Here is a 62,513-nt window from a genome sequence, read left to right as displayed (position 1 = left end):
AGATCGGAAGACCAGAGCAGAGGGGATAACAACGACTTGGAACATCGTTCAAGACTCCAGGAATGTCAAAATATGATTAGGAATATGAATGAATGAGTATCGACAGAATGTGAGGGTGCAAGATGGAGGCGAGATACTGGAAGCCATCAAGAGGACACTTCACTAGCATCTGACCTGGGGAGGAGCCAATGGGAAAGCCATGATGACATCATTTGAATAGTGTCTGAATTGTTATAAATAAATGATAGAGCACACTTGTATAGGTGGAGCCAATGAAGACGACCCAACGCGAGGACGAAGAAGAAATAAAACTGCCACAAGAATCCTGCACTCCCTAATTGAATTCAGAAACATATGCCAAATAATTGCTAGTGAACTATAAACCTTGAAAGCTGTTAAGTGTAATAATATGTACTGTAAGTGTGAATTGAATGTATGTTGTGTCTAGTACTAGAGTATGTAACTAATTAATTCTAGAAGTATTGTATAAAAGGCCTATTATAATATAGTATAAACATTATCATTATATAATAAGCATCATCATAGACTTTTGGTATCGCTGGTAGGCTGGGTTATGCACAGGCTTTTTAAGTGAGTGGTTCTATAACAGTAGAAGCTCGCAGAGGCCTTTCCCTACTTCGAAGGAAAGCAAATGGAAAAAGTAGGTTTACCTCTGCATGTGAATAAGCTGTTAAAAGTCACCGCACTCAGTGCAGAGCTGTGTGCAGGGTGGTTCATAACATGGTTCCCGGGTCATTTGATTCATAGAAGTGGTTTGGACTTTGTGGATTATGTGATCTGGGAAAGGCTGCGTTGTGGACCTGCTTGTGCGCATCTCTGGATGGGGTGAGATGTCAAAATGCTGATGATGTATGCTGATAGACAAAAGTTGCAAAACCAAAAAGCAACTTTATAATAAATCCCTCAGTTAAGTTTTTCCTTAGAAGGAAAAAAAGGAGGGAACTGTAGATAAATAATCCTGTTCATTACTACTCCAGGAAGATAGAGGGCGCTGTGAACTGCAGACACAGTGTCTGGGCGGAGCCTAGACCAAAGGTTATAAAGAAGTAAGACCTCCTTTGTTCGGGGTCATTTGCCATCTTAAGGAAGTAGTGAGAGCAGGCAGTGATCCGGATCCGTGTGTGGACTTTTGTTTTGTAAATAAACTATGTTACAATTTACTCTCTAGTAAATGGACTTATTTAAAGGTTAAAACGAAATATCTCACCACAGCAGCAATACGCCAAAGCTCCGTCCAGTATATAGTTTTTACTGTTTGATACATGTTCAGTTTTAAGTGCCTTTTTTTAAACATATTTTGTCAAGTTTTTCACTTTTGTCTAATAAATCTTTTTCATAAAATCTATTACTGTTTTTTTCCCCTATATCATGCATATGTTTCAACTACCTACATGGGGAAATATGATTACATTATAAATTACATACTCACAATCTGAACTCTTTACTATTTATTTAATAGTTTCTAAAAAGTTATTACAATTGTTACAAAAAGAAATGTCATGAACAATACATAAACGGAGAGGTAGTGCAGATCAGTGCAAAACAATGGAGAACAATAAAAAAAATTAGAGGTAGTGTAGATCAGCGCAAAATAACCGAGAACAATAAAAAAAAATGTAGAGGTACCGTAGTTCAGGGCCGAGGAAGCGCTCCGTCTTCGCCTCGCTCTCCTTGTGGCGCCTCTGCTCACTCTCACTCTCCTTCTTCAAAAAATCCACTACGGGATTTTTCTTCATTTTTTTCTTTGGTGAAGGGGTTGGGGGACTGGCGGAGGTAGTGGTTGAGGGACCGTTGGTTGAGGTGGAGGGACCATCATCGCTGGTGGAGGGACCATCATCGCAGGTGGACGGACCATCTGCAGCGGTAGTTGATGAGGTGGAGGGACCACAAACACACATCGCCTGAAAAAAATAACCAGGTGACATGGTCAGGAGTCACATACAGTATATATTACAAAAAAACATGAAATGTCTGAAATGTGATTGTTGCTAGTCTGGAAACTGACCTTTAGAATAGCCGTAGGGTCCCCTTCTGGGATGAAGGACGCCACCAGCAGAGGAGGGTCGATTGATGACCTCCCACCCAGAACCTCATGCATGTCTTGGAAATACTTCCAGGTGGATTCAGTCTCCTCCCCTCCGTCCGCTTCAGTTCCTGACACACACACACACACACACACACACACAGTATTACTAATACTGTCAGGAACTAAAAATACATTATAAGGAATAAGGATGGGTGTTTCACATTACCTTGTATCTAGTTTTGAGGTTTTCCCACTTTTTCCCTGCTTGTTGGGGTGTCACAATTCCCTCCAAGCCAGCCTCTTTGATGAATTGGCTGTGTAATAAAAAAATAAATGAAGGTTATGACTAATGGTGAAAAATATGTATTAGGTCATACATTGCCATCTAATAGACCCGTTTATGAAATGTTCATATTCAAAACAGAATGCTTGGTCACTAGGGCAACAGTTGCCGTTGTGATCGAGAATTATGTTATGAATATGAACAGTTCACAGCCCAAATTACTCACTCCTATAGTTTCTTTGGAGCCTGCTTGCTTTTGAGGAACTTATCTTCATTGCTGGCCCTGAAATGAATCATGGCCCGTGTTTTATCTGGTGGCCCTGAAATGGAACAGGGATAACAGTAATTAGTTTCTTTTATTTTTGTGGGTTACCTGTCAGATATTGGTTTTATTTTCATGCAAAGTATTATCACAATGAATACTGTCACCACAACATCCAGCAGAGCCAGTGTGACCGTGTTATCTGGTGACTTTCAACTTTCAAACCCCGCCATCGCACTAAAATAGCCCCTGCTCCGACATTTGCTCTGCTTGTGCTCAAACTCTGTGCTTGCAACAACAACAAAAATCAGAGAGCAGAGAAGAAATCCAAGAGTCGAAGTTTCACAAGCGCACAGAAGCAGTTTGACTGCGAGGGCAGGAAATCTGTCGGAGCAACAATATATTTGAGTAAGCATAAAGTTTGAGCACCAGCAGAGCAAATCCAAGTGCAAGCGGGGGCTGTTTGAGTGCGATGGCGGGGCTTTGAGAGAAACCCTTAGAAAATCTGCACATGAAATCAAGAAATCATGCTGTCAAATTGATGGACGGCGCTCTTGAATAAAGATAGGGAAAAATCTCCATACTAAACAAATTTTAATTTTTTTTTCAGCGCAGCTGCCAAAAGCGGACTATTTGTGATTGATCATAATGAAAGTTCTGAAAATCTAAATTGCTGGGATTAGAAAAAGGACAACAGGGGGAGGGAAAAAAAAGGTCCAAGTGTTTAGTAAAGCAGATATGATGAACGTAGCTAACTGGGTTACTTTGAGAGTACAGGACATGCAGCACTGAGAAACCATGTCATCATATGGTGAAAAAAGGGACAGGTGCTTGCTGACAGAATGACTAGTCAGTCATACAAACACATGGATGCATGGGGGAAATAGAGAGGCAAAGTGAACGTCACTTCCTGCTTCAGCACTGTACCAGAGATTTTCTTCCGCAATTTATTTTCCTATAGACATTTTGTAAAATGCTTATAAAAATAGTTTTACTTGGTCCAACCAAACGGTTAAGCTATATTTAGAATCAGGAGAGACCATAGAAATTTTCACTCAGACCAAAACAAAAAACAACAACATTGAAAAAATATTTTCTTGAAACCCGCATTTTTTTACGTTTTGGTCCGAGTTAACACATTCACTGCCAGCCATTTTTTTTTTACTGTAGGTAGGTTCTGCCAGAGGTTTTTTTTGAAGATTCTGGCTCATCTTTCAAGACCCGAGGATTCTTTTCTGCTAAGATTTTGTGAACACACAATATCTCAAAAGAACTAATAGAATGTGTGCTTTCTCTGTCTAAAAGAGTTAGTTTGTAGAGTTAGTAGTTATGTAAGCATTAGCAGTTGAATACAGCATGGTTTCAGCGTCAGAAAAATTATTCAGAGATAAACGGCTTTTTGTGAAATTCGATAGAACAGTCACTTTAACCATTCATTTTTGGCATCAGTAAGACGTCAGACATCTAAACAATAGTTTTGAACAGTAATTTCCTCCATAACAGCAGGAAACCCCCCTCTGCTTCCAACTCCTCCCTCCGTGGGCGTTCTTCTTGGCTGCAGCGGCCGTGTCACAAGCTCGTTGCTGCTGCTGCTGCTGCTGCTGCTGTGCCTGTCTGCGCGGCCGCTCTTTGAGGAAGTCTGGATGGACTCGCTCGCTTCTTGGAGTTTTGGTTGAGAGCTTTGATGAAGCTTTTGCGATTCTGGTCATATTTATGCTGCGTGTTTCAAAGTGTGTTCCACCCGTAATCTATTATGCAAATTTGCAATCCCGAACCGCCAGCAATCAGCGCGAAAACGAAAGCGTTTTCGCCAATCCATTTTCATGAGAATGGCTTCGAGGAAGCCATTCTCATGAAAATGCTTGCCTTCCTCTAGTCAGGAGAGCACTGTCGCCACTTAGTGGGTCGGTGGAATGGGTTGTAAACGTTCGGTGGTTCCAATAATTATATAAGAGATGTAAAAGGGTTAGATGCACATCCCACGGTCAAAAAAAAAAAATCATTCTTTTGACGGAGTAATACGTCATTGGCAGTGAACCGTTTGATTTTTTTTGACGGAGTAATACGTCGTTGGCAGTGAACGTGTTAAATGTTATGCGGTCTCTCCTGTTTCTAAATATATCTGAACCGTTTGGTTTGAACAAGTAAAGCTATTTTTATAAGTATTTTACAAAAATGTCTAAAGGGAAAATAAATGGTGGATGAAAATCTCTGGTAAAGTGCTGAAGCAGGAAGTGACGTTCCACTTTGGCTCTCTATAACACACACACACACACACACACACACACACACACACACACACACACACACACACACACACACACACACACACACACACACACACACACACACACACACACACACACACACACACACACACACACACCTCTTCTTTGCATCTAGAAACAGAGGTTCCAGCCGAGCTGACACTGAGTACAGAGTGGTGATCTCAGGCGGATGGTACGGCTTCTCAGCTTCCACTCGGAGTCAGCGGAGTCGTTTCTCCATCAGCCTCCTCAGGCGCACGGAAGGAACGCAGTCTATAAACCGTGCATGTCATAAAAGGCAAAAGTGCAGAGTGAGTCAGCCTGGAACCGGGCAGGTTGTGAGTTTGAATCTTGACCAGGAATTTGTTAGTTCAGGGTACCCCCAGGGTTCTCCAAGTTACATTTAAGGCTTTTTAACACTTTTTTAATACAACTTGGAATGGAATTTTATGCCAACTTCATTTCATTGCCATACTGGCAAAAGTATGAAGGATATAACGGAAAATATTTTAAGCCCTAGAAGATTATTGTTTACCATGTACGTAAATGTAATAAAACATTTTATTATCATATTCACATTCGTATGTAATACACAATAACTTTGTGAGGGGCGTGTCTACTGGAATAACAAGATGCATATTAAGAAGAGCCAGGCCCCAACCTCTCTGCTTGGCATCATAAAGCCTTTTTTATTTAAATTCTATTGTTCTGATTCTGACATAACAGAATCAAATGAAACTTCTACAACGGCATGTGTGAATACTGGATTCTGATTGGCTAGCAACAGTGGTAAATACGCCAACAATCTACAGTTCGGCTCCAACCGCAGTATCACTCCGCTCCCTCTGACTCCGTTCCCTGTGCTGACTCCGCCCACTGTTAGCCTGCAGTCTGCAAATCTTCAACAAGGAAATGGCCATCTCTAACACAAGGAAATGTCCGATTTCGTAGTAACGTTTGATTTACTGGGTGGATTGAGTTTTGAGCAGTGGTTAGATGAAGATGAAGGTGAAGTGAACAAAGAACGACATGGTGGAATTGGGGAGAGAGAACTGGCTGAGCTTGAGTTGTCACGAGTTCGGACTAGCGGGAGGTCGGACTAGCGGGAGGTCCGACTAGCGCCCGGACCCCGAACCTGGGACTGTCAAACAAACAAACGCCCTCTGCCGTCACCAGATATCAACACACCCCCACCAAAACGGGCTGCTTTAGAAAACTGTTTAAATAACTGTACTTTTACAGGCAATGTATCAATAACTGTGAATCCCGTTAAGGAATAGGTTAGTTGTTTTTTGGCTCAAAGGCAACTAAGGCCATGTCCACACGGAGACGGAAGCTATCTTTTTTTTTTTCGTTTCAGAAAAGTTTTCCATAAACATGGAAACGTTTCAAGAAATGTGTGTATCCACATGAAACCACTGAAACCGCTGTAGAATAACAGAGAAAGAAAATCTCGTCGATAATGGCATACAACCTCTAGGGGCGCACAGTCTATAACGTGTATCTCACTGTAGCAGCAGCTTAAACCCTTGGCTTTGCGGGGAGGTTTGCCATGTCGATGAATAAAATGATGAAACCTACAGTATACAGGCAAATGCAGAGCTGTTCAGCAGGGCTGATGGTCTCCCTGTAGCCTACAATATAGAACGTTAACTATCGGTGACATTCCTGATATCATCCACTTCCATGATCTTTAGACATGTTGCAAACACATCCCAGCGTATTGGCCGCTCCTGCACATCACAGCACAGGCTAAATGATGCAACATAAATATACATTATATAAACTCATGGCATAAATGTGTTTTTATTGGAAAAAGTCGCGTCAAGTAAGCTAAAGTCTTTTTGGAGTGGACACGTGCAACCGCGTGTTCCTCAAACCTCTCACTTCCCTATTCACGTTGTATTTACGAGGGCTATATATAGGGGAAGAGAGTATGTTGGTTACACTCAGGGTTTAGATTTCATTTCATTTCATTTTGTCCAATATTAAAATATTCCAGAATTGCATGTTGTATTAAAAATAAATATAATTTCTATCTAACACGTTAAGCCTGATTTTGTTTGTGTTATTGTAAAAATGTAGCCGCCGCTAAGCCTTCTGGGAAATATCCGATGAAGGGAGGGGAGGGATGGATGGGTAGAGTCAGCTGTGTGGAGCCCTGAGGATGTTGTAGGCTACACGCTGTTCTCCGTGTCCACTTGTTGCTGACGGTGGTAATAGAGGAGCATTATATTTTGCTGCAAGATCCCCACTGCTGTGCAAATTTTTATATTATTTGGTAACGAACGTTACTGCCATGATTGTTATTGTTGCTGGTGGAGAGAGGTGGGGCTATGGCGTCATCGTTTCAGGAAAGATGCGTATGGGTTGTAAACACGGAAATGCAAGGGTGGCGTCTTCAGATTTAATCACTCTGGGACCCGTTTTGAAAAATTAGCGTATATGGCCAGAACGTATAGTCCCAGAACGCGGTTCCATCTGGACGAAACGGCTATATGACAAAAAACTTTAGCGGATACACCTAAAGTCGTCTCCGTGTGGACATGGCCTAAATGTTTAGTGCAATCATTGATCTTGTGTATGGAACTATATTCTGTGGCGGAAGGATAAATGTATTCTGAAACCAGTAATGATTATAAATAAATGAATTGGATGTTACAATTGTGTATTTTTTATATTATTTGGTAGCCGGCCTCGTGCCACAACCCTGTACCAGTGGTAAATGTGCCCACAACCCCCTCTCTCTCGTGTTAAATTTGTTACTTTTGGAATTGCCAACTAAAGTTTTGGATTTGCAAACAAAAGTTTTAGATTCGCAAGAATACATTTTGAATCACAAATGTATTTTACTTGCAATGAAAAAAGATTTGGTTGCAGTGGAGAAAGTTTGCTCTCAAATCTATTTTTTGAATGCAGTGTGGAAACATTTGCTCTCTATTCTGTGTGATTACATGATAAAGACACAAAATGAAGTCGATACACCTGTCTTGCCTGGGAAATAAAAGTAGCCGAGTGCAGTCAGGCGAGGAGTCAACTATCCAAACACTCTCCAGTGCACATTCGCTGCTTCAGAAGATGCGCACAAACACTGATGACATCAGTGATGATGTCATCAGTGATGTCATCAGTCTGAGCCTCACGAGAGAGACTGAGTGGCTCACCAGAGAAACTGAGGGAGAGAAAGGAGAGGGGAGAGAGACTGAGGGAGAGAGAGAGGGAGACATTGTGCACGCGCCAATAGGGCAGGCAAAGCCACACAGCAGCCAAGCTGCGAGCAAGGCCGCGCAGCGGCCGAGCTGCGAATGCAAACTGAAGGGCCAGCTCGGCGAGCCCGCACAGCGGGCGAGCATAGGAATCGAGCGCACGTAGCGAGATGCCTAGTTTATTTAAACCTACGAAGGGACAAGAAAAGAAAAAAGTAAAGCCTTTGTAAGCGAAATTCAATACTTTTAAGGCCTTATTTTGAGAATATTAAATTAAAAAATTTTTTTTTTTTTTTTTTATAATTTTAGGACCCCGCGGGTACCCTGTAGTTGATGTAGGCCACTAGGGCTTGACTCACTCTCGATTTTTCCAGTCCACCTCCACAATGCTCTCCACACCCTTGCTCAGCTCTTTCACTCTTACAAGGTTATACTGCTGCTGCATGGTCTGTAGAAACTTGGAGAGCTGTTGAGAAACACATGAGATTCATACTTAATAAAAGTAAAAAAAAATATATATATATATCTATTTGTATTTGTAAGATGTCTCTATTTCCAATGTACCTTTTTATAGCTGGATTTCTTGATATCGAGTTGCTTTCCGCTTGGGCTGAAAAATACAAAAATGCCTTGAGTGTTTGTCTCAGTTGAACTTGTGTTCAGCGCTTCTGAAAAGAAGATGAACTATACTGTACCAGCAGGAGAACATGTGGATGTGGAGAAACGTGCTGGTCAGCAGAGGGAGCTCTGACTTCTTCACCTTGCTCTTGAGCGCATGGAGGAAACACTGCAGCAGCAAGGAGTCATCAGGATCATCATGTTCCCTCCCACTTCACCTTTATATCAAAATAATACTCCATTATATGGACGGAAAAACACCTTAGCCAGCCTTAATGCATGCTTTGCAGATATGAAGCGCTGGATGTCTCAAAGTTTTATTAAAAGTCCCCATGAAATGAACTCTTTACATCTTGGAAAGCAGACTCTTTCATGGTGACATCATGCTGCACTAGTAGGTGTTTCTAACCAATAAAACAATCAGATTTTTGAACAATCCCGCTCCTTCGCAGCATCAGATAAAATTGACTTTGTCTGCCTGACTCATATTGCAGTGGTTAGACTTTTGAATGGTCCCTCACTGCAAACACTGCAGCAACATGTCCACACAGATAGAAGGTAGGCAGTGCTGTGTGTACAGCTGATTTAATGAGACACAAAAAAGGCAGAAGTGCTAATAAACAGTATTTACTACGATTTTAACTACTGTTGATGCACGGAGCAGCCATTTTTTAGGGCGGGGCTGCTGAGGCCCCTCCGAGTTTGGCAGAGAAAATACGAACACTGGTGACGTCACCGTCGGAGCTCATGACCTTTGAACCGTCACATTCCCGTTTCCCAGTTTGAATGGAACGGCCCATGAACCCATTACGGTATGAGATGTGACTAAAAGCTAGAACCAGTTTTTTTTTAACCTTGTGGCGATTTCTGATCTTCCTGGCTTTCCTCCCTCTTCCTCGTCGCCTTGCTCCTCTTTTCCCTCGTCCTGCTGCTCAGCCAGGCTCAGCTGCTCAACATCTGGACACGCCTGGTCTGTCAGCGGGTCGCTCCTCCTCCTCGCCACCCTCAGCTGCTCAACACGCCTGGTCTGTCAGCGGGTCGCCGGCCGCAACGGGACTCTGCTCCTCCTCGCCACCCTTCTCACCCTCCTCCTCCTCCTCCTCTTCCTCCTCATCAACACATTCCTCTCCATTCAGCTCGAGCTCCTCACCGTCTGCATCCGCTAAAGAAGGAGGACCAGACTTATCTCCAAATGCCCTAAAAGATAGAAATGATAATAATAGGAGAGTTTAGTTGGAAAAATATAATGCGTTTTTTCATAACTCCTCTACAGAAGAGACATCAGGTTCAAGGTTCAAGATGTTGGCGACGGTATGGAAGTGAGAATGCAAATCATTTTCATATATTTTGGGATTGCCCTTCCCTCACCCAATATTGGCAAGAGATACACAGGACCATGGAAGCTGTTTTTAGGGTTGAAATTCCATTTCGATGTGAAGTGATGTATCTGGGTCACGAAACATTTGAGCTGAGTAGAACGGATGCTTTACTGTTTAGAATGTTAATGGCTGCCGGTAAGAAGGCGCTAACCAAAAAGTGGCTGCGTCCTCAAGTACCAACAATAAATGACTGGGTGGATATAGTTTATGATATATTTGTAATGGAAAGACTTACGTTTTCGCTGAGACTCAAGAAGGACAGATTTGTCCCAGGAGACCACACCCACAAGCATGGAGTAGGACGTGTGTCTTGAGGCTCCTGCAGATTTTCAATTGAAATCGTCATTCATCTGCGCTTTAGCATTATTTTTTCTCTGAGAAAATAGCCCAGCAAGTTTCATGTTGGCTTTTTGATTTTGTGGTCAAGTTATTATGCCCAGGGGCAAGCGAAACACTAGAACTACTAAGAACAGTGTTCCACCGAGGCCTACTTCCCAGGCAAGCCTACTGCACCTCATGGATACACCAGGTGCCTTGTCTCCACCCCATGCACCATCCTCTCCACCCCAGGCACAATCCTCTCCTCTGGGAGGATTGCAAGCCTTTGATGCTGATGCTTTGAAGTTGGAGTTATTATCCTCCCTGAGACAGGACATTACCACCCACATTGCGGAGATATTCAAAAGTGAACTCCGTGCGGCTTTGGGAGACGATTTGACCGATAAGAGCTGATCTACAATCAGTGAAAACGCAACTTGCGAATGATAGAGCTGCAGCAAATGCAGAGTTGTCTACACTCAAAGTTACTGTGGGGGAAATGGAGGGGTCGCTTGCGGCTTGTACGGATGATGTGATCGAGCTTAAGATCAAAATGGAGCAACTAGCCACAGATTTCTCCAAGATGGAAAATAAATGTGAGGATCTCGAAGCCAGATCGCGCCGCAACAATATAAGACTCGTGGGGGTTCCTGAGGAGATTGTCGCCAGCACTACAGCTGTCGCCACCCTGCTAAAGGAGGTGTTTAAGCTGGACAAGGAGCCAGTGCTTGACCGAGCACACAGATCCACCCAGCCGAAACCGGGACCAGGTGACCGTCCACGTCCCATCATCGCCAGGTTCCACTACTACAACGACTGTGCTGATGTGCTGCGGCGTGCGAGAGAGGATCGACAGATCAATATCGGGGGCAGGAAGATCTTCGTTTTCCCTGACCACACCGCGAAGGTGGCCCGGGCTCGGGCTGCCTTCAATGAAGTGAGGAAGCAGCTGCGTGGTATCGACGGGGTTCGCTATGGTCTATACTACCCCGCCCGACTACGGATCAGCTATAAAGGTGTGGACATGGACTTTGTCTCAGCGGAAGATGCCATGGCCCACGTGAAGAGGATGAACAGTGAGTGAGGTTTTGACACAATACGGTGCAGTGCAGTGCGCCTAAGTTGTCTCTTTAGTTAACGTTACTTTGAAATGCACACACTGTTTACAGTACACTTGAAGGGAATGGCCAATGTAGGCCTACTGGCTCAAATGTTTTCTGGTCCTCCTGTGCTGAGGAGATATTTCATTTCACTAGAAAGCGAGGTGAAAAAGCAAGGGTTTATACCTGTTTGAATTGTTTAATTAATCCACTTTAACTAACATAACTTGCTTAAATCAATGTGGGTATTTTTGTATTACCTGTGCATATTATTTTGAATATACACACTGTTTACACTTGAAGGGCATGGCCATTTGGCCATCTAGTCTATGCCATTGGATTGAATGATTTCTGACCCTCCTGCGCAGGGGTGATAACCCAGCAAACACCGAACGTCAATCCGACGTTCAGATCATGTCTATATAGCGTCCGTCAGTCCAGAACCCATATTGCATGTCCAGTGGACGTCCAATACGGGTTCAATATTTGGCCGTCTGGGCAGGACCCTTTTTGGACATCTGCTGGACGTGCAAAACGGGTGCAACTTCTGAACGTCAGGTTGAGACCCTGGTTTGACGTTGGTAGACGTACGAAACGGGTTCAGTATCTGAACGTTAAGTCGGTACCCCGTTTGTACGTCTGTGGACATCCAAAACAGGTTCAATATCTGAACGTCTAGCTACAACCCTTACCGGATGTCTCTGGACGTCCAAATTAGGTAAATATCTGGACGTCCGGCTCGGACCCTTATTGGACCTCAGGTGGACGTGCCAGACAGGTTCAGTATCTGAACGTTAGGTCGGGACCACGATTGTACGTCTGTGGACGTCCAAAACAGGTTAAATATCTGAACGTCTAGCTACAACCCTTACTGGATGTCTGTGGACATCTCAAATAGGTCAATATCTGGACGTCCGGCTAGGACCCTTATTGGACCTCAGGTGGACGTGCAGGACAGGTTCAGTATCTGAACGTTAGGTCGGGACCACGGTTGTACGTCTGTGGACGTCCAAAACAGGTTTAATATCTGAACGTCTAGCTGCAACCCTTACTAGATGTCTGTGGACATCCAAAATAGGTCAATATCTGGACGTCTAGCTACGACCCTTATTGGACCTCAGGTGGACATGCAGGACAGGTTCAGTATCTGAACGTTAGGTCGGGACCACGGTTGTACGTCTGTGGACGTCCAAAACAGGTGTAATATATGAACGTCTAGCTACAACCCTTACTGGATGTCTGTGGACATCCAAAATAGGTCAATATCTGGACGTCCGGCTCGGACCCTTATTGGACCTCAGGTGGACATGCAGGACAGGTTCAGTATCTGAACGTTAGGTCGGGACCACGGTTGTACGTCTGTGGACGTCCAAAACAGGTTTAATTTATGAACGTCTAGCTACAACCCTTACTGGATGTCTGTGGACATCCCAAATAGGTCAATATCTGGACGTCCGGCTAGGACCCTTATTGGACCTCAGGTGGACGTCCAAAACAGGTTCAATATCTCAACGTCTGGCCAAGACCCCTGTCGAACGTCTGTGGATGTCTGAAACAGGTTCTATATTTGAACGTCTGGGTAAGACCCTTTTGGATGTCTGTGGACGCTCAAGACGGGTTCAACATCTGAACGTTAGGTCGGGACCCCATTTGTACGCCTGTGGACGTCCAAAGAAGATTAAATATCCGAATGTCTGGGCAGGACCCCTATTGGACATCTGCAGACGTCCGAAATAAGTTATATATCTGAATGTGTGGCTAGGACCCCTATTGAACGTCTGTGGACATTCAAGACGGGTTCAATATTTAAACGTCTGTACTAGACCCCTTTTGGACGTCTGTGGACATTAAAGACGGGTTCTATATCGTTCAATATCTAAACATCTTATTAGGCCAATTTTGTACATTGATGGACATCCAAAATGATTTCAATATCTGAATGTCTGTCTAAGACCCCTATTAGACGTCTGTAGACATCCATAATGGGTTCAATATATGAGCTTCAAGCTAGGACCCCTGTCGGATGGCTGTGGACGTTCAAAACAGATTTGATATATGAACGTCAAGCTACGACCCCTGTCGGACATCTGTTGATGTTCAAGCAAGGTTCAATATCTAAACATCTATATTAGGTCCACTTTGTACGTCGATGGATGTCCGAAATGATTTCAATATCTAAATGTCTGGCTAGGACCCCTACTGGATGCCTGAGGATGTTCAAGATATGTTCAAGATAGACCTGTGCATCTGGCTAGGACCCCTATTGGACTCTGTAGACGTAATCCCATTATAGCGTGTTTCGCCATGTGGAAACTGCTCTCCTGCCCCTATACTGCCCTGCAAAGCTAAAAGGGGGTAACTCGCCAGAGTGTAGAACTGAGAAAAATGACTTTAAAGTTTTGTTGTTGTCCAGCCAAATGTATTGTAGGAAGAAAACTGGACATGTGTTAATTATATGTTGTTTTAATGTAGTTATTTATCTACATACTTGTTTTTAGCTCAAACTTGACCTTTGACCCTTATTTGGAAGTTACCTTACTCTGGCTTTGCATTGTCTGCAAAATAATAAGGGGTGATGCCAAGCAAAAAGACAGTAACTTCAATTTGATCCTTCATTTGGTTGCTTATCACTATATAAAACCAGTATATATGATAATAATGATAACATAGACATGAAGTCTCATGTTCATGGCACAATTACGCTTAATATAATATACGTATAAATATAATATAACTAGATTATCAGGCTGCTACACATCCTTAAAGCCTAGTTTGGTGGGACTCTTGTTGGCCCGTTGTGTGTCTGTGTGTTGGCGCCTCGTGGGTTAATGTCGTATGAGCTGGCGCCTCTGGGGTTAATGTTGTATGAGCTGGCGCCTCAGGGGTTAATGTCATATGAGCTGGCGCCTCAGCAGTTAATGTTGTATGAGCTGGCGCCTCGGGGGTTAATGTCATATGAGCTGGCGCCTCAGGGGTTAATGTCATATGAGTTGGCGTCTCTGGGGTTAATGTTGTACGAGCTGGAGCCTCGGGGGTAAATGTGGTATGAGCTGGTGCCTCGGGGGTTAATGTCATATGAGGTGCCTCGCGGGTTAATGTATAAGGGTTAGGGGGTTAATGCCGTATGAGCTGGCAACCTTGGGAGTTAATGTGGGTGGTGTGGGTGTCTGTGTGGGGGGGGGGGGGGGTGGTAATTGGTCCGATGTCACAATCATGACATTAGGCCTGCCCAGTAATGTAACTCATCAACTCAACCTGAGCATTCTGGTGAGTTACCCCCTTTTTGCGTTGCAGGGGAGAGCATTCAGAGTGCAGTCAAACCAAACCAAACAACCGTAACTGATGTTACCTCAGTCTTGCTTGGCTTTTCTAGGGCTTTTGGAAGTTACTGTAAATATGACCCCCTATTTTCTCCAAAAAACAACACAATTGACTCAAGATATTTTTCCACATGATAAAGCAGATCTTCAATGTTCCAAAAATGACAAAAACTCATTTTTGACAAAAAATGAGTTACCCCCTTTTAGCTTTGCAGGGCAGTATACTGGCTCCACTGGGCAGAATGAGCTAAGATTTTGGTTTAGAGGCACACACTGCTCACATGTGCAAACTCTGGGGTCTTTTCCGCCTTCGGGGGGCCGCGTGATCCCAATATAGCAATCCAAAAGGCCGCATTTAGGCCTAAACTGCTTTATTGAAATTAAACGGCCCTCGATGGACGGAATGAGCCAATATCTGAGACACTGGTTTAGAGGCATCTATGCATCGCATCTGCAAAATCTGGAGTCTTTCTGCCTTCGGGGGGCCACGTGATCCCAATATAGCGTGTTTCGTCACTAAGCGAGGACATGCCCAAACTGCTCTCTCGCCCCTATACTGGTTCCGCTGGACGGAACGAGCCAAGATTTTGCACACTAGTTTAGAGGCATGTACGCATCACATGTGCAAACTCTGGAGTCTTTCCGCCTTCGGGGGGCCGCGTGATCCCAATATAGCAATCCAAAAGGCCGCATTTAGGCCTAAACTGCTTTATTGCGATTAAATGGCCCTCGCTAGACGGAATGAGCCAAGATCTGAGACACTGGTTTAGAGGCATCTATGCATTGCATCTGCAAAATCTGGAGTCTTTCCGCCTTCGGGGGGCCGCGTGATCCCAATATAGCAATCCAAAAGGCCGCATTTCGGCCTAAACTGCTTTATTGCGATTAAACGGCCCTTGCTTGACGGAATGAGCCAAATTTTGGCACACTGGCTTAGAGGCACCTACGCATCACGTGTGCATGTGTCCCAATGTAGCCCTTCTACCCGGGCCTGGGCCACTATTTTCGGCCTGCTGGTTTGACCTTTGACCCCCACATGCCTGGAGCTCACTCTACCCCTTAAATTGGAGTGGGCGAGGCCAAGGGGCATCATCCCATCCCCTGCCCACAGGGAGCTGTTTGGGAAAAAGTAGGCTAAATGGCACATTGGTAAAAACTCTGGGCCACTTTTGACCAAAGTGATGCCATTTGGTCTACCCTGCCATTTGAGCCAGTTTTTACCAAAGTGATGCCATAGTGTAGAAACCTGTACTGTAAGCCGCACCATCGCAAAGCGGCAGGGCCACGAGCCCTGTCAATCAGACGGCTGCCCAATTGGCACTTGTCGTTGAACCGGGTGGCCTGCCTTCTCAAACATGCGTATGGTTGTGGCGGTCTGCTCTGACCGCCACCGGCGGTTTGCTGACATGGTCTTGAACAAGGGCCTCAATTCAGTATGGCAAGCTATGGCAGCCGCCGTACCTTGGCTTCGAGCTAAATTTGAGAGAGAGGGAAGGAGAGAGCGAGGGGGAGAGAGACAAAGCGGAGAGAGAGATATGCACACGGGGAAAAACTTGTTAAGCTTAGGACAGGAATTAAGCCAGCGCGAGGCGGAGCTCCGCAAACTGGGGGCGCACTCCCTGCACCACTGTTCACAGTACAGTGAATGGCCCATGAGAAAGTCAATGAAATGCAATTTAAAGTCAATGGAATACCATTACGTTCAGTAGACTGAGCCCCATGCGTTGCGCTCCCCTCTCTCTTTCTCCTCCCCTCTGCTCTTTCTCTCCTGCTCTCTCGTAGATGCTGAAGGAGGTGCACAATAAGCAGATCTCCTTACTTGCATCATTCTACCAATAATGTTGTTTCAAGTCAAGTCAAGTTGTACTTTATTGTCCACAAGGGAAATTCACTTTGTTAAGGTCAGTACAGCGAAACAAGACTATATATAAAAAAGTGGATAGGATCACAGCATACAAAATATCACCAAAAAAAAATACATATATGACTCTAAAAGTTCTAAAAGTTCTGTGCACCTGTATGCCTACCTAAAAAAAAGGAGGGGGGGGGGGGGGGTAGCACACAACAGGGCCAGGTTTTCCTGGCAGAGGGGGGCCGGGGGGTTAGCGGGGGTCTGTTAAGGAGCCTAATAGCAGAGGGGATGAAGCTGGCCCTCCCCCTGTTCGTTTTAAATATAGGGGCAGCATCTCCTACCAGAGGGCAGGATCTGAAAGCAGGTGCTGAGGTTATGAGTTGAGTCCCTCGCGATCTGACTTGCTTTCTTCACGCCCTCTGGTCATAAAGCCGTTGGAGGGGTGAGCATTGTGCCCCGCAGAGCTTGGACCCCAGGCTAATCATCCTCAGTTTGGCCTTATTGGCCTCTGAGAGACCCTCGTACCAGGCCAGAAAGGAGAAGGTGAGGAGGCTCTCTATGTGGCAAATATAAAAGCTGCGGAGGATGGGAGGGGCTACGTTCAAGTGCCTCAGCCTTCGTAGAAGGTAGGTCCGTTGCTCGCACTTTTTGAAGATGATTTGTGTGTTGTCATTGAAGGTCAGCCCGCTGTCAATGGTGGTCCCGAGGTACTTGTAGCTGCTAACCCTCTCCACAACCTCTCCATTGAGTTTCAGCTGTGGGACATGATCGGCCTTTCTCCGGAAGTCTATGAGGAGCTCCTTTGTTTTTCTCACGTTTATCTGGAGAAAGTGCTCCTCACACCACTGGTGCAGATTGTTTGCTTCCTGCTGTTTGTTAAGCATACAGTAGCTACCTTGCCAAGTCTTTCTTGACTGGCGGTTATAGTTTGTAGACAGAGTTACCGTATCCAGGGGCAGCTGGTGCATTCTTGTCCAGGGGGCTGTAGGCTATACCAAAAATTGGGCTGGGTGATCTGGTTGAAATCAATATCATGATAATAATCATGAGGATTTTCTTGATATCATTACTGTTGTTCATGCTAGGTTATTTGGAAATAAACACTCCAACAACAATAAAGTACTCTCTGGCAGGCAGGGATAATTACCATAGTGCAGACTGTTTACAGAGGTTACACTTCCTCACACCATAGGCTATAGCCTATTATTATTTTTACTGCTGTAGTGTGTTGGTCATGTTTAACACTAAGTAGGCTCATTAATGTAACTGCTTTTGCAGGCTAAACATTAATATTTTTAGAGGTTAGGGTTCCTTGTACAATTTACAGCATTAATTTTTATGCACAGTCTGTGAGTCAGTGAAGCAAATCACAAAAAAATAAAATAAAAAATGTAACACTACATGTAGGCTGTATCATTCACTGGAATTTAAAAAAGTTTACTATACATGTCACATAACTGAATTGCATATAGAAATAACTAAACAAAATTCACTATTACACAACCGATTTCACAAAAAATGTCCACGAAGGGGGCACCCACTCCACAGGCACCCACCCGCTGCGCTGAGTTGGCCACCATCCTGAATGAATGGAGGACAGGCACTCCATCCGGGCACCGGCATCACTTCTTACGTCTCTTCATCGGGTTGGAACAGTCTGCCAGCCTGATCCGGTCTGCACAGGCTCGCACTCTCCTTCATTTCCTCCGGATCCAGCTTCGCTGTTTCGATCAGCGGGGTCACCAACGCTGTTCCAACAGTCACGCGGCCCACTGGCAGCATCACCATCTGGTGCCACATGTTGGTCTCTGCTGCCAACTCACTGGCAGGGTCATCATCCAGCGCATGTTGTGATGTGCAAAGATTTGTATATCCTGTCCTGATATATTTCAGATTTTCTCATTTCTACACTATTATACTGTATTTATTTATTAATTTCTTTCTTTCTGTCTGTCTGTCTGTCTTTCTTTCTGTATTCATTTATCTTTACATATTTTACACATTTATATAGCTATATTTTCTGGGTTATATATATGTATATGTGTGTGTGTGTGTGTGTGTGTGTGTGTGTGTGTGTGTGTGTGTGTGTGTGTGTGTGCGCGCGCGCGCGTGTGTGTGTGTGTGTGTGTGTGTGTGTGTGTGTGTGTGTGTGTGTGTGTGTGTGTGTGTATATAGATAGATAGAGCTATCTATCTATGTATGTATGTACTGTATGTATGTATGTAGGCTATAAATGTATGTATGTATCTATCTATCTATCTATCTATCTATCTATCTATCTATCTATCTATCTTATTATTATTTTATGTGTTCTATAATATAATATGATTTAATATAATTTTTCAACTTGTGACATACATTTCCCTATCTCGTGGCTACTTCCCGTTTCTCACCATAAACAGTAGTATTTCCGACCAGTGAGAGGCAGCAATGTGCCGTAAGGCATCTAGTCTGCCGGAAAGCTGTCAGAAGAAGAAGAAACTTCCCTTTGGCAATAGACGGACCAGTAGGTGGCAGTAATGCACAAAAAGCTGTTTGCCAAGCGCCATAAAACAATAGAAGAAGAAGAAGAAGAAGAAGAAGAAGAAGAAGAAGCAGACTCATTGTGCGTTCCTTTCGTGACTTGGAGGGAAAACATGTGTGATCAGCATAAGGTAATGACTAAACTCGACCATTTCCAATAAAGTTCGTGATTTTGAGCGTTATCTGCCATGGTTCCAACACATAACGTTAATTAGATTCATAACAGCAGTTTCAGCATGCAGTTCTCTCAACTCGACTTTGGCTATAGCTCTCACGCTAACTACAGCATAGCTAACGTTAGTAGTAGCTAGCTTGCTATGGGCTGGCTAACAAGAGGCAATGCTGCATGCACAGAATAACAATTTGGATTTCGCTTTGTAGATTATTTCCATGCTTGCTTATAGCCCAAATGAAGTCCTATGTTTGCCGAAATTGTGCTGTGACATATAACTGAAAGGTAGCGTTAGTGTTGGCTACTAAACCAACAATGAATCTGCCTATTCAACTGCATTGAGTTGCCTCTGGTATGCTAGCCCAGTGCCACTCTAGCTGCTGGCTAGTGTCTAGTGTTGGCTGGCTAACTTATAAAGTGTAGGCTAACTCAAATGCATTGATTCCAAAAGCTTATGCCAGAGTTCCCAGGGGTCCTTGAAAGTTTGTGACTTTGAAAAAATACAAATAAAATCAAGGCCCCCCCCCCCCCCTTTTTTTTTACCACTTTCGTCACATTATTTTGATAAGATATTTCACCAGAAGTACTCTTGATATAGCCTATGTCACGCTTGACAAAAAGAAAATTATGGGCAAAGGTAAATAAAACATTAAAATATTAATTTTAATGTGTGTTTTTTACAGGTTCATCCTACTTGCGATAGGTGACAGACGTGAAAGAGCATCGCTACACACCAAGACTGGTGTCTGAGAGGTAAGAGAACCCCCCCCCCCCCCCCCGCTCTGACATTTCTCTAGAGATATAACAACAAGGCAGGCCAACCCTTTTTGCAAAATGTAGTCACAGTCACAACCACATTAATCTGCGTGGTCATGACAGACCCGGCAGGACTCAGACTAAGTTGTGAGCACAGAAAAATCCTTTCTTTTTAAACAAACAATAAAAGTGCTGTGCATTTAGTGCATTTAAAGGAAAATAAAAATAACCTGGTCTAAGTTAAACAACATAGCCTACTGTTACTGTATATAACAGACTGACTGCCCAAACATATTTTAAAATAAATAATATAAAGTGCTGTTCTGCTGTATAAAATTAAATAATAAATGCGCAGAGTCCAGACCTCTCTTCATTAAACGTAACATTACTGTATCCACTAGCTATGAACACAGCCTAGAGTGGGTTGTTGTGTGAGAGCAGTGTAAGACTTACTGGTTTTTATAATCATGAAAATAAGCATATCTACGTGCTCAGGGGTGAGTCGTGTGCGTTGCCTGTTCACTGTAAGTCCAGCGGTAGAAAAAACCCTTTCTGATGGGACTGATGTCGCTGGGATGCACAAATATTGCCTGGCTAACTTGGCCAGCCTCAGAAATCGTGCTGTGCTCGCCTTCCATGAGTCAATGGGGTTTACTTCCAGAAGAGCAGGGTTGTCCCTAAGGACGTATTTGATCTCTGCCTCGGCGGTGTTGGGATACACCCGACGTGTACTCCTCTCCAAGCAGTAGTGCCATGGCTGAAGCTGTGGTGCGCCTCGCCTGGGGTGGGGGGGCTGCGGGTGGCGTCGCTGTGGGCGGCGGCACGCTGTCCTCCTCCTCCTCAGAGATCTCTATCCCTCCTTGGTCTTCATCTCGGCTGGCACTGGCAGCAACGGCAGGTGGCAGTGGCACTGTTGCTGCTAGTTCTTCCAGCTTGCTATTCGCAAGCAGTCTATTTTCTGGACTAAGAAATCCAAGGTGTTTATGGCGAGGGTCTAGCATGGTCGCAATCAGTGCTGGTGATGACATCAAGCTGGGGGATGAACCTGTGTGCACACAAACAATAACTAGAAAAGTGCACTCGGTGGAGTGCAGATCTCCGCCAGCCCGGTGTTGACCCATAGAGCATGTGTGTGACAAGACATCGCTGGAATGTAATGTGTTAGCGACTGTTGGGATTGATTTATTCTTTCAGTCTAGTTTGCTTTGACTAAACTCTGTCACCTCCTCTCTCTCTCTCTGCAGTGCAACTCCTCCCAGAAGTACAGCCAGCGTGGGGCTAAAGGAGAGGTGGTGGTTACATTCGTGGGGCATCCAGGGCACTCGCTGGGCGTGGAGGAAGGGTCTGGGCTCGGGGTCCCAGCTGGATCTGCTGGAAGGACCTGAAGATACGCTCCGCTGCAGCTACAAGTTCATGTTCCAGAGGCTCTGTGACGTTCGAAGCGGTGAGAACTGAAAAGGAAATAGCCTGCTCGTGTGTAAATCGAATGAGAATAGAAATACTGATGTTTGACCATTTATTTCAGCATTCGTGTTATTGATAAATAATATTTACATAATCGCTCATAATTAAGCCAACCGCATCTCTCCTCCCCAGTGTTGACATACAAGATTGAAGAGCTGGAGGAGGGGCTGAGGTCTCACTTCAACATCGAAGAGTTCTGCCCCATCTCACTGCCCACTCAGGTACAGAGGTCATGGAGGTTCAAAATTGTGTTTTCAAGTTTGCAAAAGTTCTGAAAAAATATAAATTTACATAGGGAAAAAACCATGGAAAGTTGATTATACTCACAAACACCTTCAATGGAAATTTAAATTAAATTGCTTTGCCAATTAAATTGGCAAAGTTTTGGAAACAAATAAAATCCGACAAGGTTTTGGAAAAGTCATGGAAAATTGCAATCAGATCATAAAAATAGTATAGCGTAAATTGGCACGGCACGTAACGTTAACCGTCGCTGTGTTTCTGTTGTCTGTGAGAAGTGAATTCAGTGAGTTCCAGGCACGCCCACTAGCCTACATCTGCCTGCTGCTGCAGCTGAGATAACGTTAGCAGTAGCAAAGTCGTACTATGCCACTGGACACATGCCAGGGAAGTGCAGCTTCAACAATATGTGACCCGCTCTATCAAAATGAGTCGGATATCTCAACTCGCAGTTTCTCTTGAATCAAGATATTTTGTTATCGTCAGTGTTGGGGCTAGTAACACATTTTAGTACTATGACCATATTCGTTTTTCAAATATTGTCATCTGTTAGTAGTTACATTACATAGAATGTTTTTTTACTCACTGACTTTTTCATGTATACACCGAGACTTTACAAAATGTTTGGTCATGGAGCCCCCATCGGACTCTGCGCATCCCCGAATCGCCTCCTTCCTCAATATAGGATAGTATTAATGTCTCTCCTCTGGATCATGGAATATAATATTATATAATATTGTTGTTAGTCCAGACATGACATTGACAATAGAACTCTCTCAAATGCAAAATTTGAACGGGTTTAGTTGCCAGTAACATAACAGTAAGAATGGCAGATGGAGTGACCAAAGATGGATGATTTAATATTCCATAGCTCTGAACTAACCAAATCTAAATGAAATTACTATTGTGAACACCAAACAAAGAACACTTCTGATAATGTTAGTGTTTTATTAAAGTGTATCACTCAATCCAAAAAATAAAAAAGCCTATGGCTCCTTAGTCTGCCGATAAAACACAATGACAAAAGCCATAGTAATTTAGACTCAAGTGTGCATAAACTACAGGTTAAGAACTTCCTTTTTTAAATACAAAAATGTGAAATTGTTATCGCTTATTGGACAGGAGAATCAAATATTTGTCGGTTATGGTATTGGCTGAAAAAATCCCTTCCAAAGTCTCTAAATTCCCCCCTATATGAAGAACATAAGTGGGAATTCCCCCCTAGTTTCCAAAATGAATTTTAAAGGGAAAGCTCACCATAAAAACCAAAATATCCATTTCCCCCCTCACCTGTAGTGCTATTTATCCATCTAGATTGGTTAGCGTTAGTTGTCTGGGTTTTGGAGATATCAGCCATAGAGATTTCTGCCTTCTCTCAATACAATGGAACTGGATGGCACTTGGCTTGTGGTGCTCAAAGCGCCAAAAAATAAATAAATGAAAAACAGCAATGTCTCTTTTGAGAAATCATGACCTGGTTACTCTAGATAATCCTGATTTGTTGTGAGCAGTTTTATGTATGAACTATTTTTGACCGAACTACACCCGATAGCTAGCTGCTGCTAGTTTCATGTGGGAACTAGCTAGCAGTTAATGGGTTTAGTTCAGTTGAAAGAAAATTAATAGTTCCATTGTATTGTTCCATTGTATTGGAGAGAAGGCAGACATCTCTCCAAAACAGACATCTAACACAAGACAATCTAGATGGATAAATAGCACTACAGGTGAGGGGGAAAATATGTATTTTGGATTTGATGGTGAGCTGTCCCTTTAAGCCATGCTGCACTCACAGAACAGAAATCCATTAATGATGGAAACAATTTAAAATGAGGAAACACCCTGGGTGTTTCCTCATTTTAATTTTAATAGTCAAATTTTACATTGACATAACAGTGACCCTTTAGTGGACTAATATATGCTTCTTGCTGCTCTCTCTGTTACTAGACTGACCTGCTGTGACCTGCTACTTGGTTAACCAACTCAGAGGTGAGGAAACATAAATAAAATAATTCATAATACCATCAGCTTGTAAGGTCATACATAAACAGTGGATATAACGAAACTGTTGTGTTGACACCGCAAACCTGTGTAGGCATACTTTTTTCCATACATCGAATTGATGAGGAATTGATAAAGAATCAGACTGATTAGGAAGCAGGTAACGCTAGTCATCTCAAATGAGCCTTTTGATAAGGCTACTGTGACACTACTATATCAACAACTATTCCCTATCAGCAACAATGAAATGGATTTCCTTTCATTCTGACTGAAATGGTTGGAGCCAATAGCATAGATTGCACGGAGCGGAAAGACATTTCCCTTCCGCTGCGACTGAAATGGTCGGTTCCAATGGCAGAGCTCATTCCTGTAGCCTGCTTCCAGTGAGTCAGACTACAAATGTGGTGACCAACTGGACTGAAGCCGTATTACCAGTACAAAGAGTTCAAAAACTGCCAAAATGCATAGAACACCGTCCAACTTGTAAAATTGTTACAGTTTGAGTTTAGCCTGTTCAATAGTTTAATTTCAGCCCAATTACTGCAAATTATGCATTATTTCACATTTTACTGTTGATTCCGTTATTATCGGTCAATTCCCCATTCCATCCGCACTGAAGCACTGTTCTGAATCTGACTCTGGAAATATGTATTTCAGATGGCGGATTATGCTAAGTACTACCGCAAACGGAATGCAGAAATGGCTCGGCTCCTAGAATCTGACAGTGATGATGACGTTGACAGACGGATCCTGCAATCTGACACTGATGATGACCTTGAAAGACGGACGTCATTGACTGAGGCATCGACTAGCGGATCACACAACCAGGCTGGCATAGGTTTGGAAAGCAGTAATTCGGCAACAGACAGTTTGACAACAGATGACACAGACTTTGACACCGACCTGGAGTATGTGTCTTCAGACTCGGACAGAGACGTTTTAAATGATGATGCTGATTTGGATTTGCCCGATTTACAAGCTGACTTAAGAGAATGGTCTACAAACAACAAAACCACACAAAGATCCTTAAATGAATTACTGGGAATATTAAGAAAGCAAGGGCACCTGCTACCAAAGGATGCAAGGACACTCCTCGCCACACCACGAACTGTAGGATCTGAGCAGAAGTGTAGTGGGCAATACATTTATTGTGGGTTAGAAAAAGGGATTTGCAGTTTACTGAATCAGACAATTGCTTTCCAACACGATCATGATTCTATAAACCTGAGCATCAATGTTGACGGTGTCCCGCTCTTCAAAAGCAGCAAAGTCCAGTTCTGGCCAATACTAGCTCAGTTTCACAACTTTGAGCCATTTGTGGTAGCTCTCTTTTGTGGGGACAAGAAACCATCTCCTCTTGCGGAATACCTTGATGATTTTTTAACGGAGTGTAAACATCTCACAGACAATGGCATGGTTTATGAGGGGAAGACCTACACTGTCCATATTGAAGCATTGATCTGTGACGCACCAGCAAGGGCTTATCTGAAGTGCATCAAAAACCATAATGCCTATCACAGTTGCGAGAGGTGCATCACCAAAGGTGATTACATAATGAGAAGAGTGGTATACAATGAACAGGGATGCGCCTTGCGAACAGATGAAGCGTTCAGTACAGTAGAATACAAGAACCATCAAACTGGTACCAGCCCCTTAATTGCTGCAGGAATTCCTTGTGTCACCTCATTTGTCTTAGATTATATGCATATGGTCAACTTGGGAGTAGTACGAAGGATGCTAATATTCTTGACTCGGGGCCCAACAATTTGCCGCTTATCTGCCAGGCAAAAGGAAGAAATATCACAAAAGCTAAAGACACTGAGAGGAAAGATGCCTAGTGAATTTGCTCGGCAACCCCGGGGTTTAGAAGAGCTGGACAGGTGGAAGGCCACAGAATTTCGGCAGTTTCTGTTGTACACAGGACCAGTTGTACTAAAGAATGTGTTATCTCCTGAAAGATACTGTCATTTCTTGTCCTTTACAGTAGCCATGTCCATAATGTTGGAATCGGATGACAACACTCGCAGTGCATATCTTCAATATGCCCAGGAACTCATGTCACACTTTGTTACCCGCTGTGCTGACCTGTACGGAAAGTACTTTTCAGTGTACAATGTGCATGGACTGACTCACCTTCATGAGGATGTCCGCCACTTCAATTGCTCACTGAATGATATTTCCGGGTTTCCTTTTGAAAACCATCTCCAACAAATCAAGAAACATGTACGGAGTGGAAAAAATCCCCTAGCACAGGTGGCCAGGCGATTGTCTGAGATTGAATATGCAAACGCCAACAAGAGCAAAACACGGCTTCGAATGTTCGTTAACTCAAAGGAAAAAGACAGTTGTTTTCTCTTGCGAGATGAAAGATTTGCTTTCGTCAGAGAAAGAAGGGAAGACGGCACTGTGCTATGTGATGTCCTGCACCAGCGTTACACATCAGCATTGTTTGAAAAGCCATGCAGCTCCAAACTCCTGAATATAGTGTACACAAGAAATCAACAGCAAAGGATGAAAAGACGACAGCTGCTCGAAACTGATCTGTTCCGTAAGGTGGCCTACCTCCCTCATGAAAACGGTGGTTCTGTCCTCATCCCTCTCCTCCATGGTATAGAACACTGACTTTGAAGGCTGGCTATTCAGCTGAGTTAACATCCATGAAGAGGTGCTACTGATACAGATTTCTTTAAATCATTGATACCTGATGCAGCAGCGGATGTGCGCACATTTCTCGATACTTCTGCCATACCCTCCATCCCTGTCAGATCATTTTTTCGTTAAATTTAGATTTTAAATTGACTTTCCCCACTGGCAGTCAAGCCTAGCCTTTACACAGGCTCGCACCCCTGTACATAGCTGAGCTAATCATCCCGTATGTTCCCATGAGCACCTATCACTCGCAGGGTGGTAATGACCATACCACCCCCCACCCCCCCTAAAAAAACCGCACATAGAGCATTTTCTTGACCCTGCTCCACATTTCCTGAACCAGCTTCCTCTGTTTTTCTTTTATCTTTTTGTTTGGATGGAGCGGAAAGTTTTCAAAGCTGAACTGCAACTAGCCATGGCTTACGATGCGAGTGAAGATGTGGACAGCTTTTTAGAATATGAAAACAATGATGACTTAATTTCAGACCCAGATTATCATGCTGACCCGATGGATAGGGATCAGTGGATAAGGGACATGTTTGAGGACTCGGACGAGGAGTCTGTGTTTGATGGATTTCAAGCGGACTGGATAACTACTCTCACTCACGTCGGAAGAGCCACTGTTGCCGCAAGCCAGGGAAGATATCGATGAATAAGAAGATTTGACCTAGATTATGACGTGACTGTTGACACGCCAATGCTTATTGGGTGAGTGACTGGAAAATAAGGATCGCTAAACATTACTGTTGCTGCACTAATTGTCAACGTTAACCAAAACTTATTTTCTCAGCCCATGTAGTAGCTAGAAACATGAAATGAAAAGCATTTGAGACCAAAAACCCTTGGATTTTCATTTGGAATGGTTGCATTTGCCCTAATGATGCGTTCCGTAAAATCAGTTTATTTTAAATATTTTGTGGGAGGGGGGGTTAAAGATGCACAAAAAATATATGTTAACCAACATTAGGGCAAATATACTTTTTTTTAAAGCCAAAGGATTAAGCTCTCAAATGCTTTATTTTATGATTCTAGGTGCTACAGAAAAAGGAAAGGATAATCCGCACACTGTTTTTGAAGCTCCCACTGTGAGTTTTTAATTACAAAAATGCAACGTTTCGACCCTCACAGGTCTTCATCCGGCAGTACAGCATTTTTGTTGCATTGCAATGACTATTTTGGTAATGTGTTTCAAACACTTTCCTGTACGTCCCCTGCTGCGATGACAGACCGACCAGCCGCCGCACATTCGGCGAGGGGTTTGACGCGGAACCATGTAAACATTAAAGCCTATGAGGTTGCCGTTATAGAGCATGCGCTTATGTAGGCGCTTAGTCAAGGGGTTAACTAGCATGGAAACTTGGTTAAACTTTATGGATGTGCTTATACTTTTCAGATCATGGCATATACAAAGGCCGTTTGGCTTGAAAAAGACCCTGCGGGTGAGGACGTCCAAATAGAGGGAGTCATCCCGACTTCATGGATACTAGACTCTGAAAAAACTATTAGATGGCCACCAAGGAAATGGTCAGCTAAAAAAACTCTTTCAGCTATGCAAGAAAAAGCTCTTCCAGCAGAGGACTGGAGAACTTTCCCATTGGTGAAACGGAAAATTAGCTCTGGCAAGTTTTTATTACTGTTCTGATTACTCTTTCTCAGAAATATTTTCTTTAATGAGGCCAAATGAGGCATCTAAATGCATTATTTTTTAGTGTCATTGTGCTGTCTGCTATTTTAACCATGCAGATGATGACAAAGAATGTGAGGCGTACAGTGACACTACGCAAGCGGAGGAAGAGGAGGAAGAGGAGGAAGTCCGAAGGAAGTTTAAGCCGCGACGTCACGCAGATTTTTATTCTGATGCAGGTATGCGTCTATGAGAATAGTTGAATCTTGACTATCAAAGTCTATTCACTGATTATATACAGGGGGGCAAAAGGTTCTCTCTTTTTTAAATTGGATAATTATGCAGGGTCTGAGGAGTTGGAGGCCGTGTTTGGTGGAGAAGAAGAGAGCAGGACTGGTATCATCTCAAGCGTTTAAATACTTGCAATGTGACGATTCATTACAACGGTAGTGCTAATTATTGTAATGACTGATGCTTAATTTATTTTATGTACTGCATCTGTTTAGGTGCTATTGGCAAGGCATCCTCTTCAAGCACAGGACTTCCCAAACCACCAGAAAAACATCAAAAGTCCTTCCAAAAGGGGTCTGCTGCATCTAGGAGTAAGTACACATCACTTGTTGTTGAGGTGAGGCAGGAACAATGAGACTGACAACTTCTCTCTTAGACTACACAACTATCATTTATTTGCACAACATCCTAGCCCTGTACTGCGGTAGCTAGCTTTGCCAGACAATGTGCTACTCCGTTATTGTGAACGCACTCCATAATAATTTCATGACAATGTACATAATGTGTTATTGTGTAATCATAACATGAAGATGGTTAATCATTTTACATGTGCTCATCTTCAGACTCTGGACGTTCAACTCCCACCTCCCGATGGTCCCGCTCCCGGCGGTCCGTCTCCAGACGGTCCCGCTCCCTGCGGTCCCGCTCCCGGCGGTCCGTCTCCAGACGGTCCCGCTCCCGGCGGTCCGTCTCCAGACGGTCCCGCTCCCAGCAGTCCCGCTCCCAGCGGTCCCCCTCCCTGCGGTCTGGCTCCCGACGGTCCCGCTCCCGACGGTCCCACTCCCGACGGTCCATCTCCAGACGCTCCCGGCGATCCCGCTCCCTGCGGTTTGGCTCCCAACGCTCCCGCTCCCGACGGTCCGGCTCCCGATCGTCTGACCCCCGACGGTCCCACTCCCGACACGGTGAACGCGACCAGTCGACCAGTCCCACTCTCACCCTCGGGCCTCAGCCAGTGTTGGTGGCCGGTCCCATGACCAGATGGGACGTGGCAGGCACAGCAACTTGTCCAAGGAACGTAAGTATTAATCAGAACAGTGACAAGAGCGTAAATGTTTTAAAGGGATACGCCAAACTTTTTGGAGATTCGCCGATTTGCCATATTGCAGATAGTCAAAGTATAATGTAGATGCCTTTATCTATACTGTGCGTGCAGTACAAACTGTGGTACACCCCTCACTGCTGCTTAGAACTAATGGCAGTATATGGTACAGCTGCTGCCTCACATGTAGATGTTGTGACTCGTGTACTCACTACGTGAAGAAATAATAATCAAATGTCACAGGAAACTGCCATTTTCTAAGTAAATATCTGCAAACAAAGTTACTTCATTTGCCCGAGGAGCATGTGCTGTGCTGATGTCTGCAGTGAGGGGTATAGCACAGTTTGTACTGCATGCACAGTGAAGATAAAGGCATCTACATTCTTCTTTGAATATCAGCAAATAGCGAATCTCAAAAAATGTTGGCATGTCCCTTTGGAGCAGCGGTCATGTTGAGGTTGTGTGTTTTACTGGTTTTGTGTTCAACATTCGCGTCAAAGATGAAGATGGTTACATCATAAGTAGTGATAATTTACATGTGCTCATCTTCAGACTCTAGACAATCAACTCTAGCCAGGCCTCACCAGACAGAGGGTGCTGGGAACAGGTCCACAGGCAGTGAGTAAACATCTCATTCAACCATGGTGTGTGTGCGGGGAGGGTTAATCGTGGATCTATATAGATATACTGTATATAGATAGGTGTCTATATATACAGTATATATATATATGTATATATATATATATACAGTATATGTATATATATATATATATATACAGTATATATATATATATATATATACAGTATATATATATATATATATATATATATATATATATATATATATATATATATATATATATATATATATATATGTAAGGGATAATGTATATTGAGGCGGTGATTACGGGGGAAATAATGACCGACAGGTGGATTGAGCCCGACGCGTTCACAAGTCGGCTGTGCACTGTGGCCGGGTGCAGCAGCACTGCTTCCCGGGTAGAGAGAGCAGAGAGAGGGGGGCCAGTGAGGTGAAGCGAGCCGCTCAGACTTGACTCCAGCCGAGCGGGACTCGGCCGCATCTCTGTCTCCACGGCTTATTTTCGACTTGCATGTGTGACAAACTGCGAGATTTGTCTACTTCACTGACGGTGAAAAAAATCCACAACGAGGAAGGTATGCTGGCGTGTGTGGTGTGGTGGCTGGGTGCCTGTCTCGGTGCTTTGGGGTACGCGCACGTCATGTGAAAATCGGCTCACAGAATCGGCTATTTAGAGTGACCGGCGCAGATCACCGATCGAGGCCGATCACGTGAAAATCGGCCATTTCCGGTCACGTGCCGATCGATCGGTGCATCCCTAATCAAAACTAACGTTACAGACCATTGTTACAGTCTGTGACTGTTAGTCTGTAAATCGTTTGTATTATTTATTTCCTTACCCCCACACTGATGCAAACATACATTTGGCTGAGTTAGCTGCACATTACTCCAGTGATAAAATAAATCCATGTCCTGTAAAAATACTGATCCTCCTCAGTTTAGGGAAAGGGTTCATACATACAGTGATGAATCATGATGATGATCAATTTAATCTATGTGTCAGGTGGTCCAGTATTTTCGTGATGAGAGCAGGCAACTGACAAATAGGCAGGCACTATCTATTATAATAATAAGATTAATAATAATAATAATTCATATGATCATATCATAATAACAGACATGGAAATTAGACTTAGACTAATTTTAAATATGTCCCTACAGTATTATATTATTATTTCTCTCTCTTTAATAATAATAACAATCGTTAGATTAATCGACTAATCGAAGAAATAGTCGTTAGATTAATCGATAAGAAAATAATCGTTTGGGACAGCCCTACTTCAGAACAAATGCATGGTCGGCCTCTCTTTCATCTTTTCTCTTCTAAATGCATAATCTACGCTTGATCTACATTACAGGCTCGCTGTATTCAATAATATGATTGATTGTTTCCCCCCCTCCAAATTATTAATGCCATTAAATTGGAAAACGCTTTATCAAAAATAATAATAATAATTAAAATGACGGCCAATTAAGATTATTGCGATTTGATCATCAATCGCCAATCTTTAATGACCACGATTGGATGATATGAAAATAAGGACGATTGAGCAGCCCTAATATAGAGGTGTGTGTATATATATATATATATATATATATATATATATATATATATATATATATATATATATATATATGGACATATGGACCGCGCCATATGATGCGGTGTGACATCGCGGTGCCGGTGTGTGGTACTCAAACTACTTCCCCAAGGTTGGCAGGTCTGTATGTATATATATAAATTGTGTGTGTAGATGGATAGATATTAATGTTGCATTACATGTGCTCATCTTCAGACTCTAGACTATCTACTCCAGCCACGTCTCACCAGGTGGAGGGTGCTGGGTCCAGGGACAGGTCCACAGGCGGTGAGTAATCATCTCATTCAACCATGCTGTGTGTGGGGAAGGTTATATGTAGATGGATAGATAGATATTAGTGTTGCACGGTATACCCACATTTTTATACTATTACGAGACTTTTTGTTAAACAGCCACAAAGGGAAGTTGCAAATTTTCCTGTCCAACTAACGGGTGATGCAGCAAATAAACAAGCACGGGTTTATCTGCCATCACACTGGACATCAACACTAGCCTTCACCTCACTAGACTTCACCCACTCAACATAAACATCTTAGAGTTGGAGAGAGAGCCACACGCAGCAGTCATCCCTAACAGCTTCGTTAATAACTAGCCGATCAGAAAAGTATGTAAACAGCCGTGTGATTTAGTGAGAACGTTTTTTAAAAGAAGCAGAGAGCTGCGAGTGCTTAGGCAGAACCAGTTTAAGTGTACAGCGTGTAATGAGCCGCTGTGTTGAAGAATATTGCAAAATTAACCGGATGAGACGACTTTCACTCTTACTGTCTGCAGCGCTTAGATATGTAGATATAGATGTATATAGATATAGAGGTGTGTGTATAAACTGTACGTGTATATGTGTGTGTTTGAATTGGGAGGGGGGAGCACCATTCACTCGGGTCTGTGTCACATCACCCACCACTTTGGCTGTTTACAGTAGCAGACATGAGTGTGCTATCTGAGATCTTATTTCTGTTTCTCTACATTGATCAAGCATTCAACAATTTTTCTTTTTCCGATTCTGCAGCTCCTCCGAAGCATCAGGACTTCACATTTCCAATGCCCGAAGAAAGTAAGTGCTGAAGTGTTGGTGCCAGTATCAATTCAAACACCACCCGCTATTAACTGAACGGGACATATATTGTAGCAGCCTGTTTTTTGAATGCAACAGATGAGATTAACAAAATGTATGAATGCAAGTCATTTGTTTTTAATTTATCTGATGCTGGCAATCAGGCAACTGTAAAATGATATCCCTGTTAGTATATCTAGTTAGACAAAAATCGTACGTATTTTATTTTAATTGAAATAATAAAAATACAATACACAGTATTAACTCATTGAGTGCCAGCCACCTTTGGAGAACGGACGCTCCCAGTGCCAGAGTTTCAGAGCGTTTTCAGTGATTTCTCGAGGCCCACAGAATATTGTGTGATATTACTATGTAAACACCGAACACGCACAAAGAACGATGAGACTCTCTTCTATCATCTGCAAAAAAACGTTTATTGATATCATTTTCCGTTCTTTAGTTATCAGCCGGAGAAGATAGGTTGATTTCAGCAAAAACACACGTTGCAATTTAGAATCTGAGATATTCAGCCTTTTGTGAAATGAAGCATTTCAAGCACATCACTGACTCTGAAGCTAATATTTTCTGATGTAATGACACCTCAAAAATAATTTCCTTCAATAAAACAGTGAAAACAAAGGAATTTTGTTTGGCCAAATAATATTTTTTAGCTGCAACCAGCAGCGCTGGCCCCTGTGTGCGCAGACCCTACACCTTCTTGCTGGTCTTGATTTACTGCAGGTGGGCATCAGATATTCTAGCTTGTTTGCCTGTCTCTGTGCATCGAGCCTGCTGTCTGGGTCTGTGTTTACTGCCAATGGTTGTATGCTGTAGTGCCCTGCGTGCCCCACCCCCCTCCTCCTCCTCCGTGGGAGTGTCTCTGGGGCTCTGCTGCGTTTGCTCTGCGTTTGCTCTGCACTGAAAAGTGCGCTGCACCCCGCTTTTTCACAGCCTGTCGCCGGCTCCCAGCTGAGAATAATGGAACTTTTCAGAAAGACGCTGGTGTCGGCAACTAAATCATATGGAGGGGCTATCGCAGCGGAGACGGAGGGGCTCAATTGTGGCAGCAGATTGACTGCTGTTCACAGGCACAGCTAACGTTATGCTTCATGCATATCGATGCGATTTCCGTTTCCCCATTACTTCTTCTCTCTTTTTTCCTCGCCTTTCTCTAATCTGGAGAGCACTGTTGCCACCTAATGGGTCCCTAAAATAGCTTTTACACATTCAACATGCCCCATACTTTCATAGGAGATGGATCTGGCTTTGATCCACGTCCCACCGTCAAAAAACGCAATTGACGAACATACTCGTCCTTGGCACTCTACGTTACTAAACGAATTGACGAACATACTCGTCCTTGGCACTCAATGAGTTAAGTAACACTCATTTGACTTGGTGTTATGGTACAACACTTTTGGGGGGGGGGGAGAAAAATACAACATTAATCCAGTCCTGTTGGACTGGACATGTCCTTTTGATAAGCTTTTATTATGTGGAAAACCGCTATAGGGTGGTGTGGTGTGGTGTGGTATGAGGGACGGAAATATGAATGCAAGCACATGTGTTTTTGTTGTCAGAATTTCAGAAAAAGGTGCTGACAAAATTTGCTGAGCTGATCCTTGAGGTGAAAAGGCTGGGACGCAGTGAGCCAGCTCATTCCTCCTCGCATGTGGAGCAGCTCGACAGCATGGAGCAGTTCCATGCAGAGGAGGAACGGCTAAATGACAGAACTGCCTTTGACACCCTGGTATGATTTTCAAGCGTGTTTTTCAAACATTGACAGGAATAATTACCCCCTCTCATTTTAGAATAAATATTGTTTTTGTCACAACGCACCACAACACTTGCATGCAGCGACCCCACACACGCGCACACACACACACACACACACACACACACACACACACACACTGACGATGGTCAGTGAAAATCTGCATTTAACCAATCCAAGGCATGTCATTCACTGGGGGGCAGCCAGGAGCAGTGGGCAGCTTCCTTTGCGCCCAGGGGTCTGGTCAGGCAATGATCTTCTTTCATCTTCATTTAAAGGTGTTGCAACTTGCCAGAATTGGTGGGCGAGATGTACGGGACTGTGTACACAAAAGTCTCGACAGGTATGTATCCCTACATACATTATAGAACCTCTCACAGAATGTTACTTGTCAGTATTCCTGGAGACGTATCCTTTGTGCTACAAGATAGCGTGGAAAAAGAGAACTGTAGTGACACTGTTGAGTGACATTTTAGATTTCATAAGAAGGAAAATTGATCAAAAATCTAAATTCTATAATTTGTATTTAATTATCTGAAATGCAATCATTCATCTCTTATATAAAAGGAAGGAAGTGGGCTCTGTCTGTGTCTGTTAAAATTTTTGTGTCCGGCCGCAGCCATGCCGAATTGCATTGCAATCGGGCTGAACATTTCAGGGGGTCAAAAAAGCATCCGTGCGGGTGACCTGACGGAGCCAGATTCTTTTTAATTAGGTGACTGCCCCTAATTAGATAATGATGTGATGTAGAGATGTAACGGTATGAAAATTTCACAATTATCGTGACCAAAAACTGATCACGGTTATCGTATTATCACAGTATTTGTAAAAACAAGGCTGAAAATGTTCAAAAAGTACTGAGAGACTCACTGAAATCATTTTATGTTTTATATTGAAAACTCAGACCCAAAAAGGATTGATGCACTCACTGAAACCAAGGCTTCACATTTGCATCTGGGAAACTGTTGTCAACTTTTAATGATGATGGACAGTATTTACCATGTTTTTCAAAGCACTGTAATCACGGTACCACGGTTTTAATGATAATGCAAATTTTAAACGGTACGTTGTCGTAAGGAATTTTATCGCGGTTATCGTTAAAACCAGTTATCATTACATCTCTAATGTAGTAGTAGTAGTAGTAGTAGTAGTAGTAGTAGTAGTAGTAGTATGTATTTGTCCTTTCGGAAAGTTGTCCTGCATCTGTAGCAGTCAGACAAAACACAGCAAAAGACAATACAATACAAACAAGATACAATACAATACAGTACAACACAATGCCACGACAATACATCAAACAATAACAACGGATATGATCACAAAGTGCTTCACACCAACCCCACCCCAGTGGAAAAAAAAGGTAAATAAATAAATTACAAGAGCTCATGTGTTCAGAGCTTATTAAGCAGACCAATACTGGATGGTATGAAAGATCTCTGGGCACGGGAGGTCCGCAAAGGCGGTACCCTGTACCTCCGTCCTGATGGCAACAGTTTATATTCAGCGCTGAGAGGGTGTGATGTGTCACTAAGGATTGCCCTCCCCTTCCTTATTACACGAGACTCACAGAGCCGCGTCATGCTAAGTTGTTGTTGGCCTACAATCTTGCTAGACATATTAACAATCTTATTTAGTTTGTTCTTGTTAGCGATTGACAATGAGAAAAACCAAGCAATAAAACAAAAACTGAGGATACTCTCTATAAATGAGCGATAGAAAAGAATCATTATATCTTTGTCCACTCCGAACTGTCGAAGCTTCCGTAGGAAGTAGAGTCGTTGTAATCCCTTCCTGTAGATGACACCTGTGTTTGAATCCCATGTCCCTTATGTGATGTCATAAGGGAGCACACACATAAGGAGGCATTGTGACAAGACTGATCAGTGATGTCACAAGGGGGTACAGACACAGATGTCGTCAGTAATGTCATAATAGGGCACACACAAGCAGGAATTGTGACATCACTGATGCAATAGTGAGCACCCGCACGCCAATAGGGTAGGTGAGGCCACGCAGCAGCCGGGCTGCGGGCGACTATTAGTGATTCAATATTTGCTGCCTCTGTGGTGTTTTCCAGATCAATCTAAAGATGAGCAGATAATCGATCAGCCAATCTGGGAATCTGGAAATAGACTCTGGGACAGCCCTACCTTTTTTCCCATCTTCCTGTACAGCGCCTCTCCTGCCACCGTCACTTCCTTTTCCGAAATGGATGCGGAAAAGGAAAGCAGAAGTGACGGAAAAGCCACGTCACTTCCTTTTCCACGTCCATTTCGGCTATTCAATAATAACGTTAAAACTGCATAGACGACGTCAACTCGTCTTACAACAACAGTGGAAAATTACTCTCAAGTCACGGCACAAGTTGCTATTTAGACAGTAAACAGTGGAGCACGGACGCGGAAAATAAAGTGACGGTGGCAGGAGAGGGTACAGGAAGCTGGAAAAAAAGGTAGGGCTGTCCCAGAGTCTTTTTTCCAATAAAAATAGACTGGGTTCCCAGATTGTTGATCAACAGATGACGAATTCACTTGCATACATTTCAAAACATGAAAGCTAGTGTGGTTAAATTAAAAATGAATGTATAAGTGAATAGGTCTCACAGTCATCCAAAATGGCAGGAATGTGAATAAGTTAATCTAAGGTGAGTTGCCTAGGTTAAGTAGAAACCTGACTTGGATGGTAAAGAGGCAGGGTTTTGTGCAGGGACAGTATGTAATCTGAGCTGTCAAATGGTCACCTTTCATCAGGTTTTGTATGATTGGTTCCATACAACCACAGTATCCCAGAACCACACCTCTTGGCATCCTCACCCATGGTACAGTTACTGTAGATTACAGCATACACATGTCATTTCTAAATCATGCCATTTCTCCAGGCTCTTCACCAACAACCTGATGGCGAAGTTCAACATGAGGGGGAAGGGGAAGCTGCAAAAACAGCCTCTGGAGACGACAAGGGTTTTTCAAGCAATTAAAGGTATGCAGCATTTTCCCCATGCCATTTAAGCCATCACCAAATCTCACTCATATTCACTGTCAACATTTTCTGAATTAAGTACATTTTATAACCGAATGGTCAGTGGTAGAAAAAAATGTTGCTGTAGACTGTAACTGGTTGTTAAATTGATAGATCTTTATTTGATGAAAATGTCTTGGGCAGGTTTTGCTTGCTTGTTGAATGAGACTATTAGAATTAACGGGTCAAGCAACAAACTAGATAATGCATCGATGTCATCAGCCTTGGCCGCCCTTATCAACCTCACTTTTTGTTTCACTCCACGTATCAGTCTGGACTTCGAGTCGCCCACATTGATTTCATTCGGTGGCCGTACTTTCCTTGACAAACTCCTTCAGCCGAACGGTGCCAATGAAACTTTGTCAAATGCACGACAAACATCTTTTCCACTGAGAATATATGCGAATGCATTGTTGAGTATTTTGTGCAACTATATCTGCACTTATGACATTTGTTACTCCATTTGCCAGCGGCGTCCATGATTGACCTGGTGTAAGAACTGATTAGCCGGTTTACATTGTAATTTCAGGAAATCGATGTGGGCGGGTAGAAGTCTAGACTGATCCGTGGAATGAAACAATGGGAGGTAGCGTCTTACCTGGCTGAAAAGGATTTCACTTGACTATAAGTTGTCAACGATCAGCTGTCTTCCCTCTATCAAAAGTCAAATACAATTAAACAAGTATTTGCTAAAATAGATATTCTATTACCCCAATCCATTACTTTGTGGTTGCCTGATGAGCCATTTTATTCTGTAGTTCTCTAAATTCATCACATTCGATATTTGCACTTGATGGAATAATAATAAATATGTATGAGGAACTTCTGACCTACAAATATGTATAATAACATGCAGACTGCCATGTAACTACACTGGTTGTCTTTGCATATTCCAATTTAGTTTTTTGTTCAACTGTTGCAGGGGCAGTGCTGAAATGGGATGCTACTGCTACTGAGGCAGAGATCCGCAACCACACGGCGGATCACTTGAAGCACGCTCCAGGGAGGAAGGGAGGTGGTGGCCATTCAGCATCCTAAGTTGTTTTCTTTTTCTTTTTTGGAGGCTGACTTGTTTTATTTCACGGTTTTATTTTTGTTTGTTTCATTTACTGCTTATGTTTGGAAATTATATTTGGGCCATTCAGCATCCTAAGTTGTTTTCCTTTTCTTTTTTGGAGGCTGACTTGTTTTATTTTACTGTTTTATTTTTGATGGTTCGCTGACGTTCCACCCGGCAGCTCTTTGAGACACTTGTCTCAGTTTGTGCTGAATCCATAATAGTGGTATTCACCTTATTCACCACGCCCACTTTTTCTCTCTTCCGTGTTATCTGCAATTGTATTTGTTCTTCTGGTTCAGCGCTAGTTGGCGGACAATTTCAAAACAAAACGTCACTATGAATGACGTTTGGCAACATTCAGAAGCTACACTGCGGCCAACTTAAGTTACATGTTCTAAGCATTACTGCTGTCAGGAGCCAATGGTTACAAAGTTACAAAAGCACGTCGATAGTGTTTTCTAACTGCCAGTAGCCTACAGTAGGGTTTGACAGATACTAGCGTCAGCTAGTCCGACCGGTCAGCACAGCCAGCACTCCCAATCCTCGCTGCTCGTTAAATATTATTATTATTAAATATAATAGGCGTTATTCTGATAAACTGGTCACATATTTGGAATGTTCTCATCCGAAAAAATATTAAAACTTTATATAAGCGTTCTTTTTTTTTTGCTTGAAAACAGCTTTTTGGCAAGTCTAAAAATGACTACGGTAGGTGTCATCTACTTCCGTGTCTAAAACAGAAAGACGATTACAAAATGACGTCATGCAGAAGCGTCTTGTATGGGCAAAGAATAAGGTGAATAGACTTGAGGCCCCATCCCTAGTTTTCACACATTTTAATTTATTGTTTCTGTTTCCCAATGTTTGAGACTGTGATTAACAGATGGAGATGGAAATCTCAATGTGATTAAGCTGGGTAAATAAAGGTAAAAAAAAGCTATACAAATAAACTTGACTTGAATTTATTGGTAAATGTGTTTGAATCAAGACATTAACATCGCTTCTCATGGTCAGAAAAAGTCACCAGATATGTCGCTAGTCGCTGGAAATAGTTTACAGGGGAGTCTGAAAAGTAGCTAAATATAGAGACAAAGTTGCCAAGTTGGCAACACTGTAGGCAGACGCATGCATGCCTACATGCCTAAGCAAGCTTACGTTCTGGCTCCTCAGGGAACGTCTTCTGAACGTTCAATAATGATGTCAGTTAGACGCCAATATTGAACGTGCAGGAGACGTTCAATATCGACGTGTAACTGACATCAATATTTAACGTTCAGAAGACGTCCAAAAAAGACGCCATCTAAACTGATGTTCTGACTCCTCAGGGAACGTCTTCTGAACGTTCAATAATGACGTCAGGTAGACGCCAATATTGAACGTGCAGAAGACGTTCAATATCGACGTGTAACTGACCTCAATATTTAACGTTCAGAAGACGTCCAAAAAAGACGTCTTCTAAACTTACGTTCTGGCTCCTCAGGGAACGTCTTCTGAACGTTCAATAATGACGTTAGTTAGACATCAATATTTAACGTTCAGAAGACGTCCAAAGAAGACGTCTTCTAAACTTACGCTCTGGCTCCTCATGGAACGTCTTCTGAACGTTCAATAATGACGTCAGTTAGACGCCAATATTGAACGTGCAGAAGACGTTCAATATCGACGTGTAACTGACATCAATATTTAACGTTCAGAAGACGTCCAAAAAAGACGTCTTCTAAACTTACGTTCCGGCTCCTCGGGGGACGTCTTTTGAACGGCCGACGAAGACGTTAATAAGACGTCTTTCAGACGTGTTTGTGTTTGTAGGGAATCCACTTTACTGAAAAATGAGAGGTGAAAAAGGAAAAAGGGAATAACTTCTATATTGTAAAAACATATACCGTGTATATATATAATATACCTTTCTTATCTTGTATTATTTGCGCCTACTGTTTTCATTTTCTGGAATCTGTGGGAGCCACTGCTTGGTTCAGCTCAGTAACTCGCAGAGTTACCGGGTGAATGTATATGTCTGTTTCTCTGTGCTTGTATGTGTTCGTGGCTGATGTGTTTATGTATGTGTGTGTGTGTGGGGGGGGGGGGAGGGTTGGTTTTATTTTCATTTTTGTTTACGTTTTGTGGTACTTGGTTTGTGTGTGTGTATGTGCGATCACTCCATTCTATTCTAGATGTAAATGCGTGCTTGGAAAAACCTTCCTGCCTTTAAATGCTTGGGTCCCAGAGTAACATTCGACTGGGGGACAGGGAGTTGAAAATCGTGTCATGGAATGTCAAGGGGCTAGGGCAACCAGTTAAAAAAGAAAAGGTTTTTAAACATCTCAAATCATTATCTGCAGATTTGGTTCTGTTGCAGGAAACCCACGTCTCACCAACACAACAACACAAACTGAGGTGCCACTGGGTATCGCAAGTTTTCCAGTCATCATTCTCCTCTCAGGCACGAGGCGTGGCCATCCTCATCAAGAAAAATGTCCCATTTCAGCTCACCTCCATGACAGCAGACCCCTTTGGCAGGTACATTATAGTCTCTGGTCACATCTACTCATTTCCAATAACCCTCCTCAACATCTACGGTCCAAACACGGATGATCCCAATTTTTTTAAAAACGTTTTTGATTTACTACCTGACACCGATAACTCACATATAATAATTGGAGGTGATCTGAACTGTTATTTAGACCCGCAATTGGATAGACTGTCTTCACGCCCGCCTCCACCCATTTCCTCAGTCCAGGTCCTAAACAATTTGATAAAATCCCGAAACTTAGTTGACATTTGGAGAGTTCATCATCCTACTGATAAAGTATACTCATTTTACTCCCACGCCCATAAATCATATAGCAGAATAGACTACCGGTACTTCCTAATAGACAATCAATTGATATCCCATGTCACCGATACGAAATACCATAATATATTGATCTCTGACCATAGCCCCTTGACACTGTCTCTACGTCTCTCTTTTCCGAAACAAGCTTACTCTTGGCGCCTCAACCCTTCCCTATTCACTGAAAAGAAATTTATAGAATATATGACCACTAAATTAAAATACTTTATGGAATCTAATGACAATGGTGAAGTAACAGACTCCACATTATGGGAAGCATTAAAGGCAGTCATTCGCGGGGACATCATTTCATATGAAGCCGGTGCCAGAAAGGAGAGACAGAGACGACTATTGGAGATTGAGAATGCTCTCCCCGCTCTCGAGGCGACATACCAGGTTTCAAAATCCTCAGAAGATTATAATAAGATACTGAAACTAAAATATGAATACAACTGTATCCTGGGCGGCCAAATAAACATTCTCCTTTTAAAGTTGAGACAAAAACAATTTGAATTGGGAGATAAGCCAGAGGGGCTCCTGTCACGGCAGCTCAAGAGCGCACAAGCCTCCAAAGCAATCCTCTCTATCAAATCAAACAGGGGCGTGTTGTTGACCAATCCAAAAGAAATAAACGATCGTTTTAGAGAGTTTTACAGTGAACTTTATTCATCTAAGTACAATGCTGCCCAGTCCGACCTGAACGACTTTTTTGATCCTCTTGAAATACCCAAACTTGGCGATGCTGCGAGAGAGGACTTAGATTCTGATTTCACGCTGGAAGAAATTACCTCCGCCATTAAATCACTCCCATTAGGCAAAGCGGCCGGGCCGGACGGATTTGGTGCAGAGTTCTACAAGACATTCTGTGACATTCTCGCCCCACTCCTCCTCAGAATGATAACCAGCTCTAAGAAGGACAATGTCTTGCCTGGAACCCTGTATGAAGCTAACATCTCCCTTATTTTAAAAAAGGGTAAAGAAGAAGTAGACCCAACCAGCTACAGACCCATAGCGCTCCAAAGCTTTGACAGAAAGATAATCACCAAAATGTTGGCTATCCGGCTAAATAAACATTTGTCATCCATCATTCACCCTGATCAGACTGGGTTTATCCCGAATAGGTTCTCTTTTTCTAATGTCAGATGCCTCCTTAATACTATATACACAGACCACAGCAAGACCAGCAGCGCAGCCATCTTGTCGCTCGATGCACAGAAAGCATTTGATCAGGTTGAGTGGCCCTATATGTTTGAGTCGCTGCGCAGATTCGGATTTGGTGAATCATTTATATCTTGGGTAAAGCTTATATACGCTAGCCCAACATGTTCCGTTATAACCAACGGTGACAAGTCATCCAGATTTCCACTACTCCGTTCGGTCCAGCAGGGTTGCCCTCTTTCGCCGGCCCTCTTCGCCGTCGCGCTCGAGCCCCTAGCTCTAAAAATACGCAGCCACCCAAACCTTGTAGGCCTGAAGGTCGGTGGTATTGAAACGCGTATTAGTTTGTATGCCGATGATGTAATTTTATACTTGCATAACTCTGAAAAATCAATCCCCCTTCTTCTAGAATTATTTACCTCTTTCGGTAAGTTGTCCGGATATGCAATTAACTGGACAAAGAGTGACTTTATGCCGCTCTCTGACGCCTTTACCCCCGGCTTTCTGGAAAATCTCCAATTCAAATTGGCAAAAGACCACCTCACTTATCTTGGTTTGACCATACCCAGAGATCCAAAACTAATATTTAAGATGAATTTTGAGGATTTTGTTTTAAAGCTTAAACAATGTATAGAAAACTGGAAAATCCTACCCCTGTCCATGATCGGTCGCATAAACTCAATTAAGATGGTTTCACTTCCCAGGTTCCTCTATCTGTGCCAAAACCTCCCCATCTTTCTTACATCAGCTTTTTTTTCAAAACTGGACTCCATAATTCTTTCCTACATCTGGAATTATAAGAACCATAGAATCTCGAAAATTCATCTGCAAAAACCTAAGTCTGCAGGAGGGCTGGCCTTACCAGTGTTTAGGCATTACTACTGGGCCGCTAATGTTAGGGCTCTAATGTTTTGGTGCCAGGGGACCCCTGGCAATATAACCCCTGGGGCCCCCTTGTGGCTAAAAATGGAGGCCAGCTCTATTGACAGCTCTTCATTGCCAGCCATGCTATTTGCTAAGTTAGAGAACCCTGGGACCCTAGGAAATTTAAGTTTTGTTGTGAAAAACTCTGTCAGAATTTTAAACCAAATTAGGAGTGCTTTGAGCCTACCAGACGTTTCTGTCCATATGCCCATCTGTTTCAATCACTCTTTTCTGTGTCCACGGTCAGACAAAAATTACCATGCTTGGAGTGAGAAGGGGCTAGTCTCCATCAAAGACTTATATATAGATGGTCACTTCGCATCCTTTGATCTACTGAAGAGGAAGTTTGAGTTGCCTGGCACGAACTGGCTCAGATTCCTGCAACTCAGAAATTATGTTTGATCCAAAATTCACACTTTTGAAGTGCTTCCAGATGAAAATGCATTTTTTGATGTACTGCTAAGCCCTGCTCACTCCAAGCATCTCATTTCTAGATTTGTATGTCTGTTTGACAATTGTATCATGGCCTCTACTGAGAGGATTAGAGAAGCGTGGCAGGGGGAACTTGGCATTGACTTGTCTGACATAATATGGGACAAGAGTATGTCTGTGATACAGCTTTGCTCAGTTAACAGTAGACACCAGCTGATTCAATTTAAGGTCACTCACCGTCTTCACTATTCTAACCATAAGTTGCACAAGATGTACCCCTCTGTCTCACCACTGTGTGTCAGGTGTCGTATATCAGAGAGCACTCTGTCTCATGCTTTCTGGAGCTGCCCTTCATTGACTGGTTTCTGGGCCAGGATATTTGATTGGTACTCTAAGGCCTACAGGATAGCCCTTCAGCCGGAGGCAGAACTTGCCATTTTTGGCTGCTCGGAGTCCTCTTTGGACTTCTCTGCAGCTGTGCAGCAATCTCTGATGCAGGGAACAGTCGTTGCCAAGAAACTCATTTTGCAGGAGTGGAAGTCCCCTTCTCCACCCTCTTTCCAGCTGTGGCTGGCGGACATGACCTCTGTTATACGGATGGAGAGACTCAGGTACCTGCGGACCAACTCACTCGGGAGATTTCTAGTCGTCTGGGAGCCGTTTCTGGCCTACCTCGACGAAGTCAAGGGTGGTGGGTGATTCGCTTGGTTGATCTCCTCTTGTGCAGGACCCAATGCACAATATGTGTATATATACATACATATACTTTTTTTTTTTTTTTTGCAAGTACCCTCATCACATTGTAAATTCGGAGTGTGAGTGTGTGATTTTTTGTTTTTGTTTGTTTGTTTCGCCTTGTTTTTGTTTTTTTGTTTTGTTTATTTTATTATGTTTGTTCAGCCTTGTGTGTTATAAAAAAAAGGGGGGGGGAGAAAAGATAACTACACTCTAACCTGTAATATTGTTCTCTGTAAAAAATATGTTCACTTGACCATGCACCAATGTGGACTGTACTCCGCCTCGCAATAAAAATATTATAAAAAAGAAAAGAAAAAAAGAAGGACAGATTTGTGAGGATTTGGGAAAAGTCGATTGAGTTTATAACACCTAAAAGACGAGACTTTGTATAGAACTTTGTACCTCTTATGATTGTGTCAAACTAGTAGAGCATCCCCTCTCTCTCTGTTGTTTTTTGTTTTTTTGTTCTTGTTTTTGTGGTTTGTTTTATGTCAAGTAAATAATATAAAGAAGGAAAAGTTTTGAAAGGAGTAGGTAATGTAACAAGAAATGCTTTGGTTATATTGGAACCAGGTTGAGCCTATCCAACCATGCACAGTTGCTAAATGTATGAAAATGTACAAATGTGTACTGTTGAATGTAAAATAATGAAGGGCTACTCTACTCTGAAAAATGTTCAACTGAAGTTAATGTGAAAAGACTTTTCTAAATAAAAAGAGAATTATATATATATATATAAATAAAAATAAATGATAATAATCATCATCATCATCGTCAACATAAGAAGAAGAAGAAGATTTACTGTATCGTAACTTCTGCTTATAAATATGCTTATTTCAAGCTTTTTTTTCTTTCTTCCCAATTGTACTTGGCCAATTCCCCCTGCTGTCCCAGGCGCTGCTCCACCCTCTGCCGATCTGGGGACTGGAAGAGCCATATACTAGCACCATGCTTCCTCCGATACATGTGCAGTCGCGAGCTGCTTCTTTTCACCCGACAGCGAGGAGTTTCACCGGCAGGATGTAACCCATGGGAGGATCGCGCTAATTCCCCCAATTCCCCTCCCGCCGAACAGGCCAACCAAAGGAGGCACTAGTGCAGCGACCAGGACACATACTGTACCACCCCTAATCCGGCTTCCTACCCACAGACACGGCCAATTGTGCCGGATGCCCCGATCAAGCCGGAGGTAACACGGGGGCTCGAACCTGCGACCCTCGTGTTGGGAATGAATAGACATAAATAGTCTCTGCACCACAGATTATATGTGGTACTGCATTAATCCACAATCAATTCCTGAATGAGATTTGCAGGTTGATGGAGGCTGCTCACCAGAGGTTATCCATGTACGTGTGGAGGACAGACACTCCTCTCCCTCTCATGCCCTCACTGTGCATCTCTGCACTGGACATCACCGCGGTGCCGACTGCCACGGGCGCTCTGGAACCAACCGGGGGGGGGGGGGGGGGGGGGGAGGGTCACAACACAGACTAGATAGAGACTGTGAAGAACAGGGGAGGATTCTCACGTGTGATCAACTTTACCTGTTGCTCACCACTGACGGCACAGCAGTCGCCCCGTTTCACTTCGGGCAGACCGCTGGAAGGCACGACCACTCCTGGCAACATCAGATCTTTGGAGAAGCGTTATGATTTTGATTTGATTTGATTACTGCACGTTGTCACCGATATGAAACGTGTTGTATATCTCAATCTGTGCCCGTTTTAATCGTGTACAAAAAAGAAGCTTACCTGCTCCTCCAATCATTTTCTGCAGCACCGGGGCCCATGTTGTGAATGTCGGCAGGGCAGAAGGGTAGTGCCAAAGCATATACACTGAAAAATGGCTGCAATTAATCATCTAACTTACTCAACTTCATCCAATCGATCCTATCAATGTAAGTGAATAGCTATTTACCTGTGGGATAGAGTCGTTTCTCCAGTTCAAAGAACATTGGGTTTTTATGGAGGACATAAAGTGTGATGGCATCTCCCTTGTGGGCATAAATCTTGACTACGTTCAGTTCCTCTTTGTTGGGGACGAGCTCGGACAGCTCCTCTGCCGACAACGATGGGAAGGCTGTGGAGACGTCAGCTTTGAGCTTTCTCCTGAATGACAACAAGGAAGAATATACATATATACATGTGGCAGGTTATGGAATGGATTCCGTGGCAGCTGGCTAAGGGGATTTCAAGGGTGAAATCACACATTTTAATTTGTTTACATCACTCATTGAGAGCAGGGTAAGGCATTTGAAGTTGGGTCTTTCTTTACCCACAGAATAGTGTTTGTCTCCGTCCCCAACTATTATAAATGAGTCAGCAAAACTCATGGGTACTCTACAAGAGCTAGTGAGGCAAATGTTGTCCCCTGTAGGTTTAGAACTGCATCTCGGAAAAAATGCCTTTCTGTAGTCTGCAGCCACAGAATGGAATATGTTGTGTTACCCCATTTGAAAGAAATTGTCACTGCCAAGTAAGCCTTTTAAAACAGCAGTGAAGGGATGGGTGACGAGCTGCAGACAGCCATGCATTGTATAACTGTCGCGGTTTGTGGTTTCCGTTTGTGGTGTGTGTATTGTTGATAATGCTGTTTTATTCTGTCTTGGAAGGCTTGTGCTGGGCTGACCACTGAATATTATTTTTTTTACAAACGAGGACCACAATGGAAACAAGTCTTGTATATATTGTATATTGTAAGTATTGTGTTTTATTCCTTGACAATTTTTATGTGGTTCATGGATTGTATCTGTTCATTTGTATTTTTAACAACTGTCTAATAAATTAATTCATTCATTCGTTCACTGAATGAATATTTTTGCCTAATATGAAATGAATATTCTGCACTAATTTGTTTTTTCCCCAGTAAGGCCTACAGCTGTTTTTGAAAACCACATTGCTGTAATCCCTACTTTTCCCGTAGTTCCCATTCTACCTAAGCTGTGTTTGAAATGTTCGGTTGCATGTGTGTATAAACATTTGCGATTGATTTTATTTCATTTTTTATGTTTATCTTTTATTCTTTTGCCTGTTTGTAATCTATTATGGGGACCATTTAAATTCCATGTTATCATGAGGTAGTAATAGTCCTTACTCCCTAAACTAAATCATATAATTTACATTGATATTCCTATATGTTAGACCGAAAATCTATTTCTGCGGGCAATATGGAACAGTGCTCTCCAAAGCCTCCAGGACCAAGGACACACTCAAATTAATCATAAATCCCTTTATGTATAATTGGTGATGTCACTCGAGCACAATGATGATGTCATCAGTAATGATGTCATCATTGCTTGAGTGACATCACATCATTAGTGTAATCACCATTAGGTAATTAGGACAATGAATCTCCTCTCGGGCTTGTTTCTTAGTTCTTTTAATTGAAACACTACGGATGTTTTCTGTAAGCGAGACAAACGGCAGTTAACGTTACAGGGGGGGGGGGAGGGCGTTAACGTAACGTTAGCGACATACGCATAATAAGTAAAACAAAGCACAGTGCTTGTACCAAAGTAACGTTACCGAGGCGCTGGTTTTCACAGTTTAGCCTCGACTCACCTGTCTGATCCTTTGATCACGGTGTTGGATTTGACACGAAACACCTTGGCGAACATTTTATTTGAAAATAAATATAAACTACCAGCCAGTCAGCATGTTGGTTTGTGACAGCACCAAATGGTCTGGAAAGTCGGCAAATGCGTTTGGTATTATGTTCCGACACATAATGCTGTCCGACAGGAAAATGTGCTGCTGCAGTGACACGGTTTAGTTCCGCAACAACTAAACAATCCCAGATGCATCTGGGAAACACACAATTCAAATATTCGATGTGAGCCAGCTTTAAAGATCTCAGTGGCGAAATAGCAGAACATTGGCTTTAGGTTTTGTACCATGGCATAGTTGTTTTGTGACTGCACTAGTATTGTCAAACTACGGCCTAAAAGGAAGCAGAACTTTAGATAATCAATTCAATTCAATGAGGCTTTATTGGCATGAGAAAGTTGCCAAAGCAAGTGTAAAATAAAAACAAAAAATGTGCTTACAATTAAACATACACTAAACATCAGCTATGTAACATTGCACTCAAATAACAGTAGTAATTGCAATCAATATACAAACATTGTGCATACAATTGAAGATCTAAGTATAAACCAGTATAAACAGATGTGCAACATTGCAACATAGTCAAAGCACATAAGAGTAGCTAAAATTAACTTTTAAAATGTACAAAAAGAAACAAATTGTGCTTAAATGGCTGTTGAGCTAAATATAAGTAAGTAAGTAATATAAGTATGAAAATAGAAAGTACAAAATTGTGGAAATTGCAGTTAAAAATATAAGTGCAAATACAAATAAGTTGTAACTGTGTCAAAACACTGCAATGTTTTTTTCTTCTTCCAGAAGGTATTGACACTTTGAGTTCCAATGATAGACCGGAGTGTCCGATGTGGATCCACCATCATCTATTGAACAAGCATGTGTGTGTGTGTGTGTGTGTGTGTGTGTGTGTGTGTGTGTGTGTGTGTGTGTGTGTGTGTGTGTGTGTGTGTGTGTGTGTGTGTGTGGGAAGCTATGCAACAGGGAAGCAAGCGGACCGGTAGCGTCTGTCTGTCAGCCTCATTTGTGATTGGTTGGAGGGGTGGAGCGACCATTGGTCACAGTCATTCAGAGCTTGACTCCTATACATCCATGCTCTGAGGAGGGTCAACTTGTCTCCTGCTCCTCGGCCCCCCTGGCTCTCCTCTGGGTGTTGGTACTGCTACTGGGCTGGCAGCGGAGCCTGGGGCTGGTAGTGAGCGCCGTGCCCCAGAGCCATAGCCAAGGTTCTCTGCCGCTGCTGGAACAGCTGTTGTTGCTGGCACTGCTATTGATGATGCTGATTGTGTTGCAGCTGTTGCAGTTGCTGAGGCAATGACTGCTGATGTTGACGCAGTTGTTGTTGTTGATTAGGTTGCTGGTATTGTTGCTGTTGATTATATTGCTGCCGGAGCAACGGCTGCTGAGGACGGTGCTGCTGCTGCTGCTGCTGCTGCAGCGCGTTGGGTTGCTGTTGGCCGAGTTGTTGAATTTGTTGCTGCTGTTGGTGATGTAGCTGTTGGTGCTGTCCCTGTTGTCCCTGTTGTTGCTGTTTGGTGGTGGTGGGCACAGGCACCGGGAGGGGCATGTGACCCGGAACCAGGTTGTCGTATGGGCACACGGAGGAGGAGCGGGGTAACAATGCGCTGAGGCTCTGTGTGGAGGTGCAGAGTTTGCCCTGACCCAAACCACCAGCCAGCGGAGCTCCTCCCATGGCGGGAGGTTTGAAAACATGCTCGCTGGTCCCTGCCAGGGCTTTCGAGGGCACCTGGGGGGTGCAGATGGCGATGGGCTCCACCCCACTGAACGTCCCCATCCGATGTGCTCCCGGTTTGCGGCAGATGGTGGCCGTGTGAGTCTGCGACTGGTGCAGGATGTCGATGTGTGTAGTGTCTTCGGAGCAGGAGGGGGTGGTGGCCTTGCTGCTGCTGCTGCTGCTCCTCGGGGCATCCAAATTCAACGCACCCAACAATGGCAGCTGATCCCCGGCCGAGCAAGTCTTCCCCAATGCAGACATGGCGAGCGGCCTCTCTCCATGGTGCGTGTTGGCATTGTGTGGGGGGGCCAGCGAGCCGTCCTCAGCCCCCCCGCTCCCGCCTGTCCCGGACCCTGTAGCCAGCCGATTGGTGGAGCTGACGGGGTCCTGGATGTGTATTCCATTCACAGCCCAGCTGATGGAGTACAGGGAGGGAACATGCCTCACTGATCCTGACGGGTAGTCACTGCTGGTGCTGCTCTTCCTGGATGGTGTGTCACTATGAGAAGCTGGAGGCGTCTGGTAGGTGTAGCTGGAATCAGAACCTTTCAGGTCCAAGATCACCTGTTCGCTGGCTGGAGGCAGCTTAGTGGGCTCGGCTGTCAGGTTGGTCATATCTTCTAAAATGGTCTGCAGGTGGGTCGCCTCTTCCAGCATGCCGATCTCATGGTCCAGCACAGCGTGTCACGGTGAAACGGACTGGAGAGCTTTCTACCTGGCAAATGCAGCTAGTATGCTGCAGCCAGGTTAGCCTTGTACCAAGACGCTGATTACATTACACTGCATTACATTGCATCAGCGTCTTGGTACAAGGCTACAGCCAGGTAAGATAAACAATATGGTTTTCATATGTTTACAATACTAGGCTATGTGATGTTGTTCCAGTTAACGTTAAACTAGCTAGCTACGAACTGTTGCTAGCTCGCTATGCTAACCTGTTGCGCGGGCCTGGGTCGTTATCATATAAACTAGCGTTAGCTAACTTGCTGGTAACGTTAACGATAGAGGGCAACATTGCTATTTCTATAACGTCAGCTTAACTAACTAGCTTAACTCTACCTCCACCTGTGGAGCTCTCCGCGTTCCCTCACGCTCCCGGGGCTACGCCTCCAATGACTTCCATCCCACTTCTGATGTAATGGCACAGGCGAGGCTGGTTTTGAACCTATTTAAGCGATAAGCGGCAGTGCAGCAGTTAACTCGTATGAGTTGTGCCAAACAAACGTTAGTACCTATATCTCAAACACTATACATCACCGCTTATATTTCGACATTCTGAGTGAGAGCAGAAGTAGCTCAAGAGTTTGATGTAGGCTATAATATATGCATGTCGTGCTAAAGTTGTGTGAACTGTCGCAGTTTTTAAATTGTAAATACGCTAGAGTCAGATGCTCAAACTCAGGCTCCATAGGGTTCCATTGCCGTTTGCGAGACCCACCAGTGACGCGGCTTGTTTACCAAAATGCTGCTTGGCTGATCCCTCGTATACGGAGCAGGCTATACCCACTTATTTCGTAGTCAGCAGTGAATACCCACTTCTAAATCCCCTGTATAGCCTATAGTCACTAGGCCCTATTGTAACAATTACTACCTACTAGCAGGGCAAGGACGCCAAGGAGAGTGAAGGCATAGCTATCTACTGTTGTTTGATTTAACTGTAACTAAATATGAGCTTTAGCTAAATCATTTGTAATGGTGCACCCTATCAAACTATTACCTTTGAGTTAAACTGAATATAGCCATTTGAAAAGTCTCCTATAGACAGCCATCAGTCCTGTCACTTCTGAATACATGCACTGATCTGTTTAAGAGGCCAGGTGGAGTCAGCAGTGACAGATTAGAGGAGACAGAGAGACCAGTTCAGGTGACACAATATTTAGAAATCAATCAACCTAAAACAGGTGTATTCCTGGTTTTGCCATAACACTGATGCTCATCTCCTAACTGGCATCCTTGTGATGAGGAGCTAGTCAGAGCCATGTGTTTATCTGAAATGACCAACACCACTACAGGTCAGGTAATGATCCTTACTCCCTGAAGTCAAGCAGTAGTTAAGTGACAACTTACAAATACTACTGGCCTGTATTTGGGCGAACTAAATATACAAACAAGAGTAGACTGTTTATAACAGATGGCATTTATCCTCTGCTGGATGGGCCACTTAAAAAAAATTGTGTGGGGGCGGGCATATTCAGTGTACCCCCAACTTCTCACTCAATCCCAGGACGTAATATGAGTCTGTCAGATGACCCTCTCTCTCCTCCTCTCCCTACATGGAGATGACCCTCTCTCTCCTCCTCTCCCTACATGGAGATGACCCTCTCTCTCCTCCTCTTCCTACATGGAGATGACCCTCTCTCTCCTCCTCCTCCTACATGGAGATGACTGTTGATATAAAAGAGAATATGCTCTCAATTGTACAACATTGTAATTTAGGATGTTACCTGAACGCAACACAGGTGGTTACAGCCAATGACATGCACTGAAACGTATGTATGTGTGTGTCTCTCTGACCCAGAGTCAGTGTCAATAAACCTCCATGGGAGAAGCGCCACAGGGTGAGAGAGAAAGAGAAACTGTTCCTCGTGTATTTATTTCCTCCATCTTGCTGCTACTCTGGGAGTGCACGTGAAGAACTGCTGCATTAACCAACTCTGCTAACAGGTTATGGGCCCAGAGTTACCCAGGGTATTCAGCGTTTACCACCGAGAAGGTCGCAACGAACCGCGTGTCCCGGTGAGAAGTTAGCAAGCTAACGCTAACGTTAAGCTAGCAAGCAACATGGCTAGGCGCGCTTCCGAGTCGGGTGGCCGCTGGTCTAGGCTAGTGTTCGATGGGGACGAGAAGAACTATGAACTGTGGGAGACAAAGTTTTTGGGACATCTTCGGCTGCAAGGGCTAAAGGACATTATTTTAAATGAGCCAGCCGCCGGTGCCGCAGCAGCAGCGGCAGACGCACCGAAGAACGCCGAAGCATATGCAGAGCTGATCCAGTTCCTGGACGATAAAAGTTTGTCGCTGGTCATGCGAGAAGCAGCCGACAACGGGCGGAAAGCGTTGAAGATTTTGAGAGATTATTATGCAGGTAAAGGAAAACCACGCATAATTAGTCTATACACAGAGCTGACTTCACTCCAAAAGTCGAGCGGTGAGAGTGTGACGGAGTATGTGATACGTGCAGAGACAGCCATCACTGCTTTGAGAAACGCCGGCGAGGCATTGAGTGACGGGCTGTTGGTAGCAATGATTTTGAAGGGATTACCAGAATCATACAAACCTTTTGCTATCCATGTCACACAAAGAGATGACGCAATGACATTTGCCGAATTTAAAACTAAATTACGGAGCTACGAAGACACTGAAAGAATGAGCACTGCTACAACATCTAATGACAACGTCATGAAGGCACGAGTGCAGCCGAGTGCAAGACCCGCCACGGCGAGTGCCAATGACCGTGGAGGCGAGAGCACAGACATTGTGTGTTTCAGATGCGGCTTGAAAGGCCATAAAGCCAGACAATGTCAACGCAAACAGTGGTGTAGTCACTGTAAAAGCTCCACACACCGAGATGCTAACTGCAGACGGAAACAGCAGCGGCGAGATGAAGCAAGACAAGTTTCAGAGGAGCCGAGCAGCAGTGAGTACGCATTCCGAGTGAGCGACAACGACGGGGATGCTGAGACCCAGCCGGAGCGTGATGTCCAGAGGAGAGGTCTGATGGTCGACGCAGGAGCGACTTCGCATATCATTACTGATATAGCATTGTTCAAGAGGTTCGACGAAACATTCCAGCCTGAGGGTCACGTCATGGAGTTGGCCGATGGTACAAGGTGCAACGGAGTCGCTGAGCGCAGAGGAGATGCGGAGGTGTGCTTGATAGACAGCGGAGGACGATGTCACAACGCGACGCTGAGAAAGGCGTTATACATCCCCTCATATCCGCAGAACATCTTTTCTGTAAAAGCAGCTACTGCCAGCGGAGCGACCGTGATCTTCAAGGAAGGGAAGGACCAGCTACTACACAAAGACGGTACTAAATTCCACATCCATGTGTACAACAGACTGTACTATTTACATACAGTAAATGATGGGTGTGATGGTGATCAGTGTAAGGGAAGCTATGACGTACAGACATGGCATGAAATCCTAGGGCATTGCAACTATGACGATATTCAGAAATTACAGAGTGTTGCTGATGGTATGAAAATCAAGGGTAAAACAGACCGGCCTGGTTCAGATTGTGAGGTGTGCACTCAAGGGAAGTTTATCCAAACTAGAAATAGGGATCCTGATGTAAGAGCCAAAGCAGCTCTAGAGCTAGTACACACAGATCTAGCGGGACCCATAGACCCAGAGTCCAGAGACGGGTGTAAGTTTGCGATATCATTCACTGATGATTATTCCAGTGCAGTTTTTGTTTATTTCCTAAAAAGTAAGAGCGACACAGTGCAAGCAACAGAGAAGTTTCTTGCCGATACAGCCCCATACGGGAAGATAAAATGTATCAGGTCTGACAATGGTACTGAATTTATGGGAAAGAATTACCAGGCACTACTGAGCAAAAATGGAATCAGACACGAAACATCAGCACCGTACTCACCACACCAAAACGGGACTGCTGAACGAAACTGGCGCACCCTATTTGATATGGCTAGGTGCATGCTGATAGAGAGCAAGTTATCAAAAACTCTATGGACCTACGCAGTGCAGACAGCAGCCGTAGTGAGAAACCGATGCTTTAATAAGCGCACGAAACAGACACCGTACTTCATGCTAACTGGAAGAAGGCCTAACCTTTCCAGGATGCAAAAGTTTGGGTCAGTATGTTATGCCTATAAGCAGGACAAAAGGAAACTAGATTCAAGGTGTGAAGAAGGAATTTTTGTTGGGTACGACAAAAACAGTCCAGCTTATTTGATCTACTATCCCGACAGTGGGAAAGTACAGAAACACAGACTGGTAAAGTTTGTAACCAAAACAACAGTAGAACGACAGACACAGACAGATGTGACGTCTGAGGACGATGATGACTGTGTGGAACAAAATACGGCTAGGAAGACCAGGCAGAATACAGACGTGTGTACAGAACATGCTCAGGACCCAGGTCCAGTGCCCATGCCTGAAGTAGACAGCCAAGAACAGACAGACGAGGCTGACCACACTGAGCCTGCGACTGCGAGATATCCTTCTAGAGTAAGGAATAAACCACATCATCTAAATTATTACGTATCTGGTGAAGAGAGTGAAGATCAGGTCTTAACAAACATAGATTACTGTTACAGACTAATGTGTAACGTTCCCCAGACATTCGGAGAGGCAGTAACCTCAAATAAATCAAAGGAATGGGTTGATGCGATGGATGATGAGATACAATCGCTAAAAGAAAATGACACTTTCACCCTAACCAACTTGCCTGAGAATAAGAAAGCAGTGGGGGGTAGATGGGTGTATGCTATAAAGAACAATGTTGATGGATCTGAAAAATACAAGGCACGATACGTAGCCAAAGGATACAGTCAAAAGATGGGTGTAGACCAGGGGTGGGCAACTATTTTTCATGGGGGGCCACATGAGAAACCCAGATTGTTGCCGGGGGCCGAACAAATATTTTCATGCCGTAACCCATGGATGGGCAACTTTGATGATAGAGAGGGCCACAAAAAAATGTCCTCGCTACCAGATTTTGCTGAGGGCTGAACGGCGCCAGCGTGAAAAATTTGGGGCATTTGAAGCCAGGTTTAGAGGAATAACTCATTTTAAATTAACAATTGTGATGTCATTATTCAGTCTTAACCACCAATATTTGATCCTTGTTTCACTCCTATGTCACCACCTGCTCTCCCTGCAGGGCTTGAAATTAACTTTTTTCACCACCTGCCAATATGGCTGCTAGATTTTAAAGTTACCAGCCAATTAGAATTTCCACTAGCCAAAATGTTTTTCTTGAAATAAACCAGAATATGAGTGGGTTAATTTAAGCATAAGTATCAGTAAGTGGCCCGGGATTCTCAAAGCCTGTGTTGAGGGTCACACAAGAACAAAAATGCACTCTTGAAGCTAAATAAATCCAAAACCAACAAGTTAATTATTTCAATTTCTACTTCAATGTAGAACAGTCATTTCTTACACATGAGATTACTTTTAGCCTTTTAGTCATAAATATTATTGAAAGATATTCCATATTCCAGACTGAAATGCTATAACAGAGTATTGGCCAGAATGACATGAACATTTGGACACTTATTCAGCAGGTATCTTGCATGTTGCGTTCAGGTGCACTGTAAAAAAAAAAAAAAAAAAAAAAAAAAAAATTTTTTTTTTTTTTTGCAATTCCATCGCGGGCCACACAGGGGGCGCCCGCGGGCCGCATACGGCCCGCGGGCCGTATGTTGCCCATGTATGGTGTAGACTATGAAGAAACATTTTCTCCTACTGCAAACCTGACCAGTATCAGAGTGTTAATGCAGAAGGCAGCACAGGAAAACCTGATTTTACATCAGATGGATGTAAAAACTGCCTACCTCCATGCACCAATAGATTGCGAGATTTATATGGATCAGCCAGAAGGTTATGAAGTAAAATCTAGCACAAATGAAAAATTGGTGTATAAGCTTGAAAAGTCACTATATGGGTTGAAACAGTCTGGTAGAAACTGGAATAAAACACTACATGAGTATCTGAGCGAAAACGGGTTTGAGCAAAATCCAGCTGATAATTGTGTTTACACAAGGGAAACAGAAAATGAAAAAGTTATAATTATAATATGGGTTGATGATTTGATCATCGCCGCCAGTGATGAAAATGCACTGAGACTTGTGAAGGAGATGCTCACAGCAAAGTTTAAGATGAAAGATTTGGGAAAGTTAAAATATTTTCTTGGGATAGATTTTGATCAAAGTGATGAATATGTGAAAATGTGCAGAATAATCCACATGGCTATGCTGGCGACTGGTAGTCCACCCAGTCCGCCTAGTTTAAAAAAAAAAAAAAGAAAGAAAAAACTGTTCACCTGTTCTTCTGGTTTCCTGTGGGGGGGAGGAAATGTTGTGTATGGGACACTGTGCCTTTAAGACGACACAAGGGGTTTACGTGCTGCCTGTCGGAAAGCGGATGTTGATGTATGTGGAAGCTAGAGGCATGCCTAATAAACGTGTTAACGTAACGTCGTAGTCCGCATGTTATTGGAACATAACAATCGGACTACCCTGCCAGACAACCCCCACAGGCGCAAAGCACACACCACCTCCAAAACGCATTGACATATCTGCTGTGCGGGGAATCAGGGCCCTTCTTGTGCGGTGCATCCGTGCAGCAGCATGGACGAAAGCGAGACTTTTATGCAACGGTTGCATTTTTGATCACCCCAGTCAACTTCAACATTCATGTGTGTTTGCATACGATGATGACATATTTGGGCTTTACGGCAGCGAAATATTTGATTTAGTGTTTTCTCCTCAGCTTGTTTCAGCCATTGCTAGAGTCCTTTGGCTAATTACAGGGGACACTCATTCGAATGAACGATTAATGGCAGCAGCGGAGGTCATAATTGCGGACATGTGCGACCCCCCCACGGCGCTCAGATGGAAATGTGATGAATTTGATCCAATTAATACATCCCTCCCACATGATAATTTTGTGGGCGAGGGTTTTATGGTGTGGGCACAGTCTAACCCCTGATTTTTTTTTTTTTTTTCCCCACTTATAGGCTATTATAGGCTATAATAGGCTATATCTTTTTAGACTAACCATGTGGTGGTTAGTCAGTATGTTAACGGATATATTTTACCCTAATACTGTTTGTTTTGTTAGAAATAGATTAAAGGATATCATCCATACCTGTGATGATGATACTTTTAAAAATCATATGGATTTTATACGTTCTAATGTTTGCTGGGGTGAGATGCTTTTACTATGTAATAACACAAACGTGTCCCCTAATATCATTTTTGATTCGTTTTTCTCTGAGGAGGATGCAATGTTTGGAATAGGTAATTTAATTGTGATATTTGCATTCATGCACGATGTATGTATTAGACATAACATAGATTTGGTTTTGGATTATTTGTGTGATAAACATTACATGTATGTATGGCTTATTTGGGATTGATTGATGAGAAAAGAATGTTTACAATGCCTATGTAATAAAAAAACATTTTTAGATAAAAAACGGTTGTTTGTTGGTGTTATAGGTTCATCATGCTATATAGGTGTATATATAGTCATAGTCAACATTGCGGGACTTCCGCTAGGAACGAATCTGATACATGTGTTTCACCTGTGGAGGAAAAATCCACATGCAATGCCCTGCCGATTCATCAATAATGACATATCCGTTTTAAATGTTCATAGGAGGTCTTTTTATTTCCACAATCATGTCTCCGTGCACGGAGGTCTCCTCTTGTCTACATTGACAATGCAAGAGCCCCGCATCCTTGTTTACAACAGTTCATATACTAAAACCAATGTTGCCCGCCCCCCAGCGTGGAGGGCAGTGATTTTCCACTACTGTCTAAAAGTTCCATTCAGCCTAGTAAGTTTCCATTCAGCCATGTAGCTAATCTGATGTTCACTAGAATACATAACAAATCCAGTCTAGTCACAACAGGACACAGGTTCTCACAGGAAAACTCTGTACAGCAATCTTCTACAATGTGGTGAAAAACACAGTTCACAAAATACAGCATGGAATTGCCATAATTAATAATTAATCAATCAATACACACTTGATCAATAATTTGCCATTACAATTCCACACTTTTGATAAGAATAAATCATTATTATCAATATTAAAAATAAATTATTGATAACAAACTATAAGTTCAAACACAGTCAAAGAAAACTAACATAACTATTATCCTTAACTTGTTAGAAAAAAATGTATCATCTCACACATCTATATAGATTAAAATTTCCCTATGTGTTCACAATCACAATTAATAAGTCCTTCATTTCGGTTACTTACTTAATACTTAATACATACTTATGTTACAATGTATCATTTGCTCAAATCAAACTCTTAGTTATGCTAATATCAAATCAAGCATGATTATTTACCCAAGATTTCATAGCATAAACGAAGTGTGTCAGAGGTCAATGGCCTTTTTTATTGTTCCACACTTTTTGGCATATTTTTTCTTCTTAAAAACACAGTTTACACATTTCTGGTAATTGGCTCCTGTTCACTGGTGTTGGATCCTGGTAGTCGAAGTCACTAAATCGTTTTGGCCCGCCTCCCACTTCGTCCTCCACTATCCACTCATATCAGCAAGCCGCTATTCACATTTCATACAAAAACATTCTCACAGGCTACAAATGTTTTTTTTTTTTTTTTTTTTTCGGGTTTCTTACTACAATTGTTGACGATTTCCAAACCTCTGGCAGACATAGGCTACACACCAAGTGCACTTTGGCATGCAGCCCACTCAGAGGCTGGGAAATTGAACCCACGACCCAATTTTGATGCAAATGGTCACTCTAGTCTATTTTACAAGTCCAAGTCATGTCTCAAGTCTTTGTCCTCCTCTCCGCTCTCCAGTCACACTGGAGTCCCCTTTCTCCTGTCTAACTGGTGTACAATAACATTGCCTTCAACGATCACACACCTTTCACCGTCAAACATCACTCATTCACACTGTGTTCACACTCCCCTGTCTCCCATGACTCCAAAACGCTTTTTTAATACACATGATCACAGTTTTTACACAAACCACGCAAAGTACGACTCTCTGCATCCGATTCGTCATGGGGAAACCGTCTGTGGTCCAGCTCACGCATGTGTGTGTGTGTGTGGAAAGCCTAAGCTAATTGCGCTGGTGGAGAATGTGGGAGGCTGGATCTCAGCATCTGGCATTGGAGATCGTCCCATGGTGATTGTCCAATCTGCTTGTCTCAGTCTGCTTGTCCATCTGATTGTCTCAGTCACACAGGCACACAAAACACATACACCACAACAACAAAAACTTAAAAACAAAACAAAAAACAGACACAAAAACAAAAGCTGCTTACCCCCTTTGACAGATGCGTTATATAACGCATGTGTCAATTAATTTCAGTCCTCTTGGGAAATGTGTGTGCGCTATGCACTGTGGTTATCTGGAGGGTGCTGCAGGTTTCAAGGCTTCAGGCTGAGAAGCGGGGGGGAAGAGAAATCTCAGTGTGTTCACAAACATTTACCTTTTCGCTTGGCAATAAGAGTTTTTTTTTTTCCCAGGCTAAATAATCCCTTTTCCTAAAAAAAAAAACATAACTTCTATCCAACAGTATTGTAATACTGCAAAAAAGTACTTTTGCTCTGTGTGCATTGCATGTACATAATGTATACAGTGTGTGATTCTCTTACTAAAACAATGGTTTGTCAAACAACTGTAACATGCAAATGTTCATGTGTGTCATTACTTATCTGCTCATAATTGGTGTCTTTGGAGAAAATTCTGCTGTGAACTCCTCCACCCTCAACTGGCTTGCGTCTCCGGCCGTGTCAGTCTCTCGCCTGTGATTGACCAGCGCCTCACACCCTCTCCGCTCCGTCTTGCTTCGCCTCGCTTGAGTCCTCTCTGCTGTTACTGTCCAGGTGGCGTCAACCTCCGGGCCAAGCCTATGAATCGAAAACTCCACGGCAGTCATATATTCTTTTACAGCAAGCAAACCACTCATATGCATTTCTGTAGCCGTCACACCGGTGTGGTGAAACACTTACACGGGAGGGAGAGATTTTACTCTCTCCCATTGCTGGCCGCTAGCTGCGGTGTTCAGGGCTGGTGGCTGCTGGTACGGATGCTGCTGCCGGTTCTCTGGCTGAAGCCTGCCCGGAGTGCTGATGGTCTCCGCTGGAGCCTGGACCGCTGGCGGTCTTCAGTGTAGTTGAGCCTGGCGCTGACTCTCAGTCTGCTACATGGTGGTGGTGGTGAGGCGCGGGTCAATTCCAGGTCGAGACCTTTTTAAGACACATTAAGAGACACTAGCGAAAGATTAAACTCCTCACATGATAATTGAAAGTGTATGTATGTATGGTATGTATGTATTGCTTCTGGCAGACATACTTTCTTTTCCCCTTCATAATAAATGTGTTGCTGTTGTTTTCTGTGGTTTTTCAAAACCACCTAGGCCATAACTTTTATACAGTCTATATTTCCCTCTAAATGTGGCGTGTAGGTCTGCTTGAGACAAATGTGCTTTCCTGGTGTGTATTTCGCCCTCTGCAAATACAAACCCATAGCTCCTCGTGAGCTTTCTCTAAACAACTGTGGTTTTGTTTGTGTGTGCGAAATCAAAACCAATACCTTATGATATTACCAATAAAAACAAAATAACAACCAATCCCTCTTTTGTAGACAGGTATAGAAAACACACTGTGGATCCACATAACAAAATAAACAACCCTGTTTGTCCCCTGCCGGCCGGCTTATCTACACACATATGAACGTTTAAGCCCCAAAATAAAAAGTTGAATTTGAACGTTTAGCCCCTGTTTAACGCTTGCATCCCAAAACAAAAAGTTCAATTTGAACGTTTAGCCCCACAACAAAAAGTTTAACTTGAACATTTAGCCCCAAAACAAAAAGTTTAGTTTGTGAACTTTGTGATTTTTCTTCCTCTCATTTTTCTCATTCAGAAATTTCTCATTCATATCTCAGTCATTTCCCATTCATTTCCCATTCATTTTTCTAATTTTTTTTTTCTTCCTCAATGAGCCTCACTGCTCAGTTTCACCCACACTCTCCCCTTTTTTTTTATTTCTTTTTTTTTGTTCAAAGGAAAGAGACCTTTTGAAAACAACTTTTCTTTTTTCTTTTCTTTTTTTTTTTTTTTTTACATACAATTTATACCTCCTTTCGCAACGCTCAGGTCTGGGTATGTGCTGCTTTACCCCTTTATACTGCAGTTTTAGACGCTAAGTATACCTTTCAACTTACGTCGACGCCAAGTGTACCTTTCAACCTGCGTCTGCGTCTTTACTGTTTGCCCGTCGACAAACAGGCCGATTTATTCTTCTCTAAATCTTGCCCAAATATGAGTCGGCTCTAGTAAGTTACCTTACGCGTGCGCCTCCTACTAACGCACGCCTCACCCTCTTCTGGATCCGTTATCCAAGGCGATGAGTATATCCGATAACGGCAATAGTGAGTTTTATCTAATATTATCTCACGCGAGCATCACCATGACCCCGCACCACTCTCTTCTAGACAAATCCTATTTTGACTAAGGCAGTGGTTACATCCGTTTTACACGCACACACATCCCCCAGACCTGTAGCTTTTAGCAGTAGTTACAATTGTCTATTTTTAGAACCAATTGTATAACATTATTCTAAATTTCACAGCTACTCAATTTGACATAAAACTGATCAATCAACATTGCATTCAGTGTGTATTTGCCTCACCAGGTTCCGCAGATCACAGCGCTGGGCTACATTCCTCCGCATGTCGACTCCTGCTCTCTTAGCATTAATCGAGCTTTCAGGTCCAACTTTGACAGGAGGTTATCACCAGTCGACATGCCAGAGGTCCGCATCCCAGTCGTGAGATCCCGTGGACGAGCCCCCAAGTTGTAGAGGAAAAATCCACATGCAATGCCCTGCCGAT

At 43.3% G+C, this 62,513-nt stretch overlaps 1 pseudogene across 1 annotated transcript; it reads right to left on the bottom strand.

Moving 5' to 3' along the window:
* Positions 1-2,637: 2,637 nt before the first annotated feature.
* LOC310795683 (eukaryotic translation initiation factor 2D-like) lies at positions 2,638-48,281 on the bottom strand (annotated as a pseudogene). Its single transcript has 12 exons — positions 48,159-48,281; positions 46,516-46,706; positions 46,350-46,433; positions 46,143-46,231; positions 45,931-46,038; positions 9,706-9,880; positions 9,538-9,650; positions 8,761-8,878; positions 8,630-8,675; positions 8,425-8,531; positions 4,979-5,132; positions 2,638-2,650 (listed from the first exon to the last, which is right to left on the bottom strand). The product of its transcript is annotated as a eukaryotic translation initiation factor 2D-like (transcript).
* Between the last annotated feature and the right edge of the window lie 14,232 nt (positions 48,282-62,513).

The sequence above is a fragment of the Poromitra crassiceps genome (genome assembly GCF_964638095.1).
Source record: "Poromitra crassiceps genome assembly, chromosome: 21".
Lineage (NCBI taxonomy): Eukaryota > Metazoa > Chordata > Actinopteri > Beryciformes > Melamphaidae > Poromitra > Poromitra crassiceps.
Note: the sequence above shows the minus strand (reverse complement) of the source record. Positions and strands in the feature narration are given on the sequence as shown.